Source organism: Triticum aestivum, chromosome 3A (genome assembly GCF_018294505.1).
Source record: "Triticum aestivum cultivar Chinese Spring chromosome 3A, IWGSC CS RefSeq v2.1, whole genome shotgun sequence".
NCBI lineage: Eukaryota > Viridiplantae > Streptophyta > Magnoliopsida > Poales > Poaceae > Triticum > Triticum aestivum.
In genome coordinates, this window is record NC_057800.1 from 690,388,274 (window position 1) to 690,450,330 (window position 62,057).

General features: G+C 44.0%; 2 protein-coding genes across 2 annotated transcripts; both read right to left on the reverse strand.

Annotated features, from left to right (window-relative positions):
- Positions 1-16,784: 16,784 nt before the first annotated feature.
- LOC123059142 (flowering-promoting factor 1-like protein 2) lies at positions 16,785-17,664 on the reverse strand. The gene has a single exon (XM_044481782.1). The coding sequence runs from the start codon at positions 17,568-17,570 to the stop codon at positions 17,217-17,219; it is 354 nt and encodes a 117-aa protein (XP_044337717.1). The 5' UTR covers positions 17,571-17,664; the 3' UTR covers positions 16,785-17,216.
- A 20,231-nt stretch (positions 17,665-37,895) lies between these two features.
- Positions 37,896-45,607, reverse strand: LOC123057154 (flowering-promoting factor 1-like protein 2). The gene is made up of 3 exons (XM_044480267.1): positions 45,459-45,607; positions 44,274-44,549; positions 37,896-38,007 (listed from the first exon to the last, which is right to left on the reverse strand). The coding sequence occupies exons 1-3, from the start codon at positions 45,605-45,607 to the stop codon at positions 37,896-37,898; spliced, it is 537 nt and encodes a 178-aa protein (XP_044336202.1).
- Positions 45,608-62,057: the final 16,450 nt, after the last annotated feature.

Genomic DNA, 62,057 nt, shown 5'->3' on the forward strand with positions numbered 1-62,057 from the left:
TGATAAATGTTTATTATTCATGCTACATTGTATTAACCGGAAACATAATACATGTGTGAATACAAAGACAAACAAAGTGTCACTAGTATGCCTCTACTTGACTAGCTTGTTGATCAAAGATGGTTATGTTTCCTAGCCATAGACATGAGTTGTCATTTGATTAAGGGATCACATCATTAGGAGAATAATGTGATTGACTTGACCCATTCCGTTAGCATAGCACTTGATCGTTTAGTTTGTTGCTATTGCTTTCTTCATGACTTATACATGTTCCTATGACTATGAGATTATGCAACTCCCATTTACCGGAGGAACACTTTGTGTGCTACCAAACGTTACAACATAACTGGGTGATTATAAAGGAGCTCTACAGGTGTCTCCAAAGGTACATGTTGGGTTGGCGTATTTCGAGATTAGGATTTGTCACTCCGATTATCGGAGAGGTATCTCTGGGCCCTCTCGGTAATGCACATCACTTAAGCCTTGCAAGCACTGCAACTAATGAGTTAGTTGCGGAATGATGTATTACGGAACGAGTAAAGAGACTTGCTGGTAACGAGATTGAACTAGGTATTGAGATACCGACGATCGAATCTCGGGCAAGTAACATACCGATGACAAAGGGAACAACGTATGTTGTTATGAGGTTTGACCGATAAAGATCTACGTAGAATATGTAGGAGCCAATATGAGCATCTAGGTTCCGCTATTGGTTATTGACCGGAGACGTGTCTCGGTCATGTCTACATAGTTCTCGAATCCGTAGGGTCCGCACGCTTAAAGTTCGATGACGGTTATATTATAAGTTTATGTGTTTTGATGTACCGAAAGAGTTCGGAGTCCCGGATGAGATCGGGGACATGACGAGGAGTCTCGAAATGGTCGAGACGTAAAGATCGATATATTGGACGACTATATTTGGCCATCGGAACGGTTCCGAGTGATTCGGATATTTTCGGGAGTACCAGGGAGTTACGGGAATTCATATTGGGCCTTAATGGGCCCTACGGGAAAGGAGAGAAAGGCCTCAAAGGGTGGCCGCACCCCTCCCCATGGGCTGGTCCGAATTGGACTAGGGAGGGGGGGCGCCCCCTTCCTTCCTTCTCCTTTTCCCTTCCCTCTTACTACTACTACTTGGAAGGGCTCCTAGTTCTACTAGGAAAGGGGGAATCCTACTCCCGGTGGGAGTAGGACTCCCCTAGGGCGCGCCATAGAGAGGGCCGGCCCACCCCCTCCTCCACTCCTTTATATACGGGGGCAGGGGGCACCCCAAAGACACAACAATTGATCTCTTGATCTCTTAGCCGTGTGCGGTGCCCCCTCCACCATAATCCACCTCGATCATATCGTAGCGGTACTTAGGCGAAGCCCTGTGTCGGTAGCAACACCATCACCGTCATCACGCCGTCGTGCTGAAGGAACTCTCCCGTGAAGCTCTGCCGGATCGGAGTTCGCGGGACGTCATCGAGCTGAACGTGTCCTGAACTCGGAGGTGTCATGAGTTCGGTACTTGGATCGGTCGGATTGTGAAGACGTACGACTACATCAACCGCGTTGTGCTAACGCTTCCGCTTTCGGTCTACGAAGGTATGTAGACAATACTCTCCCCTCTCGTTGCTATGCATCACCATGATCTTGCGTGTGTGTAGGAATTTTTTTGAAATTACTATGTTCCCCAACAGTCGTGGCCATCATCCTCATCCCCGCGATCTACACCAACACCTCCGCCATCTTCACCAACATCTCCATCACCTCCCCCCTCTATCTACAGCGGTCCACTCTCCCCAACCCGCCGTACCCTCTACTTGAACATGGTGCTTTATGCTTCATATTATTATCCAATGATGTGTTGCCATCCTATGATGTCTGAGTAGATTTTCATTGTCCTATCGGTGGTTGATGAATTGCTATGATTGATTTAATTTGCTTGTGGTTATGTTGCTGTCCTTTGGTGCCCATCATATGAGCGCATACGTGGATCACACCATAGGGTTAGTTGTATGTTGATAGGACTATGTATTGGAGGGCAAGAGTGAGAGAAGCTTCAACCTAGCATAGAAATTGATTCATACGGGATTGAAGGGGGACCAATATATCTTAATGCTATGGTTGGGTTTTACCTTAATGAATGTTAGTAGTTGCGGACGCTTGCTAATAGTTCCAATCATAAGTGCATAGAATTCCAAGTCAGGGATGACATGCTAGCAGTGGCCTCTCCCACATAATACTTGCTATCGTTCTAGTGAAGGAGTCAATTGCTTAGGGACAATTTCGCAACTCCTACCACCACTTTTCCACACTCGCCATATTTACTTTATTGCTTCTTTACTTACAACAATGCCTATTTTTATTTACGTAATCTTTATTATCTTGCAAACCTATCCAGCAACACCTACAAAGTACTTCTAGTTTCATACTTGTTCTAGGTAAAGCGAACATCAAGTGTGCGTAGAGTTGTATCGATGGTCGATAAAACTTGAGGGAATATTTGTTCTGCCTTTAGCTCCTCATTGGGTTCGACACTCTTACTTATCAAAAACTGTTGCGATCCCCTATACTTGTGGGTTATCAAGACCTTTTTCTAGCGCTGTTGCCGGGGAGCAATAGCGTGGGTTGAATATTCTCGTGTGTGCTTGTTTGCTTTATCACTAAGTAATTTTTATTTGACGTTCTTAGTTGTTTTCTATGTTTAGTTATGGGTAGGAAACGCAAAATACCAAAAAAAATAGTTGTACCTACTAAACCAATGGTTGAAGAACCACTAAAAATCTATCACACCAATGAAGCATATTACTTGGATCATCTACAATCCCTATGTGCTCGTGCTGAAACCCCAACTAGCTTAGTTGAGGGCAAATATTTAGATGAGCATGCTTGTTATGTGCGACACCGAATATCTGAAAAAGGGACAACTTTACTGGGTCAAATTCATCGTTTGCAATGCTATGCTTGGAATTTATGCGAAATATATGATATTACTTGTTGTTCTGAAAACCTTAAGAAACACCTTCCCTATCAATGTGAGTTTAGTGATAATGGAATCGCATCTTCGTATGCTAAGGGTGTTTATAGTTATGATGTTCAACAAATTGAAGAATTTGTTGCTTTTAAGGGTGCTTATGAAATTGCTTCTTTGATCAAAACGTATGATGCTACTCTTTACAAATCTGAAAATTTTGCCATACTTAAATATTGCTATGATAATTATGCTTCTAATGCCTATGTTGAACCATATATTGAGGACTACACCGCTGTCCAAGAAGAGACTAATATTTTGCAGGAGTCTATGGAAGAAGAAATTGATGAAACTGTGAGCTCATTGGATGAAAAAGATGAGGAGGAGAGCGAAGAACAAAAGGAGGAAGAGCGGATTGATCACCCGTGATCACCTTCTAATGAGAGTAACTCTTCAACTCATACATTGTTTAATTTCCCTTCGTGCTTACCGAAGGATGAATGCTATGATAATTGCTATGATCCCGTTGATTCTTTTGAAATATCCCTTTTTGATGATGCTTGCTATGCTTGTGGCCAAGATGCCAATATGAATTATGCTTATGAAGATGAACTTGCTATAGTTCCTTATGTTAAACCTGAAATTGTTGCTATTGCACCCATGCATGATAGTCCTATTATCCTTTTGAAATCTCCCAACTACACTATATCGGAGAAGTTTGCATTTATTAAGGATATATTGATGGGTTGCCTTTTACTACTACACATGATGATTTTGATGAATATAATATGCATGTGCTTGCTGCTCCTACTTGCAATAATTATGAGAGAGGAACTATATCTCCACCTCTCTTTGTTTCCCACATGATAAAATTGCAAGAAACTGTTTGTACTATGCATTGGACTTTACTATGTGTGCATGAATTGTTCTTTTATGACATGCCGATGCATATGAAGAGAGTTAGACTTCGTCATTACATTATATATGTTACTTTGTGCTCACTACTAAATTACAAATCATTGTTAATTAAAATTGGCTTTGATATACCTTGGGATCCGGGTGGCACTACTAGGGAAAACCCTAGCAGTAGCGCTGGTTTTGTGCTCACTAGTAGCGCGGGTAGGCGCACTACTAATAAGGCGCTACAGCTATTGCTTAGCAGTAACGCGTGCCGCATGCGCTACTGCTAGGACAAATAGCTGCAGCGCTTGTTCACTCCCATGCTGCTGCTAATGTAACTACTGGCAGCGTGTTTTCTTTCCATCGCTACTAGTATTGTTTTTTTATTTTTTATTTTTAGTGTATTTATGCGCCATCGTACAAATACTGGTACAATACCAGTTATGAGGTTTACATCATTATGTCCATAACAGTGTGTCAAATGAAGGTGGATTAGGTTCAAGTGGAGGCAATATGTGGTGCATGTCAAAAGTATACTACTAATCCAAACTTGATCTAGTTTGGACTAGTAGTACTTTCGATGTGCACCACATGTTGCCTCCACTTGAATCTAATCCGCTAGCACAAGCTATTTAATCATCATCATAATCATTAGCACCAACAATATTTATTTAATCACCACTAACACTAGCTAATAATAATCATCAGTCATTACCACCAACACTAGCTATTTTATCATCATAGTAATAGTGTAGCACATCATCATCCTCAAACTCATTTCTAGCTAATCACTCCTGCTGCTCTCTCTTAGGTAAAACAACATAAAACATGTGTAGCTCTCCTCCTTGATCAAGTTGGAGCATGCAGATGAACCTGTCTCCTAATTTTGGGTAGCACATCTGTTTGCTGTCCCCTAGTACTTGTCTACGCTCCCCCATCACATATCTGGTCCAGTCTTGCACTATTAAGCATTCATCGCTGATCTTGAATGCACTAAAGTAACATGTAGGATATCTTGGCCGTAAGCTAATAATACTCATGGTACCTTTAGTCTCGATCCCATAAGGCACAACATTCATCGGGAGTCCCTGTTGAAGAACATCATATGGTCACATACTTATAAATGAAGTTTAGCTTCACAAATAATGTATGGAAAAGATGCACTGAGGACAAATAGTAAAAATCTTACCATCCTTCCTAAATAGATGTGACCGTAGTTCATGACGAACACTATTGGTCGCACGTTTTCAGTACTAAGATTGCTAAGTCCAGGAAGAAAATTTGTCTTGACGGTATCAAGATCCTCAAGCCATGAAACATAATGACTTAGCTCCTCGCAGTTTAGTTCAGCCCTGGGACAGTAGTAGGTCCTGTCTAACAAGCGCTGGACATGTTTGCTTGCACCGAAATAAGCTGACAATACAAATTAGTTGTCAACTATTTTTGAATAAACAATATCAAAGACATAAATATAGTTGAGAAACTTATATTTTGGTGTAACTGGAGGCGTCTGCACATCAACCCAGATGTCGGTATTACCTTCAATATCATCTTCCGGACGAATATCAAAGGTGATAACCATATTAGGCTGAAATGCATAAGTCTTGCATAGTGCTCGCCATGTTTTGCATCCAAAATAGGTGTAGTCGTCTGAATTGTATAATTTTGCGTGGAAAATATAACCATGCTCGGTCTTCAAATAAACTTTCTTTACCTCCATAGTATGACTGAAACCTATGTTATCCAATACAAAAACTCTTGTATGGCAGGGGATACGCTAGGTGAATAGTAAAAAAATATAAGTTGAAGCAAATGAAGCAGATATCATGCTTAATTACGAAAAAAGACTTGTCGTTGTGACTTACTGTATCCACTTCGAAGTTCTCGTCCAGCTTGATGCTGAAGCGCCTATCATCATCTAGGAAGATTCCGTCGCACAGGCCGCGCTCGTCTTTGCAGTATTTGCAAATACCGAAATCCTTTTTGTCGTCAGACATTTCCTATGTTCATAGTTAAAACATTAATTGAAAATCGATAGAACACAACTACCAGGATACTCAAGACACAAATCCTTGGCACTCGATATTTCCTACATATTCTGGCAAAAGTCATGCCAAAATTCACGGAAAAATCCGGCATGACCTTTGCTAAAATAGGATATATCGAGCGCCTGAAATTTGCCAGAACGGAAATGAATCAACACTCCGGCAAAACATAGGCCACTTGGAGGTGTAACTTGCAAACATGACCGGCCACTTGGATATTGAGCAACACAAGATATACATTTCAAAATATCTTATAAGACTCAAATTAGCATGCATTGAATAAGCAAAAGTAAATCATCTCATGCGTCCGTACATCGTCGAATATTATCACTAATACATCCCGAATAGTGTCATACATATAACATCACTAGTACAACTAAAACCCTAGCACACGACGGGTATCGGCGCGGGCGGTGGACACCCACAGAGAAGGAACCATCACGGGATCATAGCTCTAGTGAGATCCTTTGAGAACCTGCCAGGTATTGGAGAACCTGTGCTCCAACACAAACAAGTAGCGACGGACATGCGCATCCTCCTCACTGACACGGTGACGCACCACCTCCGCAGAGTCCTCGAGCCTCTGGACCATCACTGGCCCACGCGACCGCCACCAAAGAAGGTTCGGGTCAATGATAGGCTGGCTCCTCACCAACCTGCGCCCCCCTGTAGGTAGCGCCTCCCAGTACCACCCCGGCGGAGCCCAGTCCCGGACATGGCCCATCTGGTCAAGCAGGTGTCGTCCTCCGCCGACTCGACAACGAGGATGCGGGATAGGCATCGTCCACGTCGATGCGGGAAAATTACTTTAACTAAAAAAGTAGCAACAAGTTCTTACTAACTAGTTCTATTAATTCAACTAGTTCTTACTAAAAATAAACTTACTATAAATAAAAATATTCTAGTACCTAATTAGTACCTAGTTCTTACTAACTAATTAGTACCTAAGAACTACTGCCCTAATTACCATCTATTTTGATGAACCTATAGGGGTGGAAAGTGGTAGCGGATATTCCAATTATCCAACTATAAAGTGAAATAAGTGGTCAAATTTTACTCGTTTTATGATTCATCTTAGAAATTTGATTCGTTTCCACCCTTACATGAACCCTAACTCATTTGAGCCGCATCCGCATCTGATTCGTTTCCACCCTATCTAATTTGATGGAGGTAGAAACCCTAGGCAGAGGTAGGGGAGAGGGAGGAGCAGGCGTGCTCACCTCGGGTGCCTGCGACGAGGGAGGGGCAGGCGGCGTCGAGGTCGTGGTCGGGGCTCCGGGGCGGCGTTGAGGTCGGGGGGGGGGGGGCGGGGGCGGCGTCCGAAGCGGCTTGAGGTGGGGTCGGGGGCCGGGCCGGTGTTGAACCTGGGGTCGGGGCGGCGTGGGGAGAGCGTGCGGCGGCCGAGGGGCGACGGCGGTGGCGAGAGTGGAGTTGATTTGGGGGATGAAGTGGCCGTGGGGAAGGACGAACCGCGTGGTTAAGTCAGAAGTACCAGTAGCGCGTTCCAGAAAGGGCGCTACTGCTACGTTAGCTATAGCGCGTTCTGGAATACACGCTGCAGCTATAGCGATTTTCTGTAGAACCCTCTACTGCTATTTCTTTCTCCTTTTTTCCCTTTTTTCTTTTATTTTTCTTTACATTTTAGTTTTTCCCTTTCTCCTTTTTCTATTTGTTTCATTTTCATTTACTTTTATACTTGTTTTTCACTTTATTTTATTTTCGTTAGCAGCAGCGCTTTACACGTAAGCGCGCGGCAGCTAAGGAGATTAGCAGTAGCGCTGGGCCATTATACGCGCTACTGCTAGGTTGGGCTAGCCATGTGCGCCCAGTTCAAATGTAGCAGCAGCGCTTTTTGCTAGTACACGCTACTGCTAAAGTCATAGCAGTAGCGCGGTTTATTTATGCGCACTGCTACTAAGTAGCAGCAGCGCTTGATTTTGTACAGCGCTACTGGTAAAATTCTGTGTATAGGATTTTCTCTAGTAGTGTGGATCCATTACTTGAGCACTATATGCCTAGCTTAATGGCTTTAAAGAAAGCGCTGCCAGGGAGACAACCCGGAAGTTTTAGAGAGTCATTTATTTCTGTTGAGTGCTTTCATATAGTTTAAAAACAACAAAAATAAAGAGGGGAACCCAAAACTTTTTCAAAAAGGAAAGTGAAAGTGAGAAAGACAAGCATTGTTGAACTGGGAGAGCTCCTTGAACTTTGTTCATGCTCACAACAACTTTTTGAATCTTGATTACAGAAACTTTTCAACAAAAATAATTATCCCCTTGTACAGTTCCATTGTATTATAAAAATAATGTGCCAATGTTTGCCTTTAGGATGTTTACTTTGCTTGTTGGTTTGTACGATGCAGGACAGAAACTTTAGCTGTAGTGCATGATTTTATGTTTTTAGCTCGAACGTCAAATGGTTCTGATTCTTTTTGCAGTGTCTTTCTATATGATTTTTTATTTTTCCTAATTTTGGCAGAATTTTTCAAGTATCATAAGTATGGTGAATGTTCAGATTATTACAGACTGTTCTGTTTTAGATAGATTCTGTCTTTGATGCATAGTTTGCTGGTTTTGATGAAACTAACGATTTATATCAGTGGATTAAGACATGGAAAAGTTATATTACAGTAGACACAATGCAAAAACAAAATATGAATTGGTTTGCAACAGTACTTAGAGTAGTGATTTGCTTTATTATACTAAGGGATCTTACCGAGTTTTCTGTTGAAATTTTGTGTGGATGAAGTGTTCGATGATCGAGAAGGTCTCGATATGAGAAGAAGGAAGAGAGGCAAGAGCTCAAGCTTGGGGATGCCCGAGGCACCCCAAGTAAATATTCAAGGAGACTCAAGCGTCTAAGCTTGGGGATGCCTCGGAAGGCATCCCCTTTTTCTTCAACAAGTATCAGTATGTTTTTGTATTCATTGCATTCATGTGATATGTGCAATCTTGGAGCGTCTTTTGCATTTAGTTTTCACTTTTCTTTTATGCACCATGCTAGTATGAGATAGTCCTTGGTTGATTTATAGAATGCTCTTTGCACTTCACTTATATCTTTTGAGTATGGCTTTATAGAATGCTTCATGGGCTTCACTTATATCATTTGAAGTTTGAATTGCCTGTTTCTCTTTACATAGAAAACCGCAATTTGTAGAATGCTCGTTTGCTTCACTTATATTTGTTAGAGCATGGGCATATCTTTGTAGAAAGATTTAAACTTTCTTGCTTCACTTATATCTATTTAGAGAGATGATAGGAAATGGTCATTCACATGGTTAGTCATAAAATCCTACATAAAACTTGTAGATCATTGAATATGATATGTTTGATTCCTTGCAATAGTTTTGCGATATAAAGATGGTGATATTAGAGTCATGCTAGTGGGTAGTTGTGGATTAGTAGAAATACTTGTGTTGGGGTTTGTGATTCCCGTAGCATGCACGTATGGTGAACCGTTCTGTAACGAAGTCGGAGCATGATTTATTTATTGATTGTCTTCCTTATGAGTGGCGGTCGGGGATGAGCGATGGTCTTTTCCTATGAATCTATCCCCCTAGGAGCATGCGCGTAGTACTTTGTTTCGATGACTAATAGATTTTTGCAATAAGTATGTGAGTTCTTTATGACTAATGTTGAGTCCATGGATTATATGCACTCTCACCCTTCCACCATTGCTAGCCTTTCTAGTATCACGCAACTTTCGCCAGTACCATAAACCCACCATATACCTTCCTCAAAACAGCCACCATACCTACCTATCATCGCATTTCCATAGTCATTCCGAGATATATTGCCATGCAAATTCCATCATCATCATATGCATGACTTGAGCATTCATTGTCATATTGCTTTGCATGATCGTAAGATAGCTAGCATGATGTTTTGATGTCATTGCTACGCTAGATCATTGCACATCCCGGTACACCGTCGGAGGCATTCATATAGAGTCATATCTTTGTTCTAGTATCGAGTTGTAATATTGAGTTGTAAGTAAATAAAAGTGTGATGATCATCATTATTAGAGCATTGCCCTAGTGAGGAAAGGATGATGGAGACTATGATTCCCCCACAAGCCGGGTTGAGACTCCGGACGAACAAAATAAAAAAAGAGAAAGGCCAAAAAAAGAGAGAAGGCCCAAAAAATAAAAATAAAAATAAAAAATGAGAGAAAAATAGAGAAGGGGCAATGTTACTATCCTTTTACCACACTTGTGCTTTAAAGTAGCACCATGTTCTTTATATAGAGAGTCTCTTGAGTTATCACTTTCATATACTAGTGGGAATTTTCATTATAGAACTTGGTTTGTATATTCTGATGATGGGCTTACTCAAACGCCCGAGGTCTTCATGAGCAAGCAAGTTGGATGCGCACACACTTAGTTTCAGTTTGAGCTTTCATACACGTATAGCTCTAGTACATCCGTTGCATGGCAATCCCTACTCACTCACATTGATATCTATTGATGGGCATCTCCATAGGCCGTTTGTACGCCTAGTTGATGTGAGACTATCTTCTCCTTTTGTCTCCTCCACAACCACCATTCTATTCCACCTATAGTGCTATCTCCATGGCTCACGCTCATGTATTGCGTGAAAGTTGAAAAGGTTTGAGAACGTCAAAAGAATGAAACAATTGCTTGGCTTGTCATCGGGGTTGTGCATGATCTGAATATTTTGTGTGGTGAAGATGGAGCATAGCCAGACTATATGATTTTCTAGGGATAACTTTCTTTGGCCATGTTATTTTGAAAAGACATGATTGCTTTATTAGTAGGCTTGAAGTATTATTGTTTTTACGTCAAATGATAGACTATTGATTTGAATAACTCGTGTCTTAGTATTAATGCCATGATTAGATATGTGATCAAGATTATGCTAGGTAGCATTCCACATCAATTTTTTTATCATTTACCTACTCGAGGACGAGCAGGAATTAAGCTTGGGGATGCTGATACATCTCCGTTGTATCTATAATTTTTGATTGTTCCATGCCAATATTCTACAACTTTCATATACTTTTTGGCAACTTTTTATACTATTTTGGGACTAACATATTGATCCAGTGCCTAGTGCCAGTTTCTGTTTGTTGCATGTTTTTTGTTTTGCAGAATATCCATATCAAACGGAGTCCAAACGGGATAAAAACTGATATATGATTTTTGGGAAGAAAAATCCACGCGAGACGGTGCCCGAGGGGGCCATGACACAGGAGGCGCGCCCCTGACCCTCGTGGCCACCCCGTAAGGCGGTTGGTGCCCTTCTTTCGCCGCAAGAAAGCTAATATCTGGATAGAGATCGTGTTAAAATTTCAGCCCAATCGGAGTTACGGATCTCCGGGAATATAAGAAACGGTGGAAAGGTAGAATTTGAGAAGTCAGAATTTGAGAAGTCAGAATTAGAGAGAGACAGAGAGACATATCCAATCTCGGAGGGGCTCTCGCCCCTCCCATGCCATGGAGGCCAAGGACCAGAGGGGAAACCCTTCTCCCATCTAGGGAGGAGGTCAAGGAAGAAGAAGACGAAGGGCCCCCCTCTCCCCTTCTCTTCCGGTGGCGCCGGAACGCTGCCGTGGCCATCATCATCATCACCGCGATCTACACCAACACATCCGCCATCTTCACCAAAATCTCCATCACCTTCCCCCCTCTATCTACAGCGGTCCACTCTCCCGCAACCCGCTGTACCCTCTACTTGAACATGGTGCTTTATGCTTCATATTATTATCCAATGATGTGTTGCCATCTTATGATGTCTGAATAGATTTTCGTTGTCCTATCGGTGGTTGATGAATTGCTATGATTGATTTAATTTGCTTGTGGTTATGTGGCTGTCCTTTGGTGCCCATCATATGAGCGCGCGCGTGGATCACACCATAGGGTCAGTTGTATGTTGATAGGACTATGTATTGGAGGGCAAGAGTGACAAAAACTTCAACCTAGCATAGAAATTGATGCATACGGGATCGAAGGGGGACCAATATATCTTAATGCTATGGTTGGGTTTTACCTTAATGAACATTAGTAGTTGCGGATGCTTGCTAATAGTTCCAATCATAAGTGCATAGAATTCCTAGTCAGGGATGACATGCTAGCAGTGGCCTCTCCCACATAATACTTGCTATCGGTCTAGTGAAGTAGTCAATTGCTTAGGAACAATTTCGTAACTCCTACCACCACTTTTTCACACTCGCCATATTCACTTTATTGCTTCTTTGCTTACAACAGCCCCTACTTTTTATTTACGTAATCTTTATTATCCTGCAAACCTATCCAACAACACCTACAAAGTACTTCTAGTTTCATACTTGTTCTAGGTAAAGCGAACATCAAGCATGCATAGAGTTGTATCGGTGGTTGATAAAACTTGAGGGAATATTTGTTCTGCCTTTAGCTCCTCGTTGGGTTCGACACTCTTACTTATCGAAAACTGTTGCGATCCCCTATACTTGTGGGTTATCAATCGTCATCATCAACCATCCTCCATCACCAATTTCATGATGCTCACCGCCGTACGTGAGTAATTCCATCGTAGGCTTGCTGGACGGTGATGGGTTGGATGAGATCTATCATGTAATCGAGTTAGTTTTGTTAGGGTTTGATCCAATCCCTAGTATCCACTATGTTCTGAGATTGGTGTTGCTATGACATTGCTATGCTTAATGCTTGTCACTAGGGCCCGAGTGCCATGATTTCAGATCTGAACCTATTATGTTTTCATCAATATATGAGAGTTCTTGATCCTATCTTGCAAGTTTATAGTCACCTATTATGTGTTATGATCCGTTAACCCTGAAGTGACAATAATCGGGATACTTACCGGTGATGACCGTAGTTTGAGGAGTTCATGTATTCACTATGTGCTAATGCTTTGTTCCGGTACTCTATTAAAAGGAGGCCTTAATATCCCTTAGTTTCCATTAGGACCTCGCTGCCACGGGAGGGTAGGACAAAAGATGTCATGCAAATTCTTTTCCATAAGAACGTATGACTATATTCGGAATACATGCCTACATTACATTGATGAATTGGAGTGTGTCACCCTATGTTATGATTGTTACATGATGAATCGTATCCGGCATAATTCTCCATCACTGATCCATTGCCTACGAGCTTTCCATATATTGTTCTTCGCTTATTTACTTTTCCGTTGCTGTTCCTATCATCATTACAAAATACCAAAAACATTACTTTTGCTACTGTTACCTTTTGCTACCGTTAGCACTACTATCATATTACTTTGCTACTAAATACTTTGCTGCAGATATTAAGTTTCCAGGTGTGGTTGAATTGACAACTCAGCTGCTAATACTTGAGAATATTCTTTGGCTCCCCTTGTGTCGAATCAATAAATTTGGGTTGAATACTCTACCCTCGAAAACTGTTGTGATCCCCTATACTTGTGGGTTATCACATTACCCATTCCGTTAGCTTAGCACTCGATCGTTTAGTTTACTGCTATTGCTTTCTTCATGACTTATACATGTTCCTATGACTATGAGATTATGCAACTCCCGATTACCGGAAGAACACTTTGTGTGCTACCAAACGTCACAAGTAACTGGGTGTTTATAAAGGATCTTTACAGGTGTCTCCGATGGTGTTCGTTGAGTTGGCATAGATCGAGAATAGGACTTGTCACTCCGATTGTCGGAGAGGTATCTCTGGGCCCTCTCGGTAATGCACATCACTATAAGTCTTCCAAGCAATGTGACTAATGAGTTAGTCACGGGATGATGCATTACGGAACGAGTAAAGAGACTTGGCGGTAACGAGATTTAACTAGGTATTGAGATACCGACGATCGAATCTCGGGCAAGTAAAATACCGATGACGAAGGGAACAACGTATGTTATGTGGTTTGACTGATAAAGATCTTCGTAGAATATGTAGGAACCAATATGAGCATCCAGGTTCCGCTATTGGTTATTGACCAGAGACGTGTCTCGGTCATGTCTACATAGTTCTCGAACCCGTAGGGTCCGGACACTTAAAGTTCTATGACGATCTGTATTATGAGTTTTTGTTTTTTGATGTACCGAAGGTAGTTTGGAGTCTCGGTTATGATCACGGACATGACGAGGAGTCTCGAAATGGCCGAGACGTAAAGATCGATATATTGGACGACTATGTTCGGACACCGGAAGTGTTTCGGGAGGTTTCAGACATATACCGAAGTACCGGGGGGTTACCGGAACCCCCCGGGGAGTATATTGTGCCTAATGGGCCCTAGTGGGAGAAGAGGAGGGGCGGCCAGGGTAGCCGCACGCCCCCTCCCCCTCTAGTCTGAATTGGACAAGGAGGGGGGTAGCACCCCCCTTTCCTTCTCTCCTTCTCTCCCTTCCTTCCCTTCTGCTACACCTACTTGGAAAGGGGGAGTCCTCATGGGGCGCGCCAACTCCTCCACTCCTTTATATACGGGGAGGGGGCACCCCTTGAAGACACAACAATTAATCATTGGTCTCTTAGCCGTGTGCGGTGCCTCCCTCCATCATAATCCACCTCGGTCTTATCGTAGCGGTGCTTAGGCGAAGCCCTGCGTCGGTAGCTCATCAACACCGTCACCACGCTGTCGTGCTGACGAAGCTCTTCCCGAAAGCTCTACTGGATCATGAGTTCGCGAGATGTCACCGAGCTGAACATGTGCTGAACGCGGAGGTGCCGTAGGTTCGGTACTGAGGATCGGTCGATTGTGAAGACGTATGACTACATCAACCGCATTGTCACAACGCTTCCGCTTACGGTCTACGAGGGTACGTAGATGACACTATCCCCTCACGTTGCTATGCATCACCATGATCTTGCGTGTGCGCAGGAATTTTTTGAAATTACTACGTTCCCCAATAGGAGGATCCTCAGCGGAGCCTCCAAGGAGGGGATCGACACCCAAAGGTGTCAGACTTTGATGTGGCCGCCGCGCCGGCCAGAAGTTTCCTCCGGATCCACACCCTCCGACCAGATCCATGGAGACAACATACGGGGAGGATGACCACAACTATCAGGAGCCAGAGCCGGCGCGGATTGGAGTAGATCCGGCGAAGGGCAGAGCAACACCAAGAATCAGCGGTTGGCCAGCGTGGAGCCACCGCCGATGCAGCAATGACCGCAGACCCTCGCCGCCCGCACACCCGAGGGACGACCCACCTGCACCCATAGTTGGCACTTAAAATTTCCAAATGTTGTAGGCTAGGCTGTGAAAATACAACGTACACCTACTTGCGTTTGCATGCCCTCTCCCCCTCCCTCCCTCTCTCTCTCTCTCTCTCTCTCTCTCTCTCTCTCTCCCTTAATAAGGAATAAACACATTGCAGCCACACCATTCGTACCTCCGTCGGCATAGAGAACCAAGCAATTATCCACTACTCTCAAGGGAAACTGGAGCCTGAAGGTATGCAGGAATCTTCATGTCGATGTCTGAAATGTATCTACCTGATTTCAAGGGGAGAAAAGAAGAAGGAACGCAAGTGGGGGTTGCGGGGCAGAGAACGAAACGAAGTCAAAGGCAACAACATCATTTTGCGAAAGTTTTTGTGATGATTTCCGTAGATGTGTCCAATAATACGTGTTAGGTTTTAGCGAAACCGCATCAGTCCTTGATTTGCAGGGGCATCACCATATCCGGTGCCTCTTTCTTGCGCCACTAATAAAATCCTTTGTCTTCATTGACGCCGCCATCGCCTTTGGTGATGATTCTTGCGGTTGTCTAACGAAGGATATCGGCGGAGGAAATCTGTGATCATACAGGTTGTTGGCAGTGACACAAAATAGCCAATAATAAGATGTGTTCATTTCTGCCGAAATGGTCTGACACTGTGGCGGTTTACAAAGAGAAAACATACTGAAAGTAAAAGTCATGGTTTATAAATAAGGAGTTGGAAATGCACATGAAATTTTTAATGTATTATAGTATTCATGCTGACACAGATGTTGAGAGTGTATATGACAGTATCCTCTGAGATATTTTAATGAAAACATATCCGGCGATTCTCTCTTGCGCCGCTAATAGCTCTATTTTCTCCACTGATGTCACCATCGCCTTTTGGTGACGATTCTTGTGGCCGTCTCCAACGGAGGATATCGGTGGAGGATATCATCGCATTAGTGTTTTATGTTCATTATACGAGATCTTAACAGTGACTCATGCTAATATGATGTGCTCATTTGGGATGAAACGGTGTGATTCCTTAACGGTTTACAAGTAGAAAAAAATCAAAAGTAAATGTCACTGTTTGTTGAAACCTATGGAATATGGTATCAGACGAATTTCTCAATAAAGCGTGGAAATGCGGAATGCCCATAATGACCAAACACAGGTTAAATGATCTATGGAGGTGGATCAATCCTTAGCCCACCACCTGTAAGATCATAGTTTCGGTGTCTTTGTGCGTCCCACCAATATGTATGTATTATTCCTTTATCAATGGGAAATGCCATTCCAGTTGATAACAAGTGCCTACAGTAGGACGATGTGTGATTTTGTGAGTGTGTTGGTATGACACCGCGTGTGTGTCCATATTGTACTAACAAAATCACTCCAAGTGGAGAGCTTGCGTTTGGGTTTCTTCAAACCTGCAAAAAGTTGCACCAGACCATTCTTTTGAAGCAGTCCTAGGAACCTAGCACCTGTCAACCTTTCATTTTGCTTCATCCAAAATTCAATTTTGCAAAATGGCGTTATCCGATACAAGTTTAAATATATGTAATCGGATCAGAAGCTGCACGAGCATTCACAAAACAAACATTCTATTAGAAACACCGAATACAACACAACATAGCAGATACACCACCAGTCCACCAGAGTCGTGGTGCTTTAAGATTGACAAAGCGAGAATAGACGTCTCGCTATCAGCGAAAACATCACCTTCTACTAAACAATATGCCGCCTTTTGAGACAAAACAATATGTATAACTACCCTGCTAACCATTCAATTTCAACCACATATTAGTTTGGAGTGAATAATTTTCTAATGGCCTCTCCAAATCATTACTATACCAAACAAGCTTGATCAAAAGAAGACGAGCAAGTGGCAAGTGATACACAAGGTCCCCGCACATGGCACATCGATAGCATAATACTAGTAGACAAAATAATAATTAACCACAATACACACGCAGCATGTATATCTACATATACGTCAATACACCATGTACATATACATAAACACGCATATACGTGCAGGGCACGTACACACATACACAAGGTGGAAAAGTTAACCCGCGGAGATCGATGAGGATGCGACGGTGGCGGCGGCCAGCGCGCACGAGCTAGCTGTGCTTGCTTCTATCGAATGGCTGGACGATCAGCCAGCCAGCAAGCCTAGACGTCGATGACGCGGAAGGCGTCGCGGCTCTTGATGACGATGTCATACATGTGGACGGAGCTGAACTGGCCGAAGTCCTTGGGGAGGGAGATGAGGTCGACAGAGGAGCGCTTGTGGAACCTGAGCATGCAGTCACCGGCGGTGCCGCCCCCACCGGCATAGTAGCGCTCCCAGCCGAGCGTGACGAGCTTGCGCTCCAGCGAGGCGTAGGAGGCGACCACCTCCCCCGTGGGCGTGTGCAGCAGCGCCTTGCGCCAGACCGCCCTGCCGTCGGGAGGTCCCGCCGCCGACGCCGGGTGGTTCTCCACCAGCTTCACCACCCCGTTGCGGAACACCCACACGCCAGACATGGCGCTATGTGTGATATGGTGATCTTTCTCTGGGTAACTTGATGGCCTGGATCTGGATGTGTACTTGATTAGTGTGGTGTGTGTACTTTGGTGATTGTTGAGCCTGGGATGTAGAAAAGGATGGGGCGTGGGAGGCTATAAATAGAGGCGACCGGTGCATTGCCGCGAGCAGTGCACTGCCTGATACGGACGTTACGTCTCGATGGCGAGAGCGCACCGGGCATGACCCCGCCGTGTTTATTCACTCTGGGCGAGACCATACATGATGTTGGACAGTGGATACTCTGCGTAGGAGGAGACCATACATGCATCTATAAGATATACAGTAGTCATACTTCTAGTACTAGCTAGTAGGAGTGTGTACGTGTAGGCCCAAGCTTAGCCATTAAGATACGTATGTGCTCTCTACGCAGATACACGCATATCAAATGGGTTGCTCATCCGCAAAAAAAGAAAAGAAAAAAGGTTGCTATCAAGTTTCGGCCGGAATCTTGAGTATATTGGTGACGGCGACCCCTCGATTTTCCGTTACGTGCACGCATGCATGAACCTAACTACTCCTACGAACGTTCTTCGATTCTTCTACGGATGCGAGGTGCAATTTGATGCACACGAGCGCGTATATATGGTCGGGGTATGTAGACGAAGCAGAAATAGCTTTGTGTGGGTATGATGTGATCCATGAGCAACGGCCGACGTGCGGCCGACCGACGGGAATCATGCCATACACGCATATTCGCTGTCTGTCCGATCATTCACAAATACTCAGTATACACTTATACGTATATAGATATAGTATCCTCTGTTTCTACATATAAGATCGTCCCGTTGGTTCGGTTTAAGCTGCCAAAACATAAATTTCTCCAAAACGACGATTGCCACCCTAAACTTGGACGACGATACTGCTAACGACACCGCCCTTGCCATGAGTTGCTCTCGCGCCTCCTTTCCCCAAACCTACCTCGGGCTCCCTCTCTCCCCTACGAAACCTCCCTCCAATGCTTTCGACCCCATCCTAGAACGCTCCCGCAAACTGCTGTCTAGCTGGCGTGCTAGGTTACTCGACAAAGGTGACCGCCTCATTCTAATCTCCGCAGTCCTTGATTCCATCCTTACCTATTTCATGTCGGTCTTTCGCCTCCCCAAAAACTCTTAAAAAACATCAACTCCATCCGTAGAGCCTTCTTCTGGGCAGGAGAAGATTCAGTTTCAGGCGCTCAATGCCTTGTTGCATGGAAAAATGTTTGCACTCCAAAAAAATTTGGTGGGTTAGGGCTCAAAAACTTGCATCTCCAGAATAATTGTCTGCTCATGAAATTTGCAGCCAAGGCATTCACCTCCTCCTCCTCCCCTTGAATGAAATGGTTGGACCTTCAACACCCAATACTGGTGTAATTGCCTTCGCAAAGGAATCCAGATTTCACAAGAGAACCAAGCACATCAAGAGACGCTTCAATTTTATCCGGGATCAAGTCCAGATAGGAGACACAGAGATTTGCAAGATACATACGGATCTGAATGTTGCAGACCCGTTGACTAAGCCTCTTCCACGAACAAAACATGATCAACAACAAGACTCCATGGGTGTTAGAATCATTACTGTGTAATATAGATTATTGACTCTAGTGCAAGTGGGAGACTGAAGCAAATATGCCCTAGCTAGAGGCAATAATAAAGATATTATTTATTTCCTCATATCATGATAAATGTTTATTATTCATGCTACAATTGTATTAACTGGAAACATAATACATGTGTGAATACATAGAAAAACATAGTGTCACTAGTATGCCTCTACTTGACTAGCTCGTTGATCAAAGATGGTTGAGTTTCCTAGCCATAGACATGAGTTGTCATTTGATTAACGGGCTCACATCATTAGGAGAATAAAGTGATTGACATGATGATACGTCTCCGTCGTATCTACTTTTCCAAACACTTTTGCCCTTGTTTTGGACTCAAACTTGCATGATTTGAATGGAACTAACCCGGACTGACGCTGTTTTCAGCAGAATTGCTATGGTGTTATTTATGTGCAGAAACAAAAGTTCCCGGAATGACCTGAAACTTCACAAAACATCTATTCGGAAATAATAAAAAATCCTTGCAAAAGATGAAGACCAGGGGGCCCACCACCTGTCCACGAAGGTGGGGAGCGCGCCCCCCTACCTCGTGGGCCCCCTGGAGCTCCTCCGACCTCAACTCCAACTTTATATATTTGGTTTCGGGGAGAAAAAAATAAGAGAGAAGAATTCATCGCGTTTTACGATATGGAGCCGCCGCCAAGCCCTAAAACCTCTCGGGAGGGCTGATCTGGAGTCCGTTCGGGGCTCCAGAGAGGGGAATCCGTCGCCATCGTCATCATCAACCATCCTCCATCACCAATTTCATGATGCTCACCGCCGTACGTGAGTAATTCCATTGTAGGCTTGCTGGACGGTGATGGGTTGGATGAGATCTATCATGTAATCGAGTTAGTTTTGTTAGGGTTTGATCCCTAGTATCCACTATGTTCTGAGATTGATGTTGCTATGACTTTGCTATGCTTATGCTTGTCACTAGGGCCCGAGTGCTATGATTTCAGATCTGAACCTATTATGTTTTCATCAATATATGAGAGTTCTTGATCCTATCTTGCAAGTCTATAGTCACCCATTATGTGTTATGATCCGTTAACCCCGAAGTGACAATAATTGGGATACTTATCGGTGATGACCGTAGTTTGAGGAGTTCATGTATTCACTATGTGCTAATGCTTTGTTCCAGTACTCTATTAAAAGGAGGCCTTAATATCCCTTAATTTCCACTAGGACCCCGCTGCTACGGGAGGGTAGGACAAAAGATGCCATGCAAGTTTTTTCCATAAGCACGTATGACTATATTCGGAATACATGCCTACATTACATTGATGAATTGGAGTGTGTCACCCTATGTTATGATTGTTACATGATGAACCGCATCCAGCATAATTCTCCATCACTGATCCATTGCCTACGAGCTTTCCATATATTGTTCTTCGCTTATTTACTTTTCCGTTTCTATTGCTATCATCATTACAAAATACCGAAAACATTACTTTGCTACTGTTACCTTTTGCTAACGTTACCACTACTATCATACTACTTTGCTACTAAATACTTTGCTACAGATATTAAGTTTCAGGTGTGGTTGAATTGAAAACTCAGCTGCTAATACTTGAGAATATTCTTTGGCTCCCCTTGTGTCGAATCAATAAATTTGGGTTGAATACTCTACCCTCGAAAACGGTTGCGATCCTCTATACTTGTGGGTTATCAAGACTATTTTCTGGCGCCGTTGCCGGGAAGCATAGCTCTATTCATTGAGTCACTTGGGATTTATATCTGCTTATCATTATCAAGAAGTTGAGAGATCCAAAAACCAAGATTTCCCTCAACTACCAGGGGAGGTAAGGAACTGCCATCTAGCTCTGCACTTGATTCACCTTCTGTTTTCAGTAAGCTTGCGACACCTAAACCTGCTTCTGCTATTCATTCTGATATGTCGCATGTTATTGATGATGCCACTTCTGCTATGGATGATACTTATGATGAAACTACTTCTATGCTTGATACTACTGTGCCACTTGGTGAATTTCTTGATGAACAACTTGCTAGGGTTAGAGAGAATGAAAATATTGAATCTGATAATAAGGATGAAAGTGATGATGAAGACTCTTCCCCTAATAAATATGAATCACCTGTTATTCCTCAGGGTTATGTTTTTGAAAAAGAAGCTGCTTTAGCTATTTTAGCTTGCAAAGATAGATACGAACTTAAGAGGTTATTAGCTAAATGGAAGCAGCAATCTCTTAATGCTAGAATGAAACATGGCCCTGCTTTTGCTACTTCACCTAGCTGTGTTACTGATAAGGATTATGAATTCCCTGTTGATCCTGATATAATTACTTTGGTTGAATCTGATCCTTTTCATGGCTATGAATCTGAAACTGTTGTGGCACATCTTACTAAATTAAATGATATAGCCACCCTGTTCACTAATGATGAGAGAACTCGCTACTTTTATATCCTTAAAATATTTCCGTTCTCATTAAAGGGTGATGCTAAGATATGGTTTAATTCTCTTGATCCTGGTTGTGTGCATAGTCCCCAGGATATGATTTATTAATTCTCTGCTAAATATTTCCCTGCTCATAAGAAACAAGCTGCATTGAGGGATATATATAATTTTGTGCAAATTGAAGAAGAGAGTCTCCCACAAGCTTGGGGGAGGCTTCTCAAGTTACTTAATGATTTGCCTGATCCTCCTCTTAAGAAAAATGAAATACTTGATATCTTTTATAATGGACTAACTGATGCTTCCAGAGATTACCTGGATAGTTGTGTTGGTTCTGTTTTCAGGGAAAGAATACCGGATGAAGCTGAAATTCTATTGAATAATATGTTGACAAATGAAAATAATTGGACACTTCCTGAGCCTATCCTAAACCAACTCTGAAGAAGAGATGTGTTCTATTTCTCAGTCCTGAAGATATGCAAGAGGCAAAGAAATCTATGAAATAAAAATGTATTAAAGTTGAAGATGTTAAGAATGTACCTCCTATTGAAGAAATACACGGTCTTAATTTACCGCATGTTGAAGAAACATATGACCTTAATCCATCTCCTATTAAAGAAATACATGGTCTTGATAACCCGGCACATGTAGTAAAGGTAAATTCTCTCTATAGATATGATAAAGCTGAAATCCCATTTACTAAATTTGCTAGCCCATGCTTAGATGAGTTTGATAAATTTATGGCTAAGAAAGAAGATTTTAATGCTTATTTTGGTAGACAATTAAAATACAATTCAAATATGCTTGAACACTTGGGTGATTATATGGCTAATGTTAAAGGTGAACTTAAACTTATTAGTAAACATGCTTCTATGGTTACCACTCAAGTAGAACAAGTACTTAAAGCTCAAAATGATTTGCTCAATGAATTGAATAATAAGAATAAAGATAATGCTGTTAGAGTGGCTACTAGAACTGGTAGAATGACTCAGGAACCTTTGTATCCCGAAGGCCACCCTAAGAGAATTGAGCAAGATTCTTAGAGAAATAGTATAGATGAACCTAGTACTTCTAAAACAAAGAAAAAGAAAAATGATAGGACTTTGCATGCTTCTAGTGAACCTATTGCTGAAACACCTGAGAATCCAAATGATATTTCTATCTCTGATGCTGAAACACAATCTGGTAATGAACCTGAAACTAGTAATAATGTTAATGATAATGTTCATGATGATGCTCAACCTAGTAATGATAGTGATATAGAAATTGAACCTGATGTTGATCTTGATAACCCACAATCAAAGAATCAACGTTATGATAAGAAAGACTTCGTTGCTAGGAAACACGATAAGGAAAGAGAGCCTTGGGTTCAGAAACCCATGCCTTTTCCTCCCAAATCAACCAAGAAAAAGGATGATGAGGATTTTGAGCGCTTTGCTGAAATGATTAGACCTATCTTTTTGCGTATGCGATTAATTGATATGCTAATAATATTGTTACAAATAAAAGAAAGATACCAGAAGCTGAAATTTCCACCATGCTTGCTAATTATACTTTTAAAGGTGGAATACCAAAGAAACTTGGAGATCCAAGAGTACCCACTATACCATGTTCCATTAGAAGAAATTATGTTAAAACTTCTTTATGTGATCTTGGAGCCGGTGATAATGTTATGCCTCTCTCTTTATATCATAGACTTGTTTTGAATAAGTTGACACCTACTAAAATATCTTTGCAAATGGCTGATAAATCAACTGCTATACTTGTCGGTATTTGTGAGGATGTGCCTGTTGTGGTTGCCAATGTTACTATTTTAACAGACTTTGTTATTCTTGATATTCCCAAGGACGATAGTATGTCTATTATTCTTGGAAGACCCTTTTTGAATACTACAGGGGCTGTTATTGACTGCACTAAAGGCAATGTCACTGTTCATGTTAATGGTAATGAGCATACGGTACACTTTCCGAGGAAACAACCTCAAGTTCATAGTATCAATTCTATTGGAAAAATTCCATCGATTATTTTTGGAGGTTTTGAATTTCCTCTTCCTACAGTCAAGAAGAAATATGATATTCTTATTGTTGGGGATGTGCATATCCCCGTTGAGGTAACATAGTGCTATTCGAAATTTCTCCGGTTCCATGTTATTCGGAATGAGTTCGTTAACAAGACTTGATCAACCTTGTTAGTGGATTCCTTCTGATGATCATGAGATGGATGAAACTAGAAGGCACAACCTTCTGTACCCTCCTTTTTACTTTCTGTTATTTATATTAAATAAAATAAAAATAGTATTTTTTTGTCTGTTATCTGAATTATCCTTGCAATATAAAAATACCCCGAAAATAAAAGTTCTCCAAATGCCCTGAAATTTAAATATGATTTTTTCTGGAATATTTGAGAATATTTGGCACTGAGAACACATCAGGAGGAGCTGGCACCTGGCCACAAGGGTCAGGGGCGCGCCCTACCCCCCTGAGCACGCCCCCTGCCTTGTGGGCCCACGGTGGCCCTCCTCTACTTATCCTTTCACCCACACACTCCTTCTTCCTCCCACAAACACGAATATCCAGCTCAAACCCGAGTCCAAGCTAGTTTTGCTGCCATTTTCGATCTCCTTGCTCAAAGCACCTCTCACAAAACTGCTTCGGGAGATTGTTCCTTGGTATATGACTCCTCCATTGGTCCAATTAGTTTTTTTCTAGTGCTTTATTCATTGCAAATTTATGCTGCCTAGGTGACCACGTTCTTCAGCCTACATGTCAAATTTATATGGTTCCAAGTAGTTTTGATGCATGATATAGGCTCTAGGCACTTGTATGAGTAGTTGCTACCAATATTATTGAGTTTGGCTTACTTTTATTTTGAAGTTACTAAAAATTTCAGAATTTTTCAGAGAATAATGAAGAGATTTTTGAGGGGCTCATCGAGCCGAAGCTCCAAGGAAAAGCAAAATGAAGAAGCAATGAAGCCCAAATATAATTTGCCTTGCACCACGGAGGTTAGGCCGTGTGAATGGCCCTCTGATGAATTCTTGAGAGCAACCAGGATTTATGAGGATTTTTATGAATTGGCTAAGAATGCAGGCCTCACCGACTTCCTCCATGACCAACGCGAACAGTATCTCTTACTCACCAATACTTTTGTGCAAAACTTCTACTATTGTCCTAGGGAATCACCTCCTTCAGTAGAGTTTCATTTATATGATGTGGTTAAGAAGATGTCACTTTATGATTTTTGTCGGGTTTGTTTGATCCCTTTCGAGGGAAAAATAGAGGAACCACATCGTGACGATGTGGATGGGTTTATTGATACCATCACCGTAGGGGAAACGAGGAAGGTTTCCGATGCACGAATCACTATACATTTTCCTGTTTTACGCTACTTTGCAATATTTGCTAGTCGTTGCTTATTTGGTCGCGGAAACTGTGGAAACCTTAGTGTTCCTGATATTATTATTTTGTTCCACGGGTTATTCTGTGATAACTCTGTGAGTATGGGCGGTGTTATTGCTAAACGGTTGAGTCTGAACCGTACAAAGGGCCCCATCTTTGGTGGTATCTATGCTCCACGCCTAGCCGCACATTTTAACATACCTATTAGGCATTATGAGAAGGAAGAAAAATTGCTGACTCGTGTTTATTTAGATTATAAGAGTATGGTAGCACATGATTTCATTATAAAGAATAGGGAAGGGGAGCTTAAATACAAATTGTTCTTTGATAAACATCATCCAGAGACTATTACCTTGCCTGCTCCTTCCTTGTTTGATTTATCTGCAGGCTAGTACCTCGTCTCGCCGGAGGACATTCATGCCTACCGGAACCCTGCACCAGCCATAGAGCCAGAGCCGGAACCACAGGTTGATCCTCCACGACAGTCTAATTACCATTGGGATCCGGAGATGATTGCCAACCAGTGGTAGTCAGAGTCTTCTTCATCGCAGTACGACCCCAATTATTATTATGGATATCCGCCAGGCCAACCGTGGCCATAGACCAACTTAGGCCAAAAGTATAAGCTTGGGGGAGTACGTATTTCCCATCGACATTACATTTATGTTCACACACTCATTGCTAGATGTCGGTGCTCATACTTTTTCATTGTATTATCCATGCTAGTTTATTCCCTTTTTATACTTTCTTCTTGTGTGTTTAATAAACCTTAAGAAAAACCAAAAAAATTAGTTGTAGCTTTTAATTAGTTTACTTTCCATGCTTGTAGTAGTAATTAAAAAGAGAACCCAAAAAGATTTCATGTTTTTCTTTTACTTGTTGGGAGCTTTCCCGTGTAAATAGTTTTATTTCTTTTTCTTTTCTTTGGGGGTCGATAGGAGAAGACCATGATTAAATTGTTGAAGTGGCTCTTATGTGCATAATTGTTGATCTGACAAAAGAGCCCATATTGCCTTGTCTTCTCCTGTTTATTGCATGCATGCAGATTCCAGCTTAGTCCAATGCACGTGCACTATTATTATTATTCACACTATTCGATCGTGCAAGTGAAAGGCAATTATGACGATATATGATGGAACGACTGAGATGAGAAAAGCTGGTACGAACTCGACCTCTTGTTTTTGTAAATATGATTAGTTCATCATTCCTGATTCAGCCTATTATGAATAAACATGTTTGCAATGCCAACTAGAGATCATAGTTTCTTGTGCCATGCTTGATTAGCTAGGAGCTTATAATGGTTTACCTTGCGTGCCAACATGCTATTAAAATGGTTAGTGGTAAGATAGGGTGGTATCCTCCTCTGAATGATTTAAGTGACTTGACTTGGCGCATGTTCACGCATGTAGTTGAAATAAAATCAACATAGCCTTCACGATATTTATGTTCATGGTGGATTATATCCTACTCATGGTTGCATTCGGTGTTGATTAATTTTAATGCATGTTCATGACTATTGTAGCTCTCTAGCTGGTCGCTTCCCAGTCTTTTGCTAGCCTTCACCTGTACTAAGCGGGAATACTGCTTGTGCATCCAATATCATAAACCCCAAAGTTATTCCATATGAGTAGACCATACCTACTTATAGACGGTATCTGCTTGTCGTTTCAAGTAAATTTGTATGTGCCAAACTCTAAACCTTCAAATAATTATCCTGTTTTATATGCTCGAATAGCTCATGTATCAACTAGGGCTATCTGTATCTTCCATGTTAGGCGGGTTATTCTCAAGAGGAGTGGACTCCGCTCCTCACTCACGAGAAAGTGGCTGGTCACCGGGATGCCCAGTCCCATGCTTTATGCAAATCAAATCAAAATAATTGCAAACAAAACTCCCCCTAGGACTCTTGTTAGTTGGAGGCACTCGTTGTTTCGAGCAAGCCATGGATTGATGCTTGTTGGTGGAGGGGGAGTATAAACTTTACCATTCTGTTTGGGAACCTCCTATAATACGTGTAGCATGGAAGATATCGCCATCTCTTGGTTGTTATGTTGACAATGAAAGTATACCGCTCAAAATATTATTCATCTCTATTTTAAAACCAAGCTCTGGCACCTCTACAAATCCTTGCTTCCCTCTGCGAAGGGCCTATCTATTTACTTTCATGTTGAGTCATCATCTTCTTATAAAAAAGCACCAGTTGGAGAGCACCGCTGTCATTTGCATTCGTTACTGTTAGTTTACATTGAGTATGACTTGACTGGATCTCTTTTACCATGAATTACAATGTCTAGTCAGTCCTTGATATTTAAAGGTGCTCTACATTTATGTTTTGCGGTCTCAGAAAGGGCTAGCGAGATACCATCTTGTTATATCATATTATGATTGTTTTGAGAAATTGTTGTCATCCAAGCTTTATTATTATTGCTCGCTAGTTGATTATGCCATTGATATGAGTAAACTTGAGACCTAACACTACTAGGGAAAAGCCTATACACATAATTTTGCCAGTAGCGCTGTACGAAATCAAGCGCTGCTGCTACTTAGTAGCAGCGCGCGTAAATAAACCACGCTACTGCTATGACTTTAGCAGTAGCACGTACTAGCGAAAAGCGCTGCTGCTACGTTTGAACTGGGTGCACATGGCTAGCCCAACCTAGCAGTAGCGCGTATAATAGCCCAGCGCTACTGCTAATCTCCTTAGCTGCAGCGTGTATTCCAGAAAGCGCTGTAGCTAACGTAGCAGTAGCGCCCTTTCTGGAACGCGCTACTGGTACTTCTGACTTAACCACGCGGTTTGTCCTTCCCCACGGCCACTTCATCCCCCAAATCAACTCCACTCTCGCCGCCGCCGTCGCCCCTCGGCTGCCGCGCGCTCTCCCCACGCCGCCCACGACCCTAGATTCAACGCCAGCCCCACCCCCGACCTCAACGCCGCCCGGGACGCCGCCCCCGACCCCGACCTCAACGCTGCCCCGGCTGCCACCCCGCCCCCCGACCTCAACGCCGCCCCGGAGCCCTGACCACGACCTTGACGCCGCCTGCCCCTCCCTCGTCGCAGGCACCCGAGGTGAGCACGCCTGCTCCTCCCTCTTCCCTACCTCTGCCTAGGGTTTCTACCTCCATCAAATTAGTTAGGGTGGAAACGAATTAGATGCGGATGCGGCTCAAATGAGTTAGGGTTCATGTAAGGGTGGAAACGAATCAAATTTCTAAGATAAATCATAAAACGAGTAAAATTTGATCACTTATTTCAATTTATAGTTGGATAATTGGAATATCCGCTACCACTTTCCACCCCTATAGGTTCATCAAATTAGATGGTAATTAGGGCAGTAGTTCTTAGGTACTAATTAGTTAGTAAGAACTAGGTACTAATAATTAGGTACTAGAATATTTTTATTTATAGTAAGTTTATTTTTAGTAAGAACTAGTTGAATTAATAGAAGTAGTTAGTAAGAACTTGTTGCTATTTTTTTAGTTAAAGCAATTTTCCCGCATCGACGTGGACGATGCCTATCCCGCATCCTCGTCGTCGAGTCGGCGGAGGACGACACCTGCTTGTCCAGATGGGCCATGTCCGGGACTGGGCTCCGCCGGGGTGGTACTGGGAGGCGCTACCTACCGGGGGGCGCAGGTTGGTGAGGAGCCAACCTGTCGTTGACCCGAACCTTCTTTGGTGGTGGTCGCGTGGGCCTGTGATGGTCCAGAGGCTCGAGGACTCCGCGGAGGTGGTGCGTCACCGTGCCAGTGAGGAGGACGCGCACGTCCGTTGCTACTTGTTTGCGTTGGAGCACAGGTTCTCCAATACCTGGCAGGTTCTCCAGGGATCTCACTGGAGCTATGATCCTGTGATGGTTCCTTCTCTGTGGGTGTCCACCGCCCGCGCCGATACCCGTTGTGTGCTAGGGTTTTAGTTGTACTAGTGATGTTATATGTATGACACTATTCGGGATGTATTAGTGATAATATTCGACGATGTACGGACGCATGAGATGATTTACTTTTGCTTATTGAATGCATGCTAATTTGAGTCTTAGAAGATATTTGAAATGTATATCTTGTGTTGCTCAATATCCAAGTGGCCGGTCATGTTTGCAGGTTACACCTCCGAGTGGCCTATGTTTTGCCGGAGTGTTGATTCATTTCCGTTCCGGCAAATTTCAGGCGCTCGATATATCCTATTTTAGCAAAGGTCATGCCGGATTTTTCCGTGAATTTTGGCATGACTTTTGCCAGAATATGTAGGAAATATCGAGTGCCCCGGATTTGTGTGTTGAGTATCCTGTTAGTTGTCTTTTATCGATTTTCAATTAATGTTTTAACTATGAACATAGGAAATGTCTGACGACAAAAAGGATTTCGGTATTTGCAAATACTGCGAAGACGAGCGCGGCCTGTGCGACAGAATCTTCCTAGATGATGATAGGCGCTTCAGCATCAAGCTGGACGAGAACTTCGAAGTGGATACAGTAAGTCACAACGACAAGTCTTTTTTCGTAATTAAGCATGACATCTGCTTCATTTGCTTCAACTTATATTTTTTCACTATTCTACTAGCATATCCCCTGCCATGCAAGAGTTTTTGTATTGGATAAGATAGGTTTCAGTCATACTATGGAGGTAAATAAAGTTTATTTGAAGACCGAGCATGGTTATATTTTCCACGCAAAATTATACAATTCAGACGACTACACCTATTTTGGATGCAAAACATGGCGAGCACTATGCAAGACTTATGCATTTCAGCCTGATATGGTTATCACCTTTGATATTTGTCCGGAAGATGATATTGAAGGTAATACCGACATCTGGCTCGATGTGCAGACGCCTCCAGTTACACCAAAATGTAAGTTTCTCAACCATATTTATGTCTTTGATATTGTTTATTCAAAAATAGTTGACAACTAATTTGTATTGTCAGCTTATTTTGGTGCAAGCAAACATGTCCAGCGCTTGGTAGACAGGACCTACTACTGTCCCAGGGCTGAACTAAACTGCGAGGAGCTAAGTCATTTGTTTCATGGCTTGAGGATCTTGATACCGTCAAGACAAATTTTCTTCCTGGACTTAGAAATCTTAGTACTGAAAACGTGCGACCAATAGTGTTCATCATGAACTATGGTCACATCTATTTAGGAAGGATGGTAAGATTTTTACTATTTGTCCTCAGTGCATCTTTTCCATACATTATTTGTGAAGCTAAACTTCATTGCTAAGTATGTGACCATACGATGTTCTTCAACAGGGACTCTCGATGAATGTTGTGCCTTATGGGATCGAGACTAAAGGTACCACGAGTACTATTAGCTTACGGCCAAGATATCCTACATGTTACTTTAGTGCATTCAAGATCAGCGATGAATGCTTAATAGTGCAACACTGGACCAGATATGTGATGGGGGAGCGCAGACAAGTACTAGGGTGCAGCAAATAGATGTGCTACCCAAAATTAGGAGACAGGTTCATCTGCATGCTCCAACTTGATCAAGGAGGAGAGCTACACATGTTTTATGTTGTTTTACCTAAGAGAGAGCAGCAGGAGTGATTAGCTAGAAATGAGTTTGAGGATGATGATGTGCTACACTATTACTATGATGATAAATAGCTAGTGTTGGTGGTAATGACTGATGATTATTACTAGCTAGTGTTAGTGGTGATTAAATAAATATTGTTGGTTCTAATGATTATGATGATTATTAAATAGCTTGTGTTGGCGGATTAGATTCAAGTGGAGGCAACATGTGGTGCACATCGAAAATACTACTAGTCCAAACTAGATCAAGTTTGGATTAGTAGTATACTTTTGACATGCACCACATATTGCCTCCACTTGAACCTAATCCACCTTCATTTGACACACTGTTATGGACATAATGATGTAAACCTCATAACTGGTATTGTACCAATATTTGTACGATGGCGCAAAAATACACTAAAAATAAAAAAATAAAAAAACAATACTAGTATCGATGGAAAGAAAACACGCTGCCAGTAGTTACATTAGCAGCAGCGTGGGAGTGAACAAGCACTGCAGCTATTTGTCCTAGCAGTAGCGCGTGCGGCACTCGTTACTGCTAAGTAATAGCTGTAGTGCCTTATTAGTAGCGTGCCTACCCGCGCTACTAGTGTGCACAAAACCAGCGCTACTGCTAGGGTTTTCCCTAGTAGTGTAAGTGTTATTGTGAATGTGGTTAGTCATAATCTTTGCTGAAAACTTGAATGCTGGCTTTACATATTTACAACAACAAGAGCAAACAGAGTTTGTACAAGTTTTTCTTTATCACTTTCAGTTTATCAACTGAATTGCTTGAGGACAAGCAAAGGTTTAAGCTTGGGGGAGTTGATACGTCTTCATCGTATCTACTTTTCAAACACTTTTGCCCTTATTTTGGACTCTAACTTGCATGATTTTAATGGAACTAACCCGGACTGACGCTATTTTCAGAAGAATTGCTATGGTGTTATTTATGTGCAAAAACAAAAGTTCTCGGAATGACCTGAAACTTCATGAAACACCTATTCGGAAATAATAAAAAATCCTTGCAAAAGATGAAGACCAGGGGGGCCCACCACCTGTCCACGATGGTGGGGGCACGCCTGCCCCCCTAGGGCGCGCCCCCTACCTCGTGGCCCCCCTGGAGGTCCTCCGACATCAAGTCCAACTCTATATATTTGGTTTCGGGGAGAAAAAAATCAGAGAGAAGGATTCATCGCGTTTTACGACACGGAGCCGCCGCCAAGCCCTAAAACCTGTCGGGAGAGCTGATCTGGAGTCCGTTCGGGCTCCGGAGAGGGGAATCGGTCGCCATCGTTGATACGTCTCTGTCGTATCTATAATTTTTTATTGTTCCATGCCAATATTCTACAACTTTCATATACTTTTTTGCAACTTTTTATACTATTTTTGGGACTAACATATTGATCCAGTGCCCAGTGCCAGTTCCTATTTGTTGCATGTTTTTTGTTTCGCAGAATATCCATATCAAACGGAGTCCAAACGGGATAAAAACTGACGGAGATTTGTTTTGGAATATATATGATATTGGGAAGAAAAATCCATGCGAGACGGTGCCCGAGGAGGCCACGAGGCAGGGGGGCGCGCCCCTGACCCTCGTGGCCACCCCGTAAGGCGGTTGGTGCTCTTCTTTCGCCGCAAGAAAGCTAATATCCAGATAGAGATCGTGTCAAAATTTCAGCCCAATCGGAGTTACAGATCTTCGAGAATGTAAGAAACGGTGAAAGGGTAATATCTGAGAACGAAGAAACAGAGAGAGACAGAGAGACAGATCCAATCTCGGAGGGGCTCTCGCCCCTCCCATGCCATGGAGGCCAAGGACCAGAGGGGAAACCCTTCTCCCATCTAGGGAGGAGGTCAAGGAAGAAGAAGACGAAGGGCCCCCCTCTCCCCTTCTCTTCCGGTGGATCACACCATAGGGTTAGTTGTATGTTCATAGGACTATGTATTGGAGGGCAAGAGTGACAGAAGCTTCAACCTAGCATAGAAATTGATGCATACGGGATTGAAGGGGGGCCAATATATCTTAATGCTATGGTTGGGTTTTACCTTAATGAACATTAGTAGTTGAGGACGCTTGCTAATAGTTCCAATCATAAGTGCATAGAATTCCAAGTCAGGGATGACATGCTAGCAGTGGCCTCTCCCACATAATACTTGCTATCAGTCTAGTGAAGTAGTCAATTGCTTAGGGACAATTTCGCAACTCCTACCACCACTTTTCCACACTCGCCATATTTACTTCATTGCTTCTTTACTTACAGCAGCCCCTACTTTTTATTTACGTAATCTTTATTATCTTGCAAACCTATCCAACAACACCTACAAAGTACTTCTAGTTTCATACTTGTTCTAGGTAAAGCGAACATCAAGCGTGCGCAGAGTTGTATCGGTGGTCGTTAAAACTTGAGGGAATATTTGTTCTGCCTTTAGCTCCTCGTTGGGTTCGACACTCTTACTTATCGAAAACTGTTGCGATCCCCTATACTTGTGGGTTATCAATCATCATCATCAACCATCCTCCATCACCAATTTCATGATGCTCAGCGCCGTACGTGAGTAATTCCATCGTAGGCTTGCTGGACGGTGATGGGTTGGATGAGATCTATCATGTAATCGAGTTAGTTTTGTTAGGGTTTGATCCCTAGTATCCACTATGTTCTGAGATTGGTGTTGCTATGACTTTGCTATGCTTAATGCTTGTCACTAGGGCCCGAGTGCCATGATTTCAAATCTGAACCTATTATGTTTTCATCAATATATGAGAGTTCTTGATCCTATCTTGCAAGTCTATAGTCACCTATTATGTGTTATTATCCGTTAACCCTGAAGTGACAATAATCGGGATACTTACTGGTGATGACCGTAGTTTGAGGAGTTCATGTATTCACTATGTGCTAATGCTTTGTTCCGGTACTCTATTAACAGGAGGCCTTAATATCCCTTAGTTTCCATTAGGACCCCGCTGCCACGGGAGGGTAGGACAAAAGATGTCATGCAAGTTCTTTTCCATAAGCACGTATGACTATATTCGGAATACATGCGTACATTACATTGATGAATTGGAGTGTGTCACCCTATGTTATGATTGTTACATGATGAACCACATCCGGCATAATTCTCCATCACTGGTCCATTGCCTACGAGCTTTCCATATATTGTTCTTCGCTTATTTACTTTTCCATTGTTGTTGCTATCATCATTACAAAATACCAAAAACATTACTTTTGCTACTGTTACCTTTTGCTACCGTTACCACTACTATCATATTACTTTGCTACTAAATACTTTGCTACAGATATTAAGTTTCCAGGTGTGGTTGAATTGACAACTCAGCTGCTAATACTTGAGAATATTCTTTGGCTCCCCTTGTGTCAAATCAATAAATTTGGGTTGAATACTCTACCCTCGAAAACTGTTGTGATCCCCTATACTTGTGGGTTATCACATTACCCATTCCGTTAGCTTAGCACTTGATCGTTTAGTTTACTGCTATTGCTTTCTTCATGACTTATACATGTTCAAATGACTATGAGATTATGGAACTCCCGATTATCGGAAGAACACTTTGTGTGCTACCAAACTTCACAATGTAACTGGGTGTTTATAAAGGTGCTTTACAGGTGTCTCTGATGGTGTTCGTTGAGTTGGCATAGATCGAGAATAGGATTTTTCACTCCGATTGTCGGAGAGGTATCTCTGGGCCCTCTCGGTAATGCACATCACTATAAGTCTTCCAAGCAATGTGACTAATGAGTTAGTTACGGGATGATGCATTATGGAACGAGTAAAGAGACTTGCCGGTAATGAGATTGAACTAGGTATTGAGATACCGACGATCGAATCTCGGGCAAGTAAAATACCGATGACAAAGGGAACAACATATGTTATGTGGTTTGACTGATAAAGATCTTCGTAGAATATGTAGGAACCAATATGAGCATCCAGGTTCCGCTATTGGTTATTGACCAGAGACGCGTCTCGGTCATGTCTACATAGTTCTCGAACCCGTAGGGTCCACACACTTAAAGTTCTATGACAATCTATATTATGAGTTTTTGTGTTTTGATGTACCGAAGGTAGTTTGGAGTCCCGGATATGATCATGGACATGACGAGGAGTCTCGAAATGGCCGAGACGTAAAGATCGATATATTGGACGACTATGTTCGAACACCGGAAGTGTTTCGGGAGGTTTCGGGCATATACCGGAGTACCGGGGGGTTACCGCAACCCCCCGGGGAGTATATTGGGCCTAATGGGCCCTAGTGGGAGAAGAGGAGGGGCGGCCAGGGTAGCCGCGCGCCCCCTCCCCCTCTAGTCTGAATTATACAAGGAGGGGGTGGCACCCCCCCCCCCCTTTCCTTCTCTCCTTCTCTCCCTTCCTTCCCTTCTCCTACACCTACTTGGAAAGGGGGAGTCCTACTCCCGGTGGGAGTAGGACTCCTCATGGGGCGCGCCAACTCCTCCACTCCTTTATATATGGGGAGTGGGGCACCCCTTGAAGACACAACAATTAATCATTGATCTCTTAGCCGTGTGCGGTGCCTCCCTCCATCATAACCCACCTCGGTCATATCGTAGCGGTGCTTAGGCAAAGCCCTGCGTCGGTAGCTCATCAACACCGTCACCACACTGTCGTGCTGACGAAGCCTTCCCGAAGGCTCTACTGGATCGTGAGTTCGCGAGACGTCACCAAGCTGAACGTGTGCTGAACATGGAGGTGCCGTACGTTCGGTACTGAGGATCGGTCGATTGTGAAGACGTACGACTACATCAACCGCGTTGTCTACATCAACCGCGTGGTCACAATGCTTCTTCTTATGGTCTACGAGAGTTCGTAGATGACACTATCCCCTCTCGTTCCTATGCATCACCATGATCTTGGGTGTGCGTAGGAATTTTTTTGAAATTACTACGTTCCCCAATAGGAGGATCCTCATCGGAGCCTGCAAGGAGGGGATCGACACCCAAAGGTGTCAGACTTTGATGTGGCCGCCGCGTCGGCCAGAAGTTTCCTACAGATCCACACCCTCCGACCAGATCCATGGAGACAACATACCGGGAGGACGACCACAACTATCGGGAGCCGGAGCCGGCGCGGATTGGAGTAGATCGGGCGAAGGGCAGAGCAATACCAAGAATCAGCGGTTGGCCAGTGTGGAGCCACCGCCCACGCAGCAACGACCGCTGCCCCTGGCCGCCTGCACACCCGAGGGACGACCCACCTGCACCCATAGTTGGCACTTAAAATTTCCAAATGTTGTAGGCTAGGCTGTGAAAATACAACGTACACCTACTTGCGTTTGCATGCCCTCTCCCCCCTCCCCCCCCCTCTCTCTCCCTTAATAAGGAATAAACACATTGCAGCCACACCATTCGTACTCCGTCGGCATAGAGAACCAAGCAATTATCCACTACTCTCAAGGGAAACTAGAGCCTGAAGGTATGCAGGAATCCTCATGTCGATGGCTGAAATGTATCTACCTGATTTCAAGGGGAGAAAAGAAGAAGGAACGCAAGTGGGGGTTGCGGGGCAGAGAACGATAGGAGTCAAAGGCAACAACATCATTTTGTGAAAGTTTTCATGATGATTTCCGTAGATGTCTCCAATAATACGTGTTAGGTTTTAGCGAAACCTCATCAGTCCTTGATTTGCAGGGGCATCACCATATCCGGTGCCTCTTTCTTGCGCCACTAATAAAATCCTTTTTCTTCATTGATGCCGCCATCGCCTTTGGTGATGATTCTTGCGGTTGTCTAACGAAGGATATCGGCGGAGGAAATCTGTCATCATACAGGTTGTTGGCAGTGACACAAAATAGCCAATAATAAGATGTGTTCATTTGTGCCAAAATGGTCTGACACTGTGGCGGTTTACAAAGAGAAAACATACTGAAAGTAAAAGTCATGGTTTATAAATAAGGAGTTGGAAATGCACATGAAATTTTTAATGTATTATAGTATTCATGCTGAAACAGATGTTGAGAGTGTATATGACAGTATACTTTGATATATTTTAATGAAAACATATCCGGCGATTCTCTCTTGCGCCGCTAATAGATCTATTTTCTCCACTGATGTCACCATCGCCTTTGGTGACGATTCTTGTGGTCATCTCCAACGAAGGACATCGGTGGAGGATATCATCGCATTAGTGTTGTATGTTCATTATACGAGATCTTAACAGTGACTCATGCTAATATGATGTGCTCATTTGGGATGAAACGGTGTGATTCCTTAACGGTTTACAAGTAGAAAAAAATCAAAAGTAAATGTCACTGTTTGTTGAAACCTATGGAATATGAGATCAGAAGAATTTCTCAATAAAGTGTGGAAATGCGGAATGCCCATAATGACCAAACACATGTTAAATGATCTATGGAGGTGGATCAATCCTTAGCCCACCACCTGTAAGATCATAGTTTCAGTGTCTTTGTGCGTCCCACCAATATGTATGTATTATTCCTTTATCAATGGGAAATGCCATTCCAGTTGATAACAAGTGCCTACAGTAGGACGATGTGTGATTGTGTGAGTGTGTTGGTATGACACCGCGTGTGTGTCCATATTGTACTAACAAAATCACTCCAAGTGGAGAGATTGCATTTGGGTTTCTTCAAACCTGCAAAAAGTTGCACCAGACCATTGTTTTGAAGCACAGTCCTAGGAACCTAGCACCTGTCAACCTTTCATTTTGTTTCATCCAAAATTCAATTTTGCAAAATGGCGTTATCCGATACAAGTTTAAATATATGTAATCGGGTCAGAAGCTGCACGAGCATTCACAAAACAAACATTCTATTAGAAACACCGAATACAACACAACATAGCAGATACACCACCAGTCCACCAAAGTCGTGGTGCTTTAAGATTGACAAAGCGAGAATAGACGTCTCGCTATCAGCGAAAACATCACCTTCTACTAAATAATATGCCGCCTTTTGAGACACAACAATATGTATAACTACCCTGCTAACCATTCAATTTCAACCACATGTTAGTTTGGAGTGAGTAATTTTCTAATGGACTCTCCAAATCATTACTATACCAAACAAGCTTGATCAAAAGTAGACGAGCAAGTGGCAAGTGATACACAAGGCCCCGCACATGGCACATCGATAGCATAATACTAGTAGACAAAATAATAATTAACCACAATACACACGCAACATGTATATCTACATATATGTTAATACACCATGTACATATACATACACACCCATATACGTGGAGGGACACGTACACACATACACAAGGTGGAAAAGTTAACCAGCGGAGATCAATAAGGATGCGACGGTGGCGGCGGCTGGCGTGCACGAGCTAGCTGTGCTTGCTTCTATCGAATGGCCGGACGATCAGCCAGCCAGCATGCCTAGACATCGATGACGCGGAAGGCGTCGCGGTTCTTTATGACGACGTCGTACATGTGGACGAAGCTGAACTGGCCGAAGTCCTTGGGGAGGAAGATGAGGTCGACGGAGGAAGGAGGGAAGATGGCTTCGCAACGGCCGTCTCGCTCCCACGCTCCTCCTGCCACCGCCGCCCACCCTCCCCGCGGCCGTGACGTTGCCCACCCACAGCCACACCCGTCGGGGTCTCGCTCCGAGCCCCGCTGGCCAGATAGCGTTCCTTGCCACGCGGCACCTGTCTCTTCTGCTTCGTTGGAGGAGCCTCTCCCAGGCCGTTCATGCCCGGCTTTCGCAGATCTGGAGCCCACCAACGACGGTTGGATCGAAGTGCGCAGCTGCCATCGTCCACGCCGTTATGTTGATGCGGTTGCCGTCAGTCAAGAACCCGCCCCCAAGCCTCGGATTCCCCTGGTTCACGGGACATCTTGCTCGTGACTGCTCCCCACGCCAAGCTCAGGCTCGCGCTGCTCCTCCGCCTCGCCGCGCCCAACCTTGGGCTGCATCCACCCGTCTTCCCTCTCTAGAAAGCTCTGCCTCCCACCAACCTCCTCCCCTGGGAGACATGGCTCAGTATCCCCCTCTGTCGCGCCACCGCTTTCTGGGAGCTGTACACCCATGGTGACCCAGATCTGAGGCCGGAGTGGGGGGGAGGCATTATCTCCCGCACGGCCGGCATGGAGGCGCTCGAAGCAGACTTTCGCAACAGGGCCCTGCTCGCCTCGGTGCAGGGCAGGAGGCCGGCGGTCTCGCCGGAGGCTCTGGTCCTGGCGCTCGGCCAGATCTGCGGGGTGGAGCGTAGCCATGTGCGGGTGGAGGTGACCCATCCTATGGATTTCTTCCTGCACTTTGTGTCCTCCGACGACTACGATAGGGTTTTCAAGAGCAGCGGCAAGATCCGTTGCGCCGGCGCCTATTGCCTTCCAGCGCTGGCACAGGTGCACGCAGGCGGTCGGCGGCAAACTCGACTTCTTCTGCAAGATTGGCATCGAGGGCTTACCGGCGAGCGCCTAGGAGCGGGAGCCTGTCGGCCAGCTCATCAACAATCTGCAGGGCCAGCTAGTGGAAATTCTGCCACAAGAGGATCGGTGGCAGTTGGATGTCATTGCCTGGATGAAGAACCCTTCGGGCATTCCCAAGATCTACGAGCTCGAGATCCCGGAGCCTGATGGCCTGCCGAACACAGTGGATCTGGAGTGGCCTGTGGCACCGCCACCTCCGGCGCCTCCGGTGGAGCGGCGTACGCTGGTTCACCCTCTGACCATTCATGTGTTGGATGTGGTGGACCACACTGTTCCGTATATGCAGTTCAACCCCAATTTCGAGCCAGACGAAGATGAAGACCTCACCTGGTAGCACGACTACTCCCAGGACTACATCAGGGGCAGGATCGACATTACAGGCCGGGGTTACACTCCACGCTCCGGTGGTCACCCCTTTGGAGGCCCAGGTGGCTTGGGGATGGCCGGAGAGTGGGGTGGCCACCGGGTTCACGGGCTTCTTGCCCCGGCTGGGGGCATTCCTCACCCATATCTCAACTCCTCAAGGCCTTCCCCTGCGGCCGCTCCCTCTCCGACGACCGTGGAGATGGCTGTCGGGGGATCGGTGGCGTCTACATCGGTGGGCTCGGCAGCGCTGGTGGACACGCCCATGGTGACCACCGCATCTCCAGGACCCCAGTCCTCGCAGGCATCCACAGTGGTGGGTTCGGCGGCCCGGTGTGACTCTCCTCTCGCCAGGCAGCTTAGACTCTTTCGGGGCGCTGGCTCCTCCTGGCGCTCCCTGACGCCACATCGCTCACGATCCGCTGGCTCTACTGTCGTGGGTGCCGTGGCACTTTTATGCACGCCGGAGCAGGGACCGATCGGGGCGCGGTGTGCTCCATCACCCCGTCTGCTCTCTTTCAGCCCTTTGACGTGCGTGGCCGGTAGCCCGCCGGTGATTCAGGTGGTGGCCATGCCAGAGTCCCAGGCCGCCAGAGAGGATGACGGGAGCGGGCAGCTCTTGCCCCTGATTCTGGTACCCCCCCCCCCCCGCGCATGCTGGGGAGGAAGTGCATGCTGGAGATGAAGAAGACGACGGCAGCCCGGCGCGTATGCCCACGGCGGTGCCACTGAAGCCACATCAGCTGCTGCCTCTAATGGCTCCCTCTTCACTCGGATGTTTGTCTTTCGGGCCCAAGTCGGCTGTTGATTCCTTGAGGGAGGGTCTGGCCTTCACTGCGGCCCCTTCCATCCTGGGTCCTCGACCAGCGACCTCTGCCCCGGCAAGACGCAGGAAGACGCTGCCTCCAGGGTTCACGCCACGCAGGAGTGCAGAATCAGCAAGATAAATGATGGCAAGAACATCGGTCCGGTACAACGTGCTCAAACGGTGCTGCTCCGCCGCATGGGTGTGATCAAGCCGGAAGAGCATCTGTCACAGGACGCACTCGAGGCATATCTGAAGCTGTTCGACAAGCCACTAGCCCCCCAGCACATCAGAGCTGTAACGGCTCTCTTCGATCCCGAATGGGCTGACTTTGACGAGCCTGCAATGGAGGGGTTTGCGGGTCTCGCGATACCGGAGTCTGTCGAGCCGTGTGGCGCCTAGTGGGGGGGGGTTGTTGTTGCTGTTTTTGGGTCTCTACTACTTGCATCATGTCTGTAGGCATCTTGGTATGGAATGTGAGGGGACTTAATAATCCCGCACGGCGAGCGTCCATTAGGATGTTCCTGCAATCCTGCAATGTTTCGCTTGTTTGTTTGCAAGAATCTAAATTGGAAGTGGTGGACGTGTCGGTGGTGTTGGCCAGACCTTGGGGCCGGGCTTCGATGGCTTTGAGTATTTGCCAGCCATGGGCACCAGGGGGCATTCTTGTGGCATGGAAATCGGATTTGCTGTGGGTTTCGGTGATAAACAAAGGAGAATTCTCAATCACAAGCAACATCACTTCTCTTGAGAATGGCAGGGAATGGGTGTGCACCTCTGTGTATGGGCCGCAAGCTTTGGAGGACAAGGTGAGGTTCCTGCAGGAAATTGAGCTTATTGGGCAATAAATTCATCTCCCCTGGATAGTCAACGGGGACTTCAACCTTGTCAGAAATGTGGAGGAACGCAGCACAGGAAGAGGGAGCCGTCGGATCATTAATAAGTTTAGGCATACTATTAACAGTTTGGGCCTGCATGATATGCCGCTGGTGGGTAGGAAATACACGTGGAGCAACGAGCAAGAGCACTCGGTCATGGCTAGGCTCGATCGGGTGCTCTTCAACAACGCATGGGAGGAGGTCTACCCAATCAGTGATCTCCTGCCATTGAGCTCTAATGTGTCTGACCACTGCCCGCTTCTGCTAACTTGTGCGGAGGGCCGGCCAAGAGCACACCGGTTCCGTTTTGAGAACTTTTGGTGCAAGCTTCCTGGATTTCATGACACGGTGAGGCAGGCGTGGGAGGGAGAAGTGGCCAGTTCGGATCCCGCTAAGATTTTTGGTATCAAGCTGCAGAGGACAGCCAAAGCACTTTGTAGTTGGGGCCAGAAGAAGCAGAGCGAGATAGCGATCCTGTTTCAGATTGCCAATGAGGTGATTCTGCGCCTCGACACGGCACAAGAGGCGAGGGCCCTGTCGGCGTAGGAAAGAAGACTAAAGGGGTTCTTGAAAGGGAAGTGTCTTGCTATAGCATCTCTGGAATGGGTCAGATTATGCCAACGTGCTCGAGTCAGAGACTTAAAGGAGGGGGATGCTAATTCCAAATATTTTCACATGAAGGCCAATGGGCAGCAGAGGAGGCGTCTTATCCCGTTTCTGAAAGATGGGGAGCACACTGTCACCTGCATAGAGGAGAAGTTGAGCCTGGCGCTGGAGTTCTTCAGGTCCAGAATGGGCTGCTCCTCCTCGCCAGGTTGCTCACTCCGATGGGATGAGATGAACTTGCGCGAGTTATCTCCGGAGTGGGCGCATGGGTTGGAGGTACCGTTCACTGAAGAGGAGATCAAGAAGGTTATCCAGGACATGCCAGCCGACCGTGCTCCGGGACCAGATGGGTTCTTCGGCCTGTTTTTTCAAAGCTATTGGCAGATTCTTGCAAAAGACTTCATGCTACTGATGCAAGCTCTCCACGAAGGCCGGTTTTACTCGTTCGGGGCACTTAACTCTTCCATAATTACCTTGCTTCCCAAGAATGAGGACCCAATGCAGCTTGGCGACTTCAGGCCGATCAACTTGATACATGGAACTGCGAAAATCTTTGCCAAGGCTTTGGTTACCAGGCTGGCCCCCTACTGCCTTCCTTAATATCCCAAGCACAAAGTGCTTTTGTCTGCAAACGGAGTATACATGAGAATTTTAAATTCGTGCGGAACACGGCAAGGGCCCTTCACACGAAGAAGCAACAGGCGGTCCTCATGAAGATTGATATTTCCAAAGCCTTTGATACTCTGTCCTGGGGTTTTTTGCTGGAGACCCTCAAAGCCAGGGGTTTTGGGGACATGTGGTGCTCATGGATCTGTGGCCTGTTGAGCTCCTCATCCTCTTCCGTTATTATCAATGGGGAACTCAGCAATCCTTTCACCCTGGGTCATGGTGTTCGTCAGGGTGATTCGCTGTCTCCAGCGCTGTTTATCCTGGCCATGGATGCTCTTCACAGCATGCTTCAATGGGCAGTCCAGAAGAGATTGCTTTCTGACTTGGGGCTGGACAGTGGCATCCCAAGGGCATCCATTTTTGCTGACGATGCAGTCATCTTCTTCAAGCCACAAATCACGGATCTGCGGGTGATTTCGGAAATTCTTCAACTTTTTGGCAAAGCCTCAGGGTTGCATATCAACCTACAGAAGAGCTCGACTACCTGCATTCGATGTGAGGAGGAAGTGAGCTCCATGGTGGCAGAATTCTTCCAGTGTCAACGAAAAACTTTCCCAATCACATACCTCGGGCTGCCGCTCTCTGTATTCAGGTTGAGGAAACAGGACATCATGCCACTTGTGGACAAGTTTTCCAGCAAGATGAAGGGCTGGAAGCCAAAGTTACTGTCAGCTGCGGGTAGACTTACACTGGTTACTTCGGTGTTAATGGCTCTCCCGATCCATTTCATGACAGTTCTGCCTCTCCCAGTCTGGGCCATCAAAATAATCAATAGGAGATGTCGTGGTTTCATTTGGAAGGGAGAGGAGGCTATAAGTGGAGGACACTGCTTGCTGCCGTGGGCTCAGGTGTGTAGACCCAAGGACTGTGGGGGGCTAGGGGTACTTAATCTCAGGTGGTTCGGTTGGGCTCTGCGATGCAGGTGGCCATGGATGAAATGGGACGAACATCCCAGGCCGTGGCATTCTCTGCCTCACACCACGGAGAAGGCAGTTTCAGCAATGTTCAATGCGGCCTCTGCGATCTTACTCGGTGATGGGGCGTCTGCAAGGTTCTGGACCGATAACTGGCTCTCGGGAGGTAGTTCTATTGCAGCAACAGCTCCAGCGTTGTTCTCTTTTGTCAAAGACTCAGGCTGCTCAGTCCGGGAGGCTCTTCATAATCGATCTTGGATCAGGGATATCTCGGGCGGAATCTCGGTGCAAGCCCTAGCGCAGTATCTATCAATTTGGGATCTAACCTCCGCTACAAGTCTAACGCCAGGTGTGAGGGATCAGGCTCGCTGGAAGCTTACTAAGGGGCAAGAGTTCTCGGTCGGCAGTGCGTACAAGATGATGTTCATGCCCAATATTCGTTTTGCTTGCAACAAGCCAATCTGGAGATCCAAAGCACCACCACGGTGCAAATTCTTTATGTGGTTGGTCGTCCATGGCAAGTGCCTGACGGCTGATAATCTGGAACGAAGAGGCTGGCTTGCAAACACATCTTGCCCCCTCTGCCTGTCAGCGCCGGAGGACTGTACACACCTATTCGTTCACTGCCGTTTCACCCAGCACCTCTGGTGTCTGTTCAGGTCTTCGATTGGGGCACATTTTGCTATACCGGATGACTCTGACGGCTGCACGGAGGACTGGTGGCTGCGTGCGAGAACAGGCATTCCCAAGCCAATGCGCAGAAACTTCGACACTATTACAATTCTGTTGCACTGGAGGCTGTGGAAAGAGAGGAACTCCAGAGTTTTTGATCAAGTGGCGAGCAGTACTGATAGAGTACTGGACTTGATACGGGAAGACATAGCACTATGGCGCTCAGCAGGCTGCATAGCGGACCTTGGTCCCTAGCGAGTCATTGGCATTTGTACCATGTTGTAATCATTGTATTGTGGGGTTCGTCAGACTCTGGTTTCCAGTTCTAGTTCGCCTAGACTGCTAACCGCGCTGTACTTCTTCTTTCCTTTTAATAAAGATCGGCCAAGTGCCCTTCGAGAGGTCGACGGACGAGCGCTTGTGGAACCTGAGCATGCAGTCGCCGGCGGCGCCACCCCCACCAGCATAGTAGCGCTCCCAGCCGAGCGCGACGAGCTTGCGCTCCAGCGAGGCATAGGAGGCGACCACCTCCCCCGTGGGCGTGTGCAGCAGCGCCTTGCACCAGACCGGCCCGCTGTCGGGAGGTCCCACCGCCGACGCCGGGTGGTTCTCCACCAGCTTCACCACCCCGTTGCGAAAACCCCCAGGTTGGATATGGTGATCTTTCTCTGGGTAACCTGATGGCCTGGATCTGGATGTGTACTTGATTAGTGTGGTGTGTGTACTTTGGTGATTTTTGAGCCTGGGATGTAGAAAAGGATGGGGCGTGGGAGGCTATAAATAGAGGCGACCGGTGCATTGCCGCGAGCAGTGCACTGCCTGATACGGACGTTACGTCTCGATGGCGAGAGCGCACCGGGCATGACCCCGCCGTGTTTATTCACTCTGGGCGAGACCGTACATGATGTTGGACAGTGGATACTCTGCGTAGGAGGAGACCATACATGCATCTATAAGATATACAGTAGTCATACTTCTAGTACTAGCTAGTAGGAGTGTGTACGTGTAGGCCCAAGCTTAGCCATTAAGATACGTATGTGCTCTCTACGCAGATACACGCATATCAAATGGGTTGCTCATCCGCAAAAAAAGAAAAGAAAAAAGGTTGCTATCAAGTTTCGGCCGGAATCTTGAGTATATTCGTGACGGCGAACCCTCGATTTTCCGTTACGTGCACGCATGCATGAACCTAACTACTCCTACGAACGTTCTTCGATTCTTCTACGGATGCGAGGTGCAATTTGATGCACACGAGCGCGTACATATGGTCGGGGTATGTAGACGAAGCAGAAATAGCTTTGTGTGGGTATGATGTGATCCATGAGCAACGGCCGACGTGCGGCCGACCGACGGGAATCATGCCATACACGCATATTCGCTGTCTGTCCGATCATTCACAAATACTCAGTATACACTTATACGTATATAGATATAGTATCCTCTGTTTCTACATATAAGATCGTCCCGTTGGTTCAGTTTAAGCTGCCAAAACATATATTTCTCCAAAACGACGATTGCCACCCTAAACTTGGACGACGATGCTGCTAACGACGCCGCCCTTGCCATGGGTTGCTCTTGCGCCTCCTTTCCCCAAACCCACCTCGGGCTCCCTCTCTCCCCTACGAAACCTCCCTCCAATGCTTTCGACCCCATCCTAGAGCGCTCCCGCAAACTGCTGTCTGGCTGGCGTGCTAGGTTACTCGACAAAGGTGACCGCCTCATTCTAATCTCCGCAGTCCTTGAGTCCATCCTTACCTATTTCATGTCGGTCTTTCGCCTCCCCAAAAAACTCTTAAAAAACATCAACTCCATCCGTAGAGCCTTCTTCTGGGCAGGAGAAGATTCAGTTTTAGGCGCTCAATGCCTTGTTGCATGGAAAAATGTTTGCACTCCAAAAAAATTTGGTGGGTTAGGGCTCAAAAACTTGCATCTCCAGAATAATGGTCTGCTCATGAAATTTCCAGCCAAGGCACTCACCTCCTCCTCATCCCCTTGGATGAAATGGTTGGACCTTCAACACCCAATACTGGTGTAATTGCCTTCGCAAAGGAATCCAGATTTCACAAGAGAACCAAGCACATCAAGAGACGCTTCAATTTCATCCGGGATCAAGTCCAGATGGGAGACACAGAGATTTGCAAGATACATACGGATCTGAATGTTGCAGACCCGTTGACTAAGCCTTTTCCACGAACAAAACATGATCAGCACCAAGACTCCATGGGTGTTAGAATCATTACTGTGTAATTTAGATTATTGACTCTAGTGCAAGTGGGAGACTGAAGGAAATATGCCCTAGCTATAGGCAATAATAAAGATATTATTTATTTCCTCATATCATGATAAATGTTTATTATTCATGCTACAATTGTATTAACCGAAAACATATTACATGTGTGAATACATATACAAACATAGTGTCACTAGTATGCCTCTACTTGACTAGCTCGTTGATCAAAGATGGTTGAGTTTCCTAGCCATAGACATGAGTTGTCATTTGATTAACGGGTTCACATCATTAGGAGAATGATGTGATTGATATGATGATACGTCTCCGTCGTATCTACTTTTCCAAACACTTTTGCCCTTGTTTTGGACTCTAACTTGTATGATTTGAATGGAACTAACCCGGACTGACGATGTTTTCAGCAGAATTGCTATGGTGTTATTTATGTGCAGAAACAAAAGTTCCCGGAATGACCTGAAACTTCACAAAACATCTATTCAGAAATAATAAAGAATCCTTGCAAAAGATGAAGACCAGGGGGCCCACCACCTCTCCACGAAGGTGGGGAGCGCGCCCCCTACCTCATGGGCCCCCTGGAGCTCCTCCGACCTCAACTCCAACTTTATATATTTGGTTTTGGGGAGAAAAAAATCAGAGAGAAGGATTCATCGCGTTTTACGATACGGAGCCGCCGCCAAGCCCTAAAACCTCTCGGGAGGGCTGATCTGGAGTCCGTTCGGGGCTCCAGAGAGGAGAATCCGTCGCCATCATCATCATCAACCATCCTCCATCACCAATTTCATGATGCTCACCGCCGTACGTGAGTAATTCCATCGTAGGCTTGCTGGACGGTGATGGGTTGGATTAGATCTATCATGTAATCGAGTTAGTTTTGTTAGGGTTTGATCCCTAGTATCCACTATGTTCTGAGATTGATGTTGCTATGACTTTGCTATGCTTATGCTTGTCACTAGGGCCCGAGTGCTATGATTTCAGATCTGAACCTATTATGTTTTCATCAATATATGAGAGTTCTTGATCCTATGTTGCAAGTCTATAGTCACCCATTATGTGTTATGATCCGTTAACCCCGAAGTGACAATAATCGGGATACTTACCGGTGATGACCGTAGTTTGAGGAGTTCATGTATTCACTATGTGCTAATGCTTTGTTCCAGTACTCTATTAAAAGGAGGCCTTAATATCCCTTAATTTCCACTAGGACCCCGCTGCCACGGGAGGGTAGGACAAAAGATGCCATGCAAGTTTTTTCCATAAGCACGTATGACTATATTCGGAATACATGCCTACATTACATTGATGAATTGGAGTGTGTCACCCTATGTTATGATTGTTACATGATGAACCGCATCCGGCATAATTCTACATCACTGATCCATTGCCTACGAGCTTTCCATATATTGTTCTTCGCTTATTTACTTTTCCGTTGCTATTGCTATCATCATTACAAAATACCGAAAACATTACTTTTGCTACTGTTACCTTTTGCTACCATTACCACTACTATCATATTACTTTGCTACTAAATACTTTGCTACAGATATTAAGTTTCAGGTGTGGTTGAATTGAAAACTCAGCTGCTAATACTTGAGAATATTCTTTGGCTCCCCTTGTGTTGAATCAATAAATTTGGGTTGAATACTCTACCCTCGAAAATGGTTGCGATCCTCTATACTTGTGGGTTATCAAGACTATTTTCTGGCGCCGTTGCCGGGGAGCATAGCTCTATTCATTGAGTCACTTGGGATTTATATCTGCTTATCATTATGAAGAACTTGAGAGATCCAAAAACCAAGATTTATCCCTCAACTACGAGGGGAGGTAAGGAACTGCCATCTAGCTCTGCACTTGATTCACCTTCTGTTTTCAGTAAGCTTGCGACACCTAAACCTGCTTCTGCTATTCATTCTGATATGTCGCATGTTATTGATGATGCCACTTCTGCTATGCATGATACTTATGATGAAACTACTTCTATGCTTGATACTACTGTGCCACTTGGTGAATTTCTTGATGAACAACTTGCTAGGGTTAGAGAGAATGAAAATATTGAATCTGATAATAAGGATGAAAGTGATGATGAAGACTCTTCCCCTAATAAATATGAATCACCTGTTATTCCTGAGGGTTATGTTTTTGAAAAAGAAGCTGCTTTAGCTATTTTAGCTTGCAAAGATAGATACGAACTTAAGAGGTTATTAGCTAAATGGAAGCAGCAATCTCTTAATGCTAGAATGAAACCTGGCCCTGCTTTAGCTACTTCACCTAGCTGTGTTACTGATAAGGATTATGAATTCCCTGTTGATCCTGATATAATTACTTTGGTTGAATCTGATCCTTTTCATGGCTATGAATCTAAAACTGTTGTGGCACATCTCACTAAATTAAATGATATAGCCACCCTGTTCACTAATGATGAGAGAACTCGCTACTTTTATATCCTTAAAATATTTCCGTTCTCATTAAAGGGTGATGCTAAGATATGGTTTAATTCTCTTGATCCTGGTTGTGTGCATAGTCCCTAGGATATGATTTATTAAGTCTCTGCTAAATATTTCCCTGCTCATAAGAAACAAGCTGCATTGAGGGATATATATAATTTTGTGCAAATTGAAGAAGATATTCTCCCACAAGCTTGGGGGAGGCTTCTCAAGTTACTTAATGATTTGCCTGATCCTCCTCTTAAGAAAAATGAAATACTTGATATCTTTTATAATGGACTAACTGATGCTTCCAGAGATTACCTGGATAGTTGTGTTGGTTCTGTTTTCAGGGAAAGAACACCGGATGAAGCTGAAATTCTATTGAATAATATGTTGACAAATGAAAATAATTGGACACTTCCTGAGCCTATCCTAAATCAACTCCGAAGAAGAGATGTGTTCTATTTCTCAGTCCTGAAGATATGCAAGAGGCAAAGAAATCTATGAAATAAAAATGTATTAAAGTTGAAGATGTTAAGAATGTACCTCCTATTGAAGAAATACACGGTCTTAATTTACCGCCTGTTGAAGAAACATATGACCTTAATCCATCTCCTATTAAAGAAATACATGGTCTTGATAACCCGACACAGGTAGTAAAGGTAAATTCTCTCTATAGATATGATAAAACTGAAATCCCATTTACTAAATTTGCTAGCCCGTGCTTAGATGAGTTTGATAAATTTATGGCTAAGAAAGAAGATTTTAATGCTTATTTTGGTAGACAATTGAAATACAATTCAAATATGCTTGAACACTTGGGTGATTATATGGCTAATGTTAAAGGTGAACTTAAACTTATTAGTAAACATGCTTCTATGGTTACCACTCAAGTAGAACAAGTACTTAAAGCTCAAAATGATTTCCTCAATGAATTGAATAATAAGAATAATGATAATGCTGTTAGAGTGGCTACTAGCACTGGTAGGATGACTCAGGAACCTTTGTATCCCGAAGGCCACCCTAAGAGAATTGAGCAAGATTCTCAGAGAAATAATATAGATGAACCTAGTACTTCTAAAACGAAGAAAAAGAAAAATGATAGGACTTTGCATGCTTCTAGTGAACCTATTGCTGAAACACCTGAGAATCCAAATGATATTTCTATCTCTGATGCTGAAACACAATCTGGTAATGAACCTGAAACTAGTAATAATGTTAATGGTAATGTTCATGATGATGCTCAACCTAGTAATGATAATGATATAGAAATTGAACCTGCTGTTGATCTTGATAACCCACAATCAAAGAATCAACGTTATGATAAGAAAGACTTTGTTGCTAGGAAACACGGTAAGGAAAGAGAGCCTTGGGTTCAGAAACCCAAGCCTTTTCCTCCCAATCAACCAAGAAAAAGGATGATGAGGATTTTGAGCACTCTACTGAAATGATTAGACCTATCTTTTTGCGTATGTGATTAATTGATATGCTAAAAATGAAACCTTATGCTAAGTATATGAACGATATTGTTACAAATAAAAGAAAGATACCAGAAGCTGAAATTTCCACCATGCTTGCTAATTATACTTTTAAAGGTGGAATACCAAAGAAACTTGGAGATCCAAGAGTACCCACTATACCATGTTCCATTAGAAGAAATTATGTTAAAACTTCTTTATGTGATCTTGGAGCCGGTGATAGTGTTATGCCTCTCTCTTTATATCATAGACTTGATTTGAATAAGTTGACACCTACTGAAATATCTTTGCAAATGGCTGATAAATAAACTAATATACTTGTCGGTATTTGTGAGGATGTGCCTGTTGTGGTTGCCAACGTTACTATTTTAACAGACTTTGTTATTCTTGATATTCCCGAGGACGATAGTATGTCTATTATTCTTGGAAGACCCTTTTTGAATACTACAGGGGCTATTATTGACTGCACTAAAGGCAATGTCACTGTTCATGTTAATGGTAATGAGCATACGGTACACTTTCCGAGGAAACAACCTCAAGTTCATAGTATCAATTCTATTGGAAAAATTCCATCGATTATTTTTGGAGGTTTTGAATTTCCTCTTCCTACAGTCAAGAAGAAATATGATATTCTTATTGTTGGGGATGTGCATATCCCCGTTGAGGTAACATAGTGCTATTTGAAATTTCTCCGGTTCCATGTTATTCGGAATGAGTTCGTTAACAAGACTTGATCAACCTTGTTAGTGGGTTCCTTCTGATGATCATGAGATGGATGAAACTAGAAGGCACAACCTTCTGTACCCTCCTTTTTACTTTATGTTATTTATATTAAATAAAATAAAAATAGTATTTTTTTGTCTGTTATCTGAATTATCCTTGCAATATAAAAATACCCCGAAAATAAAAGTTCTCCAAATGCCCTGAAATTTAAATATGATTTTTTCTGAAATATTTGAGAATATTTGGCACTGAGAACACATCAGGAGGAGCTGGCACCTCGCCACAAGGGTCAGGGGCGAGCCCTACCCCCCTGAGCACGCCCCCTGCCTTGTGGGCCCACGGTGGCCCTCCTCTACTTTTCATTTCACCCACACACTCCTTCTTCCTCCCACAAACACGAATATCCAGCTCAAACCCGAGTCCAAGCTAGTTTTGCTGCCATTTTCGATCTCCTTGCTCAAAGCACCTCTCACAAAACTGCTTCGGGAGATTGTTCCTTGGTATGTGACTCCTCCATTGGTCCAATTAGTTTTTTTCTAGTGCTTTATTCATTGCAAATTTATGCTGCCTAGGTGACCATGTTCTTGAGCTTGCATGTCAAATTTATATGGTTCCAAGTAGTTTTGATGCATGATATAGGCTCTAGGCACTTGTATGAGTAGTTGCTACCAATATTATTGAGTTTGGCTTACTTTTATTTTGAAGTTACTAAAAATTTCAGAATTTTTCAGAGAATAATGAAGAGATTTTTGAGGGGCTCATCGAGCCGAAGCTCCAAGGAAAAGCAAAATGAAGAAGCAATGAAGCCCAAATATAATTTGCCTTGCGCCACGGAGGTTAGGCTGTGTGAATGGCCCTCCGATGAATTCTTGAGAGCAACCGGGATTTATGAGGATTTTTATGAATTGGCTAAGAATGCAGGCCTCACCGACTTCCTCCACGACCAACGCGAACAGTATCTCTTACTCACCAATACTTTTGTGCAAAACTTCTACTATTGTCCTAGGGAATCACCTCCTTCAGTAGAGTTTCATTTATATGATGTGGTTAAGAAGATGTCACTTTATGATTTTTGTCGGATTTGTTTGATCCCTTTCGAGGGAAAAATAGAGGAACCACATCGTGACGATGTGGATGGGTTTATTGATACCATCACCGTAGGGGAAACGAGGAAGGTTTCCGATGCACGAATCACTATACATTTTCCTGTTTTATGCTACTTTGCAATATTTACTAGTCGTTGCTTAATTGGTCACGGAAACTATGGAAACCTTAGTGTTCCTGATATTATTATTTTGTTCCATGGGTTATTCTGTGATAACTCTGTGAGTATGGGCGGTGTTATTGCTAAACGGTTGAGTCTGAACCGTACAAAGGGCCCCATCTTTGGTGGTATCTATGCTCCACGCCTAGCCGCACATTTTAACATACCTATTAGGCATTATGAGAAGGAAGAAAAATTGCTGACTCGTGTTTATTTAGATTATAAGAGTATGGTAGCACATGATTTCATTATAAAGAATAGGGAAGGGGAGCTTAAATACAAATTGTTCTTTGATAAACATCATCCGGAGACTATTACCTTGCCTGCTCCTTCCTTGTTTGATTTATCTACAGGCTAGTACCTCGTCTCGCCGGAGGACATTCACGCCTACCGGAACCCTGCACCAGCCATAGAGCCAGAGCCGGAACCACAGGTTGATCCTCCACGACAGTCTAATTACCATTGGGATCCGGAGATGATTGCCAACCAGTGGTAGTCAGAGTCTTCTTCATCGCAGTACGACCCCAATTATTATTATGGATATCCGCCAGGCCAACCGTGGCCATAGACCAACTTAGGCCAAAAGTATAAGCTTGGGGGGAGTACGTATTTCCCATCAACATTACATTTATGTTCACACACTCATTGCTAGATGTCGGTGCTCATACTTTTTCATTGTATTATCCATGCTAGATTATTCCCTTTTTATACTTTCTTCTTGTGTGTTTAATAAACCTTAAGAAAAACCAAAAAAATTAGTTGTAGCTTTTAATTAGTTTACTTTCCATGCTTGTAGTAGTAATTAAAAAGAGAACCCAAAAAGATTTCATGTTTTTCTTTTACTTGTTGGGAGCTTTCCCGTGTAAATAGTTTTATTTCTTTTTCTTTTCTTTGGGGGTCGATAGGAGAAGACCATGATTAAATTGTTGAAGTGGCTCTTATGTGCATAATTGTTGATCTGACAAAAGAGCCCATATTGCCTTGTCTTCTCCTGTTTATTGCATGCTTGCAGATTCCAGCTTAGTCCAATGCACGTGCACTATTATTATTATTCACACTATTCGGTCGTGCAAGTGAAAGGCAATTATGACGATATATGATGGACTGACTAAGATGAGAAAAGCTGGTATGAACTCGACCTCTTTTGTTTTTTGTAAATATGATTAGTTCATCGTTCCTGATTCAGCCTATTATGAATAAACATGTTTGCAATGACAACTAGAGATCATAGTTTCTTGTGCCATGCTTGATTAGCTAGGAGCTTATAATGGTTTACCTTGCGTGCCAACATGCTATTAAAATGGTTAGTGGTAAGATAGGGTGGTATCCTCCTCTGAATGATTTAAGTGACTTGACTTGGCGCATGTTCACGCATGTAGTTGAAACAAAATCAACATAGACTTCACGATATTTATGTTCATGGTGGATTATATCCTACTCATGGTTGCATTCGGTGTTGATTAATTTTAATGCATGTTTCATGACTATTGTAGCTCTTTAGCTGGTCGCTTCCCAGTCTTTTGCTAGCCTTCACCTATACTAAGCGGGAATACTGCTTGTGCATCCAATACCATAAACCCCAAAGTTATTCCATATGAGTAGACCATACCTACTTATAGACGGTATCTACTTGTCGTTTCAAGTAAATTTGTATGTGCCAAACTCTAAACCTTCAAATAATTATCCTGTTTTGTATGCTCGAATAGCTCATGTATCAACTAGGGCTATCTATATCTTCCATGTTAGGCGGGTTATTCTCAAGAGGAGTGGACTCCGCTCCTCACTCACGAGAAAGTGGCTGGTCACCGGGATGCCCAGTCCCATGCTTTATGCAAATGAAATCAAAATAATTGCAAACAAAACTCCCCCTGGGACTCTTGTTAGTTGGAGGCACTCGTTGTTTCGAGCAAGCCATGGATTGATGCTTGTTGGTGGAGGAGGAGTATAAACTTTACCATTCTGTTTGGGAACCGCCTATAATGCGTGTAGCATGGAAGATATCACCATCTCTTGGTTGTTATGTTGACAATGAAAGTATACCGCTCAAAATATTATTCATCTCTATTTTAAAACCAAGCTCTGGCACCTCTACAAATCCTTGCTTCCCTCTGCGAAGGGCCTATCTATTTACTTTCATGTTGAGTCATCATCTTCTTATTAAAAAGCACCAGTTGGAGAGCACCGCTGTCATTTGCATTCGTTACTGTTAGTTTACATTGAGTATGACTTGATTGGATCTCTTTTACCATGAATTACAATGTCTAGTCAATCCTTGATCTTTAAAGGTGCTCTACATTTATGTTTTGCGGTCTCAGAAAGGGCTAGAGAGATACCATCTTGTTATATCATATTATGATTGTTTTGAGAAATTGTTGTCATCCGAGCTTTATTATTATTGCTCGCTAGTTGATTATGCCATTGATATGAGTAAACTTGAGACCTAACACTACTAGGGAAAAGCCTATACACATAATTTTGCCAGTAGCGCTGTACAAAATCAAGCGCTGCTGCTACTTAGTAGCAGCGTGCGTAAATAAACCGCGCTACTGCTATGACTTTAGCAGTAGCACATACTAGCGAAAAACGCTGCTGCTACGTTTGAACTGGGCGCACATGGCTAGCCCAACCTAGCAGTAGAGCGTATAATGGCCCAGCGCTACTGCTAATCTCCTTAGCTGCAGCGTGTATTCCAGAAAGCTCTGTAGCTAACGTAGCAGTAGCGCCCTTTCTGGAACGCGCTACTGGTACTTCTGACTTAACCACACGGTTCGTCCTTCCCCACGGCCACTTCAACCCCCAAATCAACTCCACTCTCGCCGCCGCCGTCGCCCCTCGGCTGCCGCGCGCTCTCCCCACGCCACCCCCGACCCGAGATTCAACGCCGGCCCCACCCCCGACCTCAACACCGCCCGGGACGCCGCCCCCGACCCCGACCTCAACGCCGCCCCGGACGCCGCCCCGCCCACCCGACCTCAACGCCGCCCCGGAGCCCCGACCATGACCTCAACGCCGCCTGCCCCTCCCTCGTCGCAGGCACCCGAGGTGAGCACGCCTGCTCCTCCCTCTCCCCTACCTCTGCCTAGGGTTTCTACCTCCATCAAATTAGTTAGGGTGGAAACGAATTGGATGCGGATGCGGCTCAAATGAGTTAGGGTTCATGTAAGGGTGGAAACGAAACAAATTTCTAAGATAAATCATAAAACGAGTAAAATTTCACCACTTATTTCAATTTATAGTTGGATAATTGGAATATCCGCTACCACTTTCCACCCCTATAGGTTCATCAAATTAGATGGTAATTAGGGCAGTAGTTCTTAGGTACTAATTAGTTAGTAAGAACTAGGTATTAATTAGGTACTAGAATATTTTTATTTATAGTAAGTTTATTTTTAGTAAGAACTAGTTGAATTAATAGAAGTAGTTAGTAAGAACTTGTTGCTATTTTTTTAGTTAAAGCAATTTTCCCGCATCGACGTGGACGATGCCTATCCCGCATCCTCGTCGTCGAGTCGGCGGAGGACGACACCTGCTTGACCAGATGGGCCATGTCCGGGACTGGGCTCCGCCGGGGTGGTACTGGGAGGCGCTACCTACCGGGGGCGCAAGTTGGTGAGGAGCCAGCCTGTCGTTGACCCGAACCTTCTTTGGTGGCGGTCGCGTGGGCCTGTGACGGTCCAGAGGCTCGAGGACTCCACGGAGGTGGTGCGTCACCGTGCCAGTGAGGAGGACGCGCACGTCCGTCGCTACTTGTTTGCGTTGGAGCACATGTTCTCCAATACCTGGCAGGTTCTCCAGGGATCTCACTGGAGCTATGATCCCGTGATGGTTCCTTCTCTGTGGGTGTCCACCGCCTGCGCCGATACCCGTCGTGTGCTAGGGTTTTAGTTGCACTAGTGATGTTATATGTATGACACTATTCGGGATGTATTAGTGATAATATTCGACGATGTACAGACGCATGAGATGATTTACTTTTGCTTATTGGATGCATGCTAATTTGAGTCTTAGAAGATACTTTGAAATGTATATCTTGTGTTGCTCAATATCCAAGTGGCCGGTCATGTTTGCAGGTTACACCTCCGAGTGGCCTATGTTTTGCCGGAGTGTTGATTCATTTCCGTTCCGGCAAATTTTAGGCGCTCGATATATCCTATTTTAGCAAAGGTCATGCCGGATTTTTCCGTGAATTTTGGCATGACTTTTGCTAGAATATGTAGGAAATATCGAGTGCCCCGGATTTGTGTGTTGAGTATCCTGGTAGTTGTCTTTTATCGATTTTCAATTAATGTTTTAACTATGAACATAGGAAATGTCTGACGACAAAAAGGATTTCGGTATTTGCAAATACTGCGAAGACGAGCGCGGCCTGTGCGACAGAATCTTCCTAGATGCTGATAGGCGCTTCAGCATCAAGCTGGACGAGAACTTCGAAGTGGATACAGTAAGTCACAACGACAAGTCTTTTTTCGTAATTAAGCATGACATCTGCTTCATTTGCTTCAACTTATATTTTTTCACTATTCTACTAGCGTATCCCCTGCCATGCAAGAGTTTTTGTATTAGATAAGATAGGTTTCAGTCATACTATGGAGGTAAATAAAGTTTATTTGAAGACCGAGCATGGTTATATTTTCCACGCAAAATTATACAATTCAGACGACTACACCTATTTTGGATGCAAAACATGGCGAGCACTATGCAAGACTTATGCATTTCAACCTGATATGGTTATCACCTTTGATATTCGTCCATAAGATGATATTGAAGGTAATACTGACATCTGGGTCGATGTGCAGACGCCTCCAGTTACACCAAAATGTAAGTTTCTCAACCATATTTATGTCTTTGATATTGTTTATTCAAAAATAGTTGACAACTAATTTGTATTGTCAGCTTATTTTGGTGCAAGCAAACATGTCCAGCGCTTGGTAGACAGGACCTACTACTGTCCCGGGGCTGAACTAAACTGCGAGGAGCTAAGTCATTTGTTTCATGGCTTGAGGATCTTGATACCGTCAAGACAAATTTTCTTCCTGGACTTAGAAATCTTAGTACTGAAAACGTGCGACCAATAGTGTTCGTCATGAACTATGGTCACATCTATTTAGGAAGGATGGTAAGATTTTTACTATTTGTCCTTAGTGCATCTTTTCCATACATTATTTGTGAAGCTAAACTTCATTGCTAAGTATGTGACCATACGATGTTCTTCAACAGGGACTCTCGATGAATGTTGTGCCTTATGGGATCGAGACTAAAGGTACCATGAGTATTATTAGATTATGGCCAAGATATCCTACATGTTACTTTAGTGCATTCAAGATCAGCGATGAATGCTTAATAGTGCAAGACTGGACCAGATATGTGATGGGGGAGCGCAGACAAGTACTAGGGGGCAGCAAATAGATGTGCTACCCAAAATTAGGAGACAGGTTCATATGCATGCTCCAACTTGATCAAGGAGGAGAGCTACACATGTTTTATGTTGTTTTACCTAAGAGAGAGCAGCAGGAGTGATTAGCTAGAAATGAGTTTGAGGATGATGATGTGCTACACTATTACTATGATGATAAATAGCTAGTGTTGGTGGTAATGACTGATGATTATTATTAGCTAGTGTTAGTGGTGATTAAATAAATATTGTTGGTGCTAATGATTATGATGATGATTAAATAGCTTGTGCTGGCGGATTAGATTCAAGTGGAGGCAACATGTGGTGCACATCGAAAATACTACTAGTCCAAACTAGATCAAGTTTGGATTAGTAGTATACTTTTGACATGCACCACATATTGCCTCCACTTGAACGTAATCCACCTTCATTTGACACACTGTTATGGACACAATGATGTAAACCTCATAACTGGTATTGTACCAATATTTGTACGATGGCGCATAAATACACTAAAAATAAAAAAATAAAAAAACAATACTAGTATCGATGGAAAGAAAACACGCTGCCAGTAGTTACATTAGCAGCAGCGTGGGAGTGAACAAGCACTGCAGCTATTTGTCCTAGCAGTAGCGCGTGCGGCACTCGTTACTGCTAAGTAATAGCTGTAGTGCCTTATTAGTAGCGTGCCTACCCGCGCTACTAGTGTGCACAAAACCAGCGCTACTGCTAGGGTTTTCCCTAGTAGTGTAAGCATTATTGTGAATGTGGTTAGTCATAATCTTTGCTGAAAACTTGAATGCTGGCTTTACATATTTACAACAACAAGAGCAAACAGAGTTTGTAAAAGTTTTTCTTTATCACTTTCAGTTTATCAACTGAATTGCTTGAGGACAAGCAAAGGTTTAAGCTTGGGGGAGTTGATACGTCTTCATCGTATCTACTTTTTCAAACACTTTTGCCCTTATTTTGGACTCTAACTTGCATGATTTTAATGGAACTAACCCGGACTGATGCTGTTTTCAGCAGAATTACTATGGTGTTATTTATGTGCAGAAACAAAAGTTCTCGGAATGACATGAAACTTCATGAAACACCTATTCGGAAATAATAAAAAATCCTTGCAAAAGATGAAGTCCAGGGGGCCCACCACCTGTCCACGACGGTGGGGGCACACCTGCCCCCCTAGGGCACGCCCCCTACCTCGTGGGCCCCCTGGAGCTCCTCCGACATCAACTCCAACTCTATATATTTGGTTTCGGGGAGAAAAAAATCAGAGAGAAGGATTCATCGTGTTTTACGACACGGAGCCGCCGCCAAGCCCTAAAACCTATCGGGAGAGCTGATCTAGAGTCCGTTCGGGCTCCGGAGAGGGGAATCTATCGCCATCGTTGATACGTCTCCGTCGTATCTATAATTTTTGATTGTTCCATGCCAATATTCTACAACTTTCATATACTTTTTTGCAACTTTTTATACTATTTTTGGGACTAACATATTGATCCAGTGCCCAGTGCCAGTTCCTATTTGTTGCATGTTTTTTGTTTCGCAGAATATCCATATGAAACGGAGTCCAAACGAGATAAAAACTGACGGAGATTTGTTTTGGAATATATATGATATTGGGTAGAAAAATCCACGCGAGACGGTGCCCAAGGTGGCCACGGCGTAGGGGGGCGCGCCCCAGGGGGCAGGCGCGCCCCTGACCCTCGTGTTCACCCCGTAAGGCGGTTGGTGCTCTTGTTTCGCTGCAAGAAAACTAATATCCAGATAGAGATCGTGTCAAAATTTCTGCCCAATCAGAGTTACAGATCTCCGGGAATATAAGAAGCGGTGAAAGGGTAGAATCTGAGAACGAAGAAACAGAAAGAGACAGAGAGACAGATCCAATCTCGGAGGGGCTCTCGCCCCTCCCATGCCATGGAGGCCATGGACCAGAGGGGAAACCCTTCTCCCATCTAGGGAGGAGGTCAAGGAAGAAAAGACGAAGGGCCCCCCATCTCCCCTTCTCTTCTGGTGGCGCCGGAACGCTGTCGTGGCCATCATCATCATCACCATGATCTACACCAACACCTCCACCATCTTCACCAACATCTCCATCACCTCCCCCCTCTAGCTACAGCGGTCCACTCTCCCGCAACCCGCTGTACCCTCTACTTGAACATGGTGCTTTATGCTTTATATTATTATCCAATGATGTGTTGCCATCCTATGATGTCTGAGTAGATTTTTGTTGTCCTATCAGTGGTTGATGAATTGCTATGATTGATTTAATTTGCTTGTGGTTATGTTGCTGTCCTTTGGTGCCCATCATATGAGCGCGCACGTGGATCACACCATAGGGTTAGTTGTATGTTCATAGGACTATGTATTGGAGGGCAAGAGTGACAGAAGCTTCAACCTAGCATACAAATTGATGCATACGGGATTGAAGGGGGGCCAATATATCTTAATGCTATGGTTGGGTTTTATCTTAATGAACGTTAGTAGTTGCGGACGCTTGCTAATAGTTCCAATCATAAGTGCATAGAATTCCAAGTCAGGGATGACATGCTAGCAGTGGCCTCTCCCACATAATACTTGCTATCGGTCTAGTGAAGTAGTCAATTGCTTAGGGACAATTTCGCAACTCCTACCACCACTTTTCCACACTCGCCATATTTACTTTATTGCTTCTTTACTTACAACAGCCCCTAATTTTTATTTACATAATCTTTATTATCTTGCAAACCTATCCAACAACACCTACAAAGTACTTCTAGTTTCATACTTGTTCTAGGTAAAGCGAACATCAAGCGTGCGTAGAGTTGTATCGGTGGTCGATAAAACTTGAGGGAATATTTGTTCTGCCTTTAGCTCCTCGTTGGGTTCGACACTCTTACTTATCGAAAACTGTTGTGATCCCCTATACTTGTGGGTTATCAATCGTCATCATCAACCATCCTCCATCACCAATTTCATGATGCTCAACGCCGTACGTGAGTAATTCCATCGTAGGCTTGCTGGACGGTGACGGGTTGGATGAGATCTATCATGTAATCGAGTTAGTTTTGTTAGGGTTTGATCCCTAGTATCCACTATGTTCTGAGATTGGTGTTGCTATGACTTTGCTATGCTTAATGCTTGTCACTAGGGCCCGAGTGCCATGATTTCAAATCTAAACCTATTATGTTTTCATCAATATATGAGAGTTCTTGATCCTATCTTGCAAGTCTATAGTCACCTATTATGTGTTATGATCCGTTAACCCTGAAGTGACAATAATCGGGATACTTACTGGTGATGACCGTAGTTTGAGGAGTTCATGTATTCACTATGTGCTAATGCTTTGTTCCGGTACTCTATTAACAGGAGGCCTTAATATCCCTTAGTTTCCATTAGGACCCCGCTGCCACGGGAGGGTAGGACAAAAGATGTCATGCAAGTTCTTTTCCATAAGCACGTATGACTATATTCGGAATACATGCGTACATTACATTGATGAATTGGAGTGTGTCACCCTATGTTATGATTGTTACATGATGAACCACATCCGGCATAATTCTCCATCACTGGTCCATTGCCTACGAGCTTTCCATATATTGTTCTTCGCTTATTTACTTTTCCATTGTTGTTGCTATCATCATTACAAAATACCAAAAACATTACTTTTGCTACTGTTACCTTTTGCTACCGTTACCACTACTATCATATTACTTTGCTACTAAATACTTTGCTACAGATATTAAGTTTCCAGGTGTGGTTGAATTGACAACTCAGCTGCTAATACTTGAGAATATTCTTTGGCTCCCCTTGTGTCAAATCAATAAATTTGGGTTGAATACTCTACCCTCGAAAACTGTTGTGATCCCCTATACTTGTGGGTTATCACATTACCCATTCCGTTAGCTTAGCACTTGATCGTTTAGTTTACTGCTATTGCTTTCTTCATGACTTATACATGTTCAAATGACTATGAGATTATGGAACTCCCGATTATCGGAAGAACACTTTGTGTGCTACCAAACTTCACAATGTAACTGGGTGTTTATAAAGGTGCTTTACAGGTGTCTCTGATGGTGTTCGTTGAGTTGGCATAGATCGAGAATAGGATTTTTCACTCCGATTGTCGGAGAGGTATCTCTGGGCCCTCTCGGTAATGCACATCACTATAAGTCTTCCAAGCAATGTGACTAATGAGTTAGTTACGGGATGATGCATTATGGAACGAGTAAAGAGACTTGCCGGTAATGAGATTGAACTAGGTATTGAGATACCGACGATCGAATCTCGGGCAAGTAAAATACCGATGACAAAGGGAACAACATATGTTATGTGGTTTGACTGATAAAGATCTTCGTAGAATATGTAGGAACCAATATGAGCATCCAGGTTCCGCTATTGGTTATTGACCAGAGACGCGTCTCGGTCATGTCTACATAGTTCTCGAACCCGTAGGGTCCACACACTTAAAGTTCTATGACAATCTATATTATGAGTTTTTGTGTTTTGATGTACCGAAGGTAGTTTGGAGTCCCGGATATGATCATGGACATGACGAGGAGTCTCGAAATGGCCGAGACGTAAAGATCGATATATTGGACGACTATGTTCGAACACCGGAAGTGTTTCGGGAGGTTTCGGGCATATACCGGAGTACCGGGGGGTTACCGCAACCCCCCGGGGAGTATA

What these genes read in the sequence shown, in the direction of transcription:
- LOC123059142 (XM_044481782.1), bottom strand. Translation starts at nt 17,570, where the DNA reads ATGTCTGGCGTGTGGGTGTTCCGCAACGGGGTGGTGAAGCTGGTGGAG.
- LOC123057154 (XM_044480267.1), bottom strand. Translation starts at nt 45,607, where the DNA reads ATGGACTCAAGGACTGCGGAGATTAGAATGAGGCGGTCACCTTTGTCG. An exon ending in GGGGAGAGAGGGAGCCCGAG is followed by an intron (nt 44,550 to 45,458) that starts GTGGGTTTGGGG and finishes GTACACATCCAG; the next exon opens with ATCCAGGCCATCAGGTTACC. An exon ending in ATGCTCAGGTTCCACAAGCG is followed by an intron (nt 38,008 to 44,273) that starts CTCGTCCGTCGA and finishes CATCTTCCCTCC; the next exon opens with TTCCTCCGTCGACCTCATCT.